The 72,089-nt window shown below is 32.8% G+C and overlaps 2 protein-coding genes across 26 annotated transcripts; both read right to left on the bottom strand.

Annotated features, from left to right (window-relative positions):
• Positions 1-32,866: 32,866 nt before the first annotated feature.
• LOC139902865 (uncharacterized) lies at positions 32,867-38,123 on the bottom strand. Of its 25 annotated transcripts, none has more exons than XM_071885528.1 (14): positions 38,006-38,123; positions 37,709-37,850; positions 36,953-37,048; positions 36,640-36,760; positions 36,222-36,529; positions 36,015-36,104; positions 35,736-35,794; positions 35,105-35,625; positions 34,887-34,997; positions 34,774-34,808; positions 34,519-34,611; positions 34,099-34,240; positions 33,523-33,575; positions 32,867-33,248 (listed from the first exon to the last, which is right to left on the bottom strand). In XM_071885528.1, coding segments are annotated over exons 8-13 (429 nt in total). In that variant the 5' UTR covers positions 35,107-35,625; positions 35,736-35,794; positions 36,015-36,104; positions 36,222-36,529; positions 36,640-36,760; positions 36,953-37,048; positions 37,709-37,850; positions 38,006-38,123; the 3' UTR covers positions 32,867-33,248; positions 33,523-33,529. The 25 variants fall into 25 exon arrangements, 13 of the variants coding, with proteins under 13 accessions (XP_071741629.1, XP_071741630.1, XP_071741621.1 ...); XM_071885529.1 differs by having other exon boundaries at positions 36,640-36,741; XM_071885520.1 differs by having other exon boundaries at positions 36,640-37,116.
• Positions 38,124-43,797: 5,674 nt separating this feature from the next.
• LOC139898124 (glutamyl-tRNA reductase 1, chloroplastic-like) lies at positions 43,798-46,588 on the bottom strand. Its single transcript, XM_071880832.1, has 3 exons — positions 46,255-46,588; positions 45,414-45,655; positions 43,798-45,316 (listed from the first exon to the last, which is right to left on the bottom strand). Exons 1-3 carry the CDS (start codon positions 46,496-46,498, stop codon positions 44,198-44,200), a joined length of 1,605 nt encoding a protein of 534 aa, XP_071736933.1. The 5' UTR covers positions 46,499-46,588; the 3' UTR covers positions 43,798-44,197.
• Positions 46,589-72,089: the final 25,501 nt, after the last annotated feature.

Genomic DNA, 72,089 nt, shown 5'->3' with positions numbered 1-72,089 from the left:
TTCACTGAATATCCTATTAGTTTTTAAAAGGAAAGAAAAATTATAATAAGTTATCCAATTAATAGACTTTTCTGATTTTGCCCACGTTTCGAATAGCCAAAAGATGCAGCAGAGGGGCAGGATTCGTTTGGTCTCAATATAATTGAGTACTGTTTGGCTCCAATAACCCGGTCCACGTACAAATCCAACTATTACTACGAACCAGAAAATTTTGATGTCTATTAATTTAACCACTCAAAATAAATTTTCATAATTTTAAGAAATTTAGATAAGAAGTAGAAAAAATTCTAAGTCCTAAAAACTAGAATAGCGAGAAATAAGAGAGAAAAAGAGTTCGTCGCAAAAGGTCGAAAAAGAAAAATGGTTGAAAAATAAAAGGTGACGGAAAAATAAAAGAAACTTATAAAAACTTAAAAATACTTAACTAATTTAACCTTATTACTACAACTAACTTAAAATTATAATCGCAAATTGATATTACTAATTGGAATGATAATTGATACATAGTAAAAGGTCTAAAAATATTAAAGCTTACAGGAAAAACTAAATCCCAAATGGAAATAACTTAAAAAGAAACTAAAACTTAAAAAGGCGTCGCAAAATTCTAAAGCACCTAAATCTTAGTCTAAAGAAAAAGCACTTAAGGAATTCTACGGCAAAGCCTAAAAATCTAGGAGTAAAAATAACTATAGCAAAAACTAAGTTTAAAATTAAATATGAGCTAAAAAAATACAAATATTACGCTACAACGATTAAAAAGGGACAAAATATAAAAATATACAAAAAGTTGTAAAAAGTACAATTTTTATAAAAATATTATTTTTATATTATTTATTTAATAAAACTACTAATTTTACAATTTAATAAAACTTATTAATACTAAATACATTAAAAAGTAAAAATAAAAATAAAACTAATAATAATACTATTTAATTAGGGTTTAATAATAATTAATTAATAATTACCGTCATTAATGCAGGATTAGGGTTTTCTGTCGTGTGTCAGATGGTCTCCGCGAGTCGCGGCAATTAAAGAAGAAAACCCCGCGAGTCGCGGGGTTCAGAAATTCAGTTGACAGCTTGCAATATTCGACACGTTTTTTCTTTATTTATTTTTTTTTTTTTATTTTCTGTTTTCTGTTTTTTTTTTTTTTTTTTTCTAAAAGATATTTAATAAAAGTTATATTTTTATAAATTAAAATAAAGATAAAGAAACTTATAAAACTTAAATATTTAACAAAATCTTAAAAATACTTATATTTTTGTTTTTCTTTTTATATTTTCGAATTTTTAAAACGTATTTTTACAAAAGCGACTTTCAATAAAAGTTAACTAAAATTTTTTTTTTTTTTATATTAGCGTTGCGCTTCCGGCTTTTAAGATTCTCCCCGGCAGCGGCGCCAAAAATACTTGGTGTGCAGCGGGGTGTATATGAAATAGCTTATATTTTACTAGGAAAAACTATTAAATACGATACAATTTTACACAAGATATTTATTTATTTATAGAATGGATATACTTAAACCTTGCTACAACACTTATAGGCAGTGTACCTAATCGTACAGTAGTGTAGTTTTTAGTAAGTCCGGTTCGTTCCACAGGGAAATCTTTAAACAAAGCTCAACGCTATATTAGTTTACTTTTATAAAAATACAAATATATATATAAGTAATATTATTATTATAAAGGGGGGGTTTTTTTTTACCGTTTAATGACCGGTTTGTCGATTTTAAAACTTTAGTCGCAGTTAAAACCTAATGTAAAATATAAAATAAATACAATACTTAAATTAAAGCGTAAAGTAAATAACGATAATGAAATTGCGAATAATAAAAATGCGATAAAATAAAATTGCGATAATTAAAAAGTACGATAATTAAAAGTGCGATTAAATAACAATAAATAAAAGTGCGATAATTAGAAGTGCAATTAAATATTAAATATGAAATAAAAGAATTATGCTTATTTAAACTTCCGTAATCATGATGTTTGACGTGTTGATTTTAGTTTTATGCCCATGGGTTAATTGTCCTTTGTCCTGGATTATTTAATATGTCCGTCTGGTTTTTGTCCATAACAGTCCATCAGTCATAAATATAAATTGCAAGTGTCCTTGTCAAATTATTATTATACCCGAAGATAAATATTCCAACTAATTGGGGATTCGAATTGTAACAAGGTTTTAATACTTTGTTTAATGAATACACCAGGTTATCGACTGCGTGTAAACCAAGGTTTTACTACTTTGTTAACAATTACACCAATTACCCTTGAATGTAATTTCACCCCTGTTTTAATTATTCTAGTGGCTATTAATCCATTCCCGTTTCCGGTTAAATGAACGATTATTCGTACATATAAATACCCCGCCCATCGTGTCCGATTGAGTGAATATGGTAATTTATAGGGACGCCCAATTGTAAATCTTTATATTAACATTAACAAACTTTCATTTAGTTAAACAAATATAAAGCCCATTAATATCTCATAGTCTAATTTCCACAAGTGTCGTTCTTTTGTCCAAACCCCAATTATGGTACAAAGCCCAATTACCCAATTTTAGTAATTAGCCCAACATCATGATTACTTCGTTTTAAATAAGCATAATAATAACTTAGCTACGAGACATTAATATAAAAAGGTTGAACATAACTTACAATGATTAAAAATAGCGTAGCGTTACACGGACAGAATTTCGACTTACACCCTTACAACATTCGCTAACATACCCTTATTATTAGAATTAAAATTAAAATTAAAATATAAATTATATATATATATATATATCGTATATATTGAGAGATGAGAGAAATAGAATATCAAATTTGATCAGAATTCGGTTTGCTTTATAGCCAGAGTTGAATTTTGGGGCTCCGCGACTCGCGGAGTTTGAAGAGCATTTTGCCGCGAGTCGCGGAGGTTAATTTTACAGCTCAGTCCTTGGAGTTTTCTCTGCCGACGATTTTATATATATAAATATAATATATATATAATTAATATAATTAATTATATATTATATTATATTTATATACATAGTTAACTTGTAATTTTTAGTCCGTTGCGTCGAGCGTTAAGAGTTGACTCTGGTCCCGGTTCCGGATTTTCGAACGTCCTTGCGTACAATTTTATATTTTGTACTTTGCGTTTTGAATCTTGTACTCTTGTAATTTCGAGACGTTTCTTATCAATAATTGGAACCTTTTTGATTGTCTTTTGTACTTTTGAGCTTTTTGGTCGTTTGCGTCTTCAATTCGTCGAATCTGTCTTTTGTCTTCACCTTTTATTATTTAAACGAATATCACTTGTAAATAGAACAATTGCAACTAAAAGCTTGTCTTTCTTGAGGAATAATGCTATGAAATATATGTTCGTTTTTAGCATTATCAGTCACGATACGTATTAATTCGAATATTATATATATAATTGTATATGAATTATTGAATTGCTAACTGTGGACTATCAACTGAGGACTATCAACATTGGACAATTAAAATAAATTAAAATATTGATTATAACGTATGAAACTAAATAATTCTTCAAGTTTGCCACTTGATTTCATCTTAAACCTCATTTGTATTTTGATAATTACAATCTACGTTCAAACCTTTCATGATTCTTGAAAACACCTCAATCGAGAGGATAAACCAACCGCACTTCATCTACGTAAGAAGAGATTGATGCATATAGTTATGCACTTGAAAACTCTCAGAACCTGAGTAAACGTTTAACACGTATCTGTGATAGCTCCTTTGGCGTTGTTATTACCGAAAATAATATTGCAATCTTTTTTCAAATTAGCCAATTTTGTCACAGCTCCAGCAAGTCAACCTCGACTTTTCGTTCGAAATAACCTTATTTTAACCTTGATATATATGTGTGCTCTTTTATTGTTACCAGGGAACCTTTTATATTCTACCATATTACCAGTAGGCATACCAGTAATCTCGTTGCTCCTTGGTTTAAATCCCTCCGACAAATCACTACTTTTATCTATTGAAGTCTCACCATATTCTCATCCGCATCTGGTAACGAGAATTGCCATACTAATTATCGGAAATCAGCAAATCTGTATTGTGAGCCTCATAACGTTTCCACATCAACAGTTATATGTAAACATATAACATTTATCTCTTAGAATTATGATCTTTTATCTGAAATCCTGAAAAGCACTCAGTCTACCAAATCAAATACTCTGAATGTTGAAAAAGCTGAAATACAGCAGCACAAACTGTACACGACCTTAACTGTCGAAAATTTGATGATAAAGAATGGAGTTTTGGAAACACTCAATAGAAAATTTGGTACCGAAAAGCGGATTATGCGAAACTATGAAGGAAGGCGTGGACAAATCACAAAGAATAAGTTTGACTTCAAAGAATCCAAATGATTCTGTTTCTGATAAAATCTTTAGCGAATAACTTGCTTCCGAATCTAAACCCTTACGGATAAATCTTCTTCATCATCCATCTATATTAGAAATTCCAAGATATCATCGTATCTTTCATTATAAATATTCTCCATATTTCTGAAGATATTTTTCATAACTATTCTTACCTGAAATCATTAATCCCTTCCTGATATTAGTGTTACATCATATAGAAACTGTTTCGAGCTTAAAATATGAATGTTATTGAAGTAATGTTGGGGACTATGCATGAGTTAGTATAATATAATGACACTTGATCAACGTGATTATATTACAGTAAGTCATGCTGAGTTTCTAAATGGAACATGATGATTCACAGATTATAACGTCATCATGTGCCATGTTACATAACTCTTTCATTCTACTTAACTTCTGAACATATCAAGAAAAATATATTCATGATAGTTCTATTCTCAGTGATTCAGGTAATTTGACAAAACAAATCGTGCTACTACCTTTCATTTCTATCTTGTATATTATGATAATTCAAAACTCCATACCTATGAATTCTGGACCGTTACTTGCGAAAAGTAAACAAAAGCATGAAGCTCCGAAATAGAAAGGGGGTATAAATCGCAGCAAATAAGAGAGCGCATTAACTGTGGATGATAATAATTATAGAAGACAGAAGCAGGGACATTGAAATATAAGGGAAGATATAAAACCCAATAACAACACAGAAGTTACAAATCGTGGATATTAATACAAATAGCAATATAAAGACACGGTATAATTAAGAATAGTATTTCCCCAAGGCAATAGTAGAAGTAAACAGATTTTCTGGTGGAAGATTGAAAAGAAGGATGACAGATACATAGATAGGAAAATATCAAGAATCAGAACTGGATGGAGCATTTTCACAATATTTTAGAAGTAGGAATAGAGCAAGAAAGTATAGGAATGGTGAAAGTAATGGAACGGAAGAAGTTTATTTATAGTGAAAATACCAGACAAAGAAATCAAGGCAGATTTCCGCATTAATTATAGAGATCTTAATTTCCTTACTCGCCGAAGAATCAAATTTTTTAGATTTCGAAGATTTTCTTCAAATTCCTTGAATTCTGGAATTCAAGCAAAACAACGTCAAAAGCTAGGACGCATCTTATTTTCTAAATTCAACCATGACTACGTCAAAAATTAAGACGCACATTATGTTCTAAATTCAACCCTGGTTACGTTAAAAGCTAAGACGAATCTCTATTTCTTCATTTCATTCTTTCGTGATAGCTTCACTCGTACACTTCGAATAATCGAATTATTTTATCCAGGTTACACCCTGTGATAAAATTCTATTTACCAACTCATATTTGCCATGAAAACATTTTTATTGTTAGCCATGACAACCTCACTCAAATTTCGGGACGAAATTTCTTTAACGGGTAGGTACTGTAGTGACCCGGGAATTTGCGACCAAATTTAAGCTTAATCTTTATATGATCTTGAAACGATAAGCAAAGTCTGTAATATTGAATCTCAAATATTTTGAAGTGATTTTTACCCTTTGACTGTTTCCGACGATTCACGAACCATTATTTTTTTTAACTAAATACATATATGTATATAAATGTAAGTATATATAATAATTAGAATTAATAAAATGTAATCTTTGGAATTTAAAATGTAAAATAATAACTAGGTTACTATTTATATATATATATATATATATATATATATATATATATATATATATATATATATATATATATATATATATATATATATATATATATATATATATAAATTCCATATATAACTAATATTGTATATAAGTTATAAATATAAAACGTGTAGGATATATTATTATTATTATTATTATTATTATTATTATTATTATATATATATATATATATATATATATATATATATATATATATATATATATATATATATATATATTAAAAATGACATATGTAAAAATTAAAATATTAAATAAATTTACAAACTATAATATATCTCTTATGAATACTGCTGCTACCTGTATTATTAATATTATTAATATAATACATAATATAAAAATATGAAATTTGATAAACATAATTTATTGTAGCAACATTATTTGTATTACTCTCATTACTAGTATTAATATTAATATCAGTATTAATATTTTTATTATTATGGTATATATATTAGTAAGATATAAATATTATTTTTAAGTACTATCAATAAAAATCATAATTTTCATTATTATCGTTAATAATATGATCATTATTTTATAGTTATTATTTTAATTGCCATTATTTATTATCATTAATATTAGTATTAGTGATATTATTATCATTATTATTATTATTAGTATTATTTGATTAGTAATATTATTATTAATTTCTATTATCAGTATTTTTTTTATTATTCCAATGAAACTAATAATATTATTATTAATAAATTTATTTACATTTACAAATTCTTAATATTAATATTTAAAATAAATAAAATTATATAAGATCACCTTTTTGTTGAAAGTCTCAATTGAGACTGTATGTAATTGATTCTCCAATATTCTATCTTGTACGAACCAGGATATAGACATCAATTAAATCCAAAAATCCGTTAGCCATTGTTATCACCTTTTATATATTTTTTTTTTATTTTTTTTATTTGTCTGTACAATTAATAAAACTGTCGATTTCTATTTTTGCTATAAAATAGCCAATTAACTCGTGTTTTTGAGAGAGGTCAATATGTGTCCTAATTATCATTATCACATAACAATTAACACTCTGTGTATCGATTAAATTTCAAACAGAAAGAAGCAAGAACACAGCCTTACCCTGTTTCATATTCATTTTTACAATCGATCAAATTCGAGTTAAAATTTAAATTATGTTAATGCCAAGTTGTTAGGAACCCTTCATTCAAACTATCTGTAAGTTTCTAAATTCCAATTTCGTTTATTGAATTCAAATTTAAGAGTCAAATTTTATTTTTTTAAAAAGTCAACAATTGGGTTCATCGTGATATTTGAATTCTGTAAGTTGTTTCCTGTTAAATTGAGAATTCATATAGTTTATAGGAGTCTTTTGAAATCTATTTCATATATAAAGTTTCTTTTAAAATGGTCTTAAAATCAAAATCAAACATTGAGTTCATGAACTCAAGAACACGACGGTTTTAATTAAAGTATATTTTTTTGTTGTTGTTTGCTGATATATAATTCAAGTTAAAGGAAATCCCAGACGTTCTATTTAAATTGAGAATCTTAAAATCGATTGAATTGATTTTTGTTATATTAAATGGGTGTCTGATCGAATTTCAAGTTGAAGAAGATGAAGAACAATTAAATCGGGTTAAATACATTTTAAGTTAGAATAAATTCAGAAAGACAGAGATGGAAGGATGGTCGTGAGGGTGTTTGTTATAACAGAAGGTCGCGGGTTCGAGTCCCATATGGGACATTTCTTTTTACAAACAAACTTCAAGGGTATATTTTTTCTTTTATTTTTAATTATTATTATTATTATTATTATTATTATTATTATTATTATTATTATTATTATTATTATTATTATTATTATTATTATTATTAGAATTGTTATTATGATGATTGTTATCATTATTATTACACTTAGTATTATTATTATTATTATTATTATTATTATTACTATTAAACAAAGGTATCATTATTAACAATATCTTTATTAATATTATCATTTTTAATAAAGTAATTATTATTATTATTATTATAAGTAAATCATTAATATCATATCTACCAAAAACAATAAAATTTATATTGTTACAAGTACTATTATTAAAATCATTGTTATTATCATTATTTATTTTCCACTAATATTAACTTAGTATATTAGAACTACTGTTTTGATAAACAAATTAAATACATACATAAATATATATATATACATATATTTAACACATATAACATAACAAAACTTAATATCATTATATATATATATATATATATATATATATATATATATATATATACAAATTGAACATATAAAACATATATATATTATCAACATAAAAATGATATAACTGATACTTTTATATATATACATATATATGTGTTCAATTACAAATATGAATATTAATAAATATACAAATGTTTTAGGTTCGTGAATCCGAGGCCAACCCTGCATTGTTCATTTGTTTAATGTCGTTATATGCATTTTTACTACAAAATACATTAGGTGAGTTTCATTTTCCTTTTTACCCTTTATATTTTTGGGCTGAGAATACATGCGCTGCTTTTATAACTGTTTTACGAAATAGACACGAGTAAATGAAACTACATTCTATGGTTGGATTATTAAACCGAATATGCCCCTTTTTAGTCTGGTAATCTAAGAATTAGGGAACAGACACCCTAATTGACGCGAATCCTAAAGATAGATCTATCGGGCCCAACAAGCCCCATCCAAAGTACCGGATGCTTTAGTACTTCGAAATTTATATCATGTCCGAAGGAGGATCCCGGAATGATGGGGATATTCTTATATGCATATTGTGAATGTCGGTTACCAGGTGTTCAATCCATATGAATGATATTTTTGTCTCTATGCATGGGACGTATATTTATGAGAAATGAAAATATTGTGGTCTATTAAAATGATGGAAATGATTATTTATGTTAAACTAATGAACTCACCAACCTTTTGGTTGACACTTGAAAGCATGTTTATTCTCAGGTACGAAAGAAATCTTCCGCTGTGCATTTGTTCATCTTAGAGATATTACTTGGAGTCATTCATGACATATTTCAAAAGACGTTGCATTCGAGTCGTTGAGTTCATCAAGATTATTATTAAGTCAATCATAGTAAGATATATTACGAAATGGTATGCATGTTGTCAACTTTCGATGTAATGAAAGATTGTCTTTTCAAAAACGAATGCAATGTTTGTAAAATGTATCATATAGAGGTCAAGTACCTCGCGATGTAATCAACTGTTGTGAATCGTTTATAATCGATATGGACTTCGTCCGGATGGATTAGGACGGGTCTCTACATAAGTGGACTATTTTTTCCTTAGGGTTTGTGTCGAGTCTTATGTGCTTTTATTTTAATTATATGTTTACTTCAATATTGTATTGAGACCAGTTTGTGACAAGGGTTTCTGAACAGGTTTGTTTATCTAATTTAGACTCTGTTAAGACCGCCTAACGAAAGTGAGATATCATATAACTAGTAAATTCTTGTGATGTGGGGTATGGGGTTTTTACCCATTTTGTGTGGTAAACAACTGCTTAAAAATTGTGAGTTTATGTCTCAAAACATTTTTTGTACAAGATGTGTTCGGATTTGAGGTAAAAAACGAGTCCAAGATCAAGATTTGGTGATTTGAGCTTGAAACTCGTCACTTTTGCAGCTGCTGCTGCTGAAGAACATAGTCGCCCGATGGTCGTTGACCATCGACCGAGGGTCGTGGACAGTCGGTCGACGATCAAAGACAGTTCACCGATGGTATATGTTCATCGACCGATGGAGTTTCATTATGATAATCGACCAATGGTGTGTTGACAGTCGGCCGACTGTCTCTGACAGTCGACCGATGGTTTTTAGAAGTGAAATTTTATCAAGTGTTGTGTACTAGTCGTTATGCTGTTCGTGTGTTTAATTTTGACTAGAACACTTACTGACTTAGTTTATATTGTTCTCGGGTGATAAGAACAAGGAAGAAGCTCAGGGTTAGATAACTGAGCAGTAGCTGGTAATCAATGAGTGGGTCTATCTACGGATAGAGTTTAAGTAGCATGTCATGCTATTGTGGTTTACTCTATTACAATGCTTTATTGTGATATTATTCCCATGTTTAGATAATGGTTGTCATGCTAGTTGGACTTGCATACTTATTGTTGTTATGTGATCTTATGTGCGCACTATGTTTGACACCAGTAGTGCCTAGGGAGGCTGAGGACTTTCGACCATTCCTAAGGAGGTTGTAGTCCGTATGAGGTCAACCGAGCCAAGGGAGGTCGGTTTCATATCATGTTGCATGTGTACTAATTCAACAGGAAGGACTATCGGTAGACTCTAGCCCGATTAGCTAGGGTCGTGTGCCTGTACAAGCTGTTGATCCTCGTATTGTCTTTATTTGCATGCTAGTTGGTTGTTAGCATGTTGGTGATGTTGATTGCATGTTTGGTGCATAAGCTTGTTATGTTAGATACATTCCATTCACTTAGCGTTATGTTAATCCCCCACATTTTCACCCTTGCAGGTTTAGGTACTGCTAGTTGTGACGACCCGAAAATTTCCGACCAAATTTAAACTTAATCTTTATATGTTTCTGACACGATAAGCAGAGCCTGTAATGTTGAACTCTTAAAAATTTTTGAACTGTTTTCTTACATTCATTAAACTTCGACTGCTCTCGACGATTCACGAACCATTATTTGTAAATAAATGTGTATAAATATAAATATAAATATAAATATATGTATATATATAATAACTTAAAATAATAATATACGATATAATTAAATTGTTATTAAAATAAATCTATATATATATATATATATATATATATATATATATATATATATATATATATATATATATATATATATATAGAGCATATTAAATATAATTATTTAATAAATGTAATACTCGATTGACGTTTCGATTATTATTTATAGAAGTTTAATTCGAACTTATGTGATTTTTAAATAAACGGTGATCCAAAAAGAAGTCATATAAATTATAGACTTTTATCCGTCACTAATAATCAACGGAGCACGATACATCACTCCATGTAAATCTGTCGTTAAAAGATTACCAATATTGTGGATGCTTACTATTCGATTAACTGATTCGTGTCACTAATTAGGATTGCCATTATAGTATTATAATTTACTTTATGTGATTTAAATCACAAATAAGACACAATTGATTGATTCACCCGTGATTAGTTGAGTCATCGTTTGGTCACTGTATTATTCTATTGTTGGCCACTTACAGAAAATATATTTATTATTAAATTATATATTTCTATTCTAAATTATTCCGTGACTGAATCATCAAAATTATTGCATATGATTACTGTGTTATGTTAGACTTTCATGACATATAATTATATATATCTACACACGTTGTTATATGATCAAACTTGACCCATTTTCATATTATGTATTTTTTTTTTTTTTCATGAGCCATCTTCACCACCAATTTCTTCAAACCCATTAACCACTATACGATAATTGCTACTGCTTATGATTTGCTAATAGATCAAACCAAAACGCCAAGACCACCACCATGATCATCAACCTCAAGACAAACGTGTAAGTATACTACTACTACTCAAAACAATCACTATCACAATCGACACCTTATGACCATCATCGCCACCCTCCGACACCTTCACCATCGAATACTTATGTGTATGTTTCTGGTTTGACATACACCAACACAGACCCATTTGTTTTGCTACTTCTTGACTACTTCCATTTCATGGTTACACAAAACCCACTTAGATCAACATCACACCTTTGCTTGTTTTGATTCCCTATTTAAACCAATCACCATCATCATCAACTATGTAATCGGCCACCCTTTTTAACTGTTGGTGCTAAGTGAGATGTTCAACAAAGATCAAACGCCAGCTCCTTTAGTAACCTATTTTGTTCGGATTCCATCAACAACATTTGAAAACTTTTGCCACCTGTTTGATGTTGCACTAAACCGGAACCCACTTATTACTCGTCTCTTTTAATCTGATGTTTCCAGTCGATGACCAAACCGATACCATAAAACCCAGCTACAATTTTGGTTATGTTCTCGTTTGAGTTACAACAACAAACCCTCACTTTATCTTTTTTTGATCGAACACCAATCCACCCGACAACCACCTCCTAATAACCGTTATATATTTCTGTTTTTCTATTACCGTTGTACCACCGTGACTCATAAAACTTCACCTAAAGTCCCATCATCGAATACTTACGCCACAACTTCGATAAGTTAGTTTTACACCCCACTTTTATCTCCATCATAACCATCACCTTTCACCCCCTTAACACCACCAACGTCCAACCGCCGCTGCTACAAGCAGGCTTACTGCTGTTTTCCCCATAAAAAAAAAAAAAAAAAAAAAAAAAAAAAAAAAACTCAAAACAAACACCTTGTTAACTCATTCATGGACTCCTGCTGCCTTGTTTCTTTCTGTCGAGCAAGTTAAAGGAATGAGAATGATTGAATATTTTAAAGTATAAAGTTTTGGCAATTTGGTTATAAGTTATTAAAAGTGGCGAGTATCAAACAAACAAAAGGATCAATTGGGCATTGATGGCCGACCAATATGGATAATAAAAAGGGACGTGCCACTTGTTTTAGGTAGGTAGGTAAAGCAATAAAGTAGCGCATTTATATTTTTTTTCTTCCTTGTTGTTGGCCAACGACCCCATAATCTAGGATGGGAGTAATTGAAATATATTAGTGGGTCTTAGTTATTCATCAACATTCTATGAAATACTAGTTGGGCAATATTTTTGAGCTGTGATTATGGACTAAATCATAAGAAATTCAGTTGGACCATATCTCTTCTTGCCTTTCTGTTAAAATGAAACGATGACAATGATATGATAATGGTAAGGATTAATGATGATGAGATAGATGAAATAAGGATAATAATGGGATAGGAACGATGATGAAGACAGAAGATTATCGAATGACTTGTTGTGGATCGAATTATTTGCTGGGCCGTAATTTTCATTTTGCTGTTGGGCCAATATATTTTCTGTTGGGCCAATATATTTTTCTGCTGGGCCGATAATTTGCGTGTTGGACTGAAAATGATAACCAAAAATAAGGGAAATTGATCAAAATACACTTTTTTTTAAGTCTTCAAACAAAATACACTTTTTAAAAAAAATGTCTTTTTACACCATTCGGTAGACGGGATTTCCGTCTACCACGTTTATCTGTCGTCTACTACCATTTTTACAAAGTAGTCGACGGTGAGATAAAGGTGGTAGACGAATTCCCGTCTACTAGCAGGTTTAGTAGACAGCGAGAACAAAGCAGTATACAGACATTTACAAAGTAGTCGACCGTCTACTGCCTTGTTGTTGCTGTCTACTGCCTTGTTGTTGTTGTCTACTGCCTTGTTAGTGTCTACAAGGCAGTACACAGCAACAACAAGGCAGTAGACAGCAACAACAAGGTAGTAGACGGTCGACTACTTTGTAAATTCTGTCTACCACCTTTATCTCACCGTCGACTACTTTGTAAAAATGGTAGTAGACGACAGATAAAGGTGGTAGACGGAAATCCCGTCTACCGAATGGTGTAAAAAGACAATTTTTTTTAAAAAAGTGTATTTTGTTTGAAGTCTTAAAAAAAAGTGTATTTTGAACAATTTCCCTAAAAATAATGTTAGATGGGATAGTGGTAAATGATGTTAGATGATAGATTATGGATAATGATCACGATGATAAGTGATGATATTATGGAAGTAAAATCATGATGGTGTTATACGAAATGGTGATGATGTTAATGATGATAATAATTATTAGATGATGATGGAGGTTTATGATAACAAAGATGGTGAATGAAAAAATAGAAAATAAGAAATTATGGGTTAAAAGAATTTTAGGAGCTATTTGAAACAGAAATTAAGAAGTAGAACAATGGTTTAGGGGTGTGTGGGTTTAACAAGAGGTAGCGGGTTCGAGCCCCGGTTATGGTATTTTTTTTTTTAGAAAAAGAAGAAGAAAAGGGAAAACGGAAAATACGGTTATATGGAATTGATATAGGAATAAATCAGAAAACTGGATTAACTTGGATGGTAAGGGAGTTGTCGGGTTAGCGGGACGTCGCGGGTTCAAACCCGGACTTGGACATTTTTTTAAGGGCTACTTCTTTGAGGTAGTTACTTATTTATTTACTCATTATTATATTTATTATTATTATTATCTTTATCATTATTATTATATTTATTATTATTAAGTATTAAATATTATTATCAAAAATTATTATTTTCATTATCGTTATTATTAAACTTATCATTTTATTTAAAAACCACTATTATTATTATTATAAGTATCATTATTTTTACTATCATTATTATTTTTATTAACAATATTTGTATTATCATTATTTTGATTATCATTAATAATATTATTACTATTATCGTGGTTATTATTATTGTAATTATTTTTATTATTAAAAATTATTACTATTATTATTATTATTATAAGCTAATACAACTTTTTATTTATATTATTTTACCAAATAACAATTAGTTACATAAAACCATATTTAATACATATAGCATATAATTTACTAAAATAGCAAGTATATCACTAATAATATAAAACTTCGTTCGATTTCAATTATATGTGTTAATATATATATATATAAATGATATAGGTTCGTGAATCCGAGGCCAACCTTGCATTTGTTCAATGTCGTCATATGTATTTTTACTACGAAATACAGTATTGTGAGTTTCATTTGCTCCCTTTTTAAATGTTTTTGCAATATATATTTTTGGGACTGAGAATACATGCGCTGCTTTTATAACTGTTTTACGAAATAGACACAAGTAATCGAAACTACATTCTATGGTTGAATTGTACCAAGTGTAGTAAAAATGAAGTTCTATGCATCCGTTTACGATACTAGAGCAACTAGCCCGGTTTGGGCGGTCAAACCCGATAGATCTATCAATAGGATTCGCGCTTACATGTTCTTCCAACATGTAAATATTAGTTACCAAGCTATTAGGGAAGATATGCAAAGTGGTACAACTCAACGTAGAATATATTTTAAGTACTTGTGTCTATTTCGTCAAACATAGAAGCAGCGCATGTATTCTCAGCCCAAAAATATATATTGCAAAAGAAATTAAAAAGGGAGCAAATGAAACTCATAATACGATATTTTGTAGTAAAAATATGCATACGACGATACTGAACAATGTAAGGTTGGCCTCGGATTCAAGAACCTATATCATTTATATATATATTAACAAATATAATTAACATGTAATAATGAACAAACCTAGTTTATATATATTAGTTATATAATATATTACTTATTTAAAATTTGTAATGTATTTATTATTTCAAATGTTACATATATATATATATATATATATATATATATATGTTACATATATATATATATATATATATACATATATATATATATATATATATATATATATATATATATATATATATATATATATATATATATATAAATATATGTTATTTTTTTATATAGTATATGAAAATAGTGAATTTAGATATGCTTATGATATATGTGATAATTATATCTTTATATAATTATCTTTTATTAAAATAATATTTATAATAATACTAAAATAATGTTAATAATACTAATAATAAAAATAATGATAATAATAATAAAATGATAATACTTATAATAATAATAATGATACTACTAATAATAATAATGATAATAATAACAAAAATAATAATTTTAATAAAAGTGATAGTAATAATAATAATAATAATAATAATAATAATAATAATAATAATAATAATAATAATAATAATAATAATAATAATAATAATAATAATAATAATAATACTACCTTAAGGAATTTGCAAGCTTCCATAAAAAAAATAAACTACGCCAGCCCGGGCTCGAACCCGCGACCTCCCGCTCACCCGCAAACACCCTTAACCATTAGTCTGTTTCTATTTATCTTAAATTATTATTACACTAATTCTTATTAAACTGGTTTTTTTTCTGTCATCATCTTCTTTAACATTAAACCCTAATCATCATCATCTTAAACTAATGTCACAATATTCATCTAATCTTCTTCATAATCATAATCATCATCATCACAATACCATCGTTATCATTATCATCCTTCCAATCGTCTTCTTCATCATAAAGCCTCTCGTTTTATCTTCATCGTCCATCATCATTATCATGAATCATAATCATAATCATACGCGTAATACATCATCGTCCAACATCACCATAGTCTTCCTCGTATCTTCATAATTATGATCAACATCATCAAAATCATATTCATCAACATTCTTCGTCCCAACAGAAAAACATAAGAATGGATTTTGGCCCAATAAACTAGTCACGGTTTCAAGTCCATTAAAGATTAAATGGCCCAATAGTGGCCCGATAAATAACACAATAGATCATGGCCCAAGTTGTTTACATAATATATAGGGTAAATCGTGGACAGAAAAGAAAATGACATGTTGTAGTTGGTTGAAACACAATCATTGCAGCAGTACCCTACTTGATCATACATCACTATCATTCGTTATTAGAACTATTCATCATCTCTTTGATCATTATCGCCATCATCATCTATTCGTATCATCTTCAACTCATCATCTATTCGTATCATCTTCAACTCATCATCTTCATCATATTCCTCCACCATCATCATCGTTGTTCTCTTTGGTAACAGAAAGAAGGAAGAAAAATATATAGTTTCGATGGTTTGGTTCGGGTATGTTGAAACGGACAACAAGTGCAGCAGCAGTAATAATAGTAAACAGAAGAAAAAAAATAGCGGTCGTGGTGCTTATGGTGGTCTTGGGTGGCTGTGGGTCGGGTGGTGTCTATTCGGGTTGTGGTGATCTCATCGAGCAGGAAAATAGTAACAACGGCTGTAGTCACTCGTAGCAGTAGCAAGTCGGATGTTTGTTGTAGTGTACTGAACCGAAACATAAACAGTAATAGGAGGAGGTAATTGTTATATGGAGATGATGATGTTGGGTTTTATTTAAAGAAGGTGGTGCGATGTTTAATGGGTCTACACAGAAAAATAGACGAGGAAGATAAGAGGGATGAAGGTGATTTATAGTAGTGGGTTTTAATGGTTTTAGTGATTCGAAGAAACAGAAAATGGTTGTAAGTTGTTTTAAATTGATAGTAATGGTGTCGTGGTGATGGTTGTAGCAAGGTGACGAAGGAGTGGTGAAGTGGTGATGGTTCTTGTCTAAGATGAATCAAAAACAAGACACAATTGATGGTGGTTCTTGCGATGGAAACTTGATGGTGGTGGTGGTGATTTCATGGGGTGGTTAACACATGTATTTATCTAGCATATAGGTTCTCTTCATATATATATATATATATATATATATATATATATATATATATATATTCATATATATATTATATATATAATTTAAATTAAAGATTAATTAATATAATAATAATAATAATAATTAATACACAGTAATCAAATTAGTGTCTCGTGAACAACCATTGTCCATATGCTACCGACATCTAATCACGGACTATTATTGCGTACTCCGTTGATAATTAGTGGCGAATAAAAATGTTCAGAAAAATTTCATATTTTTAAATTAACTATATTTATTTATTTTGGTCATTATGATATAAAATTCGAGCATTAACTATTAAATAAAAATTACATTAATTATTCACTCCCAATCCCCAGTAAAATATGAAAAGTTTTAAAATTCAACAAATGGTTCCTAAATATATCTTTAATAAGCCTAAAATTTATAGAACTCATTTTCGGATCACCGTTTATTTTAAAATAATATCAGTTTGAATTTAACTTGCTTAATATCAATCGGAACATCAGTGAGTATTAAAATTATTTAATATTTATTTTTAATATACTTTATTTGTATATAGATATGTTTTTAATAATTATTATTATTTTTACATACTTAATATCTAACAATTACATCATAAATTATATTTTAAATCATATATATATTTATTTAAATTTATACATACCTATTTACAAATAGTTGTTCGTGAATCGTCGGAAATAGTCAAAGGTCAAATATATACATGAACACAGTTCAACGTTTTTGAGATTCAATTAAATAGCCTTTGCTTCTCATGTCGAAATCAAATATAGATCAAGTTTAAATTTGGTCGAAAATTCCCGGGTCGTCACAGTACCTACCCGTTAAAGAAATTTTGTCCCAAAATTTGAGTGAGGTAGTCATGGCTAACCCCTAACATGTTTTCATGACGAATATGAGTTGATAAATAGAGTTTTATTACCGTTGAGTAATATGAATAAGACAATTCGATTATTCGAAGAGCACGAGTGAAGCTATCACAAAATAGTGAAATGAATAAAGTTTCGTCTTAACTTTTGACGTAGTCATGGTTGATTCCCAAAATTCAAGGAATTAAGGAAATCTTCGAAATCTAAATAAGATCTGAGTCTGCGAAATTTAAGGAAATTAGGATCTTTATAATTAAATATGGTGATCTCTCTCGATTACTCTGTCTGATATTTCCATTATAAATTAAACTTTTCCCGTTCCAATATTTTTCACTACTCCCATTTTCTATACTTTAATTCATATTTCCAAATCATCAGTCAATATGCTTCATCCAGTTTTAATTCTGGATATATTCCTGACTTTCATATCTGTCATTCTCCTTTTTCATCTACCACCGGAGGAATCTGTCTACTCCTACTATGCACTTTGGTTTATAGTGTTTTTAGTTCTCCCGAGTCTTTATATTGCTATTCGTATTAATATCTACGGTTTGTAACCTCCGTGTTATTATTGGGCTTTATATTTTCTCTTATATTTTGGAGCTCTTTGCCTTTTTATTCTCTTCTCGACCTCTAGTAAAGTGAGTAATGGTCCAGAATTCGTAAGTATGGAGTTTCGAATGAACTTAATGTTCTAAGCAAGAAGGAACGTAGATTTGATTTGTTAAATTACCAGATATACGAAAAAGACCGAATCATCAAGAGAATTATTTTCTTGATATTTTTTTAGAGGTTAAGTAGAATGAAAGAGTTATGTAACATGACACATGATGATGATATGATCTGTGAATCATCATGTTTCATTAGAACTTCCAGCATGACTTACTGTAATATAATCACGTTGGCCAAGTGTCATTATATTATACTAACTCATGCTCAAATTCTTAACACTTCTCCAGAATTCATTCATAATTTATACTTAGATTATACAGTAGTTTCCAATGAAATACAGAAAGCACGAAGAGGTATATAATTTCGGACAAGAATACTTATGAAAATATCCTCAGAAATATAGAGGATATTTATGATGATATTTTGGAATTTTTGAGTTCGAAGGTTGATGAACAAAGATTTTCCGCAAGATTTTAACATGAGTACGGAGCAAGATATTCGTTGAAGGTTTCATCGGATCCAGAATCACCTGGATTATTTAAATATAGGGTTTGGTCCTTGTATTTGTCCTTGGTCTCCATCATGGTTAGCTCAATCCGTTTTTCAGTACCAAATTTTCTATCGAGCGTTCCCAACATTCCATTCTTTATTATCAAACTTTTGACCATTTAGACCATCTACAACATGCTGCTTAGTCAGCATTTTCAAAGTTAATGGATCTGGATCATCGGTTATCAAACCGAGGGTTTTCAAGAATATTGAAGGTTTTTAGATGATTAAACGCTGATTGTGATCGTCAAGATACAAAGGATGTTTAAGATGAAATCAAGTGACAAACTTGAAGAAATGTTTAGTTTCATATGTTATAATCAATATTTTAATTCATTTTAATTGTCCAATGTTGGTAGTCCACAGTTAGCAATTCAATAATTCATATATAGTTTAATATATAATATTCGAATTAATTAATATGTATCGTGACCCGTGTACATGTCTCAGACTCGATCACAACTCAAAGTATATATATATTATTGTAGAATCAACCTCAACCCTGTATAGCTAACTCAAGCATTACTGCATATAGAGTATCTATGGTTATTCCAAATAATATATATAGATGCGTCGATATGATATGTCAAAACTTTGTATACGTGTCCCGATATTTAAAGTGCGTAAAATAAATAACAGAAATTAAATGACGATAAATAAAATTGGGAGAATATAAATTGCGATAATTAAATTGCGATAAATAAAATGTAATCAGTTAGCTAGGAACAGTTAGCTAGGAATAGTTAGCGTGGATTCTTAACAACATTTCTCTTAGTTAATTTGTTTGTAACTAACAAATTTTATTTTGTCCAATGTTTTCTTCATTATGCCACTTGTTGGATTTCTGGTAAGTCACAATCCAAATATGAAATTGAATGAAAATGGTTATTCTGTGGTGAACGGATTCGTATATCTGTAGATGTAAGTAGGATAGTAAATGACTGTTGAATCAAATTCGAAGGATGTACATGGTAACTTATTAATGTGAAATCTAAATATTCCTCGGGTATTACCTACCCGTTAAAATATTTTCACCATTAAAAGTTTGTATGAAAGAATTTTTAATTACAACCTTTATGAAAATATATATACATATATATTTTTTTCAGATGTAATCATGAATTTAATGAGTCAATATGATATTAGACTCATTTGATTTACCATTAGAATAAGAATATATAATCTCTAAAACATTAGAGATTACATAATCGCCATAAAGAACGAAGACAATTGATGTAGAACGGTACGTAGAACGATGATTATACTCGAGGTACAGAATGAGATGTTGAGGCATGGATTGTTGATGGTAGTGGTGCTGTTATTGATGGTACTGTGGGTGCCGGTGATATTGCTGAAGCTGTTAAGTTTTGCACCATATTCTCTAAATTGATTACTCAAGCGCGAAGTTCGTTAATTTTTTCTATTATTCCTGGATGATTGTCGGTCGGAACGAGCGGATGAATAAGGTTTAGAATTTTAGATAGAAGATAATCGTGACGAGCTATCCTGGAGATGTGACTAAAAATGGTGTTTCGAACTGGTTCGCCTGTAAGTGCTTCAGGTTCTTCGCCAAGATTGCAGGTTGGTGGGTGGAAAGGATCGCCTTCTTCTTGTCTTCATTGATTAAGTCGACTACGAACCCATCCCCATTTCATCCAAAAAGGGTGATGGCTAAGTGGTTGATCCATTCCGGTTATGCTGCTTTCGGAGCTCGAGTGGGAATCTATATCGGAATAGCTGTCGGAATCCGAGGAACTTGAACTAGTTGCGAGTTCCATCTTGTACGGTCGGATAGAGGATTTTCAACATGAAATGATTTTCGGATATCGGATGATATTCTAATTACATAGAATACCTATATATAATATAGAAGATCCCATAGATTACGGAGGAACTTTCGGAAACTGTCAGGCAAAGTTTACAATAACAGATACGCTAGGATATAAATTTATCTATAAACTATCTATGCAATAAGTGCAGGAAGTCGTGTCTAGACTTAGGATTGATAAGCAGGTAATTTTCCACTAGGAATGATAAACAATACTTATAATATGCAGCTAAAGTCGAAGTCCAGACTCACTAATGCATCCTAACAATAGCTGGTTAGACACACTAATGCAAGACCTGGTTCGCTAGGACCAACGCTCTGATACCACCTGTGACGACCCGTCCTAATCCACCTAGACGAAGTCATCAACATCTGGTCCCATTGCAAGGTGCTGACCTAAATATGCCATGAATGACTCCATGTAATATCCTTCGATTGAGCAAATACACAGCGGAAGACTTAATTCCTACCTGAGAATAAACATGCTTAAAAGTGTCAACCAAAAGGTTGGTGAGTTCATAGGTTTATCATAACAGTTATTTCAATCTTTTAATAGACCACAAGATTTCAGTTTATATATATGTACAATCGCAAGTGTATAAAAGTATTCTATAAGTTGTTGAGCGCTTAGGTAACCATACTTAACAATTAATGTGGCATATTTTCTTTATTATGAAATCTCCCTACACTGTACAAAGTGTAGTAAAAATGAAATACTATGCAACCGTTTACGATACTAGAGCGACTAGCCCGGTTGGGGTGGTCAAACCCGATAGATCTATCAATAGGATTTGCGCTTACATGTTCTTCCAACATGTAAATATTAGTTACCAAGCTATTAGGGAAGATATGCAAAGTGGTACAACTCAACGTAGAATATATTTTAAGTACTTGTGTCTATTTCGTCAAACATAGAAGCAGCGCATGTATTCTCAGCCCAAAAATATATATTGCAAAAGAAATTAAAAAGGGAGCAAATGAAACTCACAATACGATATTTTGTAGTAAAAATATGCATACGACGATACTGAACAATGTAAGGTTGGCCTCGGATTCACAAACCTATATCATTTATATATATATTAACAAATATAATTAACAAGTAATAATAATCAAACCTAGTTTATATATATTAGTTATATAATATATTACTTATTTAAAATTTGTAATGTATTTATTATTTCAAAAGTTATATATATATATATATATATATATATATATATATATATATATATATATATATATATATATATATATATATATGTTATTATAGTATATGAAAATAGTGAATTTAGATATGCTTATGATATATGTGATAATTATATTTTTATATAATTATCTTTTATTAAAATAATATTTATAATAATACTAAAATAATGTTAATAATACTAATAATAAAAATAATGATAATAATAATAAAATGATAATACTTATAATAATAATAATGATACTACTAATAATAATAATGATAATAATAATAATAAAAATAATAAAAATAATAAAAGTGATAGTAGTAATAATAATAATAATAATAATAATAATAATAATAATAATAATAATAATAATAATAATAATAATAATAATAATAATAATAATAATAATAATAATACTACCTTAATAATAAAAATACTACCTTAAGGAATTTGCAAGCTTCCATAAAAAAAAAATAAACTACGCCAGCCCAAGCTCGAACCCGCGACCTCCCGCTCACCCGCAAACACCCTTAACCATTAGTCTGTTTCTATTTATCTTAAATTATTATTACACTAATTCTTATTAAACCAATTTTTTTTATGTCATCATCTTCTTTTACATTAAACCCTAATCATCATCATCTTAAACTAATGTCACAATATTCATCTAATCTTCTTCATAATCATAATCATCATCATCACAATACCATCGTTATCATTATCATCCTTCCAATCGTCTTCTTCATCATAAAGCCTCTCGTTTTATCTTCATCGTCCATCATCATTATCATGAATCATAATCATACACGTAATACATCATCGTCCAACATCACCATAGTCTTCCTCGTATCTTCATAATTATGATCAACATCATCAAAATCATATTCATCAACATTCTTCGTCCCAACAGAAAAACATAAGAATGGATTTCGGCCCAATCAACTAGTCACGGTTTCAAGTCCATTAAAGATTAAATGGCCCAATAGTGGCCCGATAAATAACACAATAGATCATGGCCCAAGTTGTTTACATAATATACAGAGTAAATCGTGGACAGAAAAGAAAATGACATGTTGTAGTTGGTTGAAACACAATCATTGTAGCAGTACCCTACTTGATCATAAATCACTATCATTCGTTATTAGAACTATTCATCATCTCTTTGATCATTATCGCCATCACCATCTGTTCGTATCATCTTCAACTCATCATCTATTTGTATCATCTTCAACTCATCATCTTCATCATATTCCTCCACCATCATCATCGTTGTTCTCCTTGGTAACAGAAAGAAGGAAGAAAAATATATAGTTTCGATGGTTTGGTTCGGGTATGTTAAAACGTACAACAAGTGCAGCAGCAGTAATAATAGTAAACAGAAGAAAAAATAGCGGTCGTGGTGGTTATGGTCGTCTTGGGTGGCTGTGGGCCGGGTGGTATCTATTCGGGTTGTGGTGATCTCATCGAGCAGGAAAACAGAAACAATGGCTGTAGTCATTCGTAGCAGTAGCAAGTCGGATGTTTGTTGTGGTGTACTGAACCGAAACATAAACATTAATAGGAGGAGGTAATTGTTATATGGAGATGATGATGTTGGGTTTTATTTAAAGAAGGTGGTGCGATGTTTAATGGGTCCACACAGAAAAATAGACGAGGGAGATAAGAGGGATGAAGGTGATTTATAGTAGTGGGTTTTAATGGTTGTAGTGATTCGAAGAAACAGAAAATGGTAGTAAGTTGTTTTAAATTGATAGTAATGGTGTCGTGGTGATGGTTGTAGCAAGGTGACGAAGGAGTGGTGAAGTGTTGATGGTTCTTGTAGAAGATGAATCGAAAACAAGACACAATTGATGGTGGTTCTTGCGATGGAAACTTGGTGGTGGTGGTGGTGGTGATTTCATGGGGTGGTTAACACATTTGTTTATCTATCATATAGGTTCTCTTCATATATATATATATATATATATATATATATATATATATATATATATATATATATATATATATATATATATATATATATATATATTCATATATATATATAATTTAAATTAAATATTAATTAATATAATAATAATAATAATTAATACACAGTAATCAAATTAGTATCTCGTGAACAACTATTGTCCATATGCTACCGACATCCAATCACGATTTCGTGTAACTCGTGGCTAAGTGGGTCGGCTAAGTGGGTCGAAATACTCGATTAGAAAAGTGATTACACAACCCCATATGGTTGGTTGAGTGGTTGGGTGCGTGGGAATCTCCAAATGAGACCGATGTTCAATCCACACCAACCTCACTTTGGGGCCTTGCCTTTCAGACTAAACCTAACGCAGCGTCACTTTTTCTCCATCATCTCACATGGCAACGTATTTGATGCCCTTGACGCCCCTAACGCGGCGTCAAAATTTGACGCCCGGGGCGTCAGTCGGAAATTTCACGGGTGTGTCAAAATTATTTCAGCCAATCAGATTTTTTTGAATATTTTTATATATTTTAATTAATATATTTTATACCCAACTACCAATAATATTTTACCACATCACCCATTCACAAATTTAACCCTCAAATTTAACACTCCCCTTTATTTAACTTCATCTCTTGACCTTGCCACATCATCAAAAAATACATCACTTGCCTTTGACGTCACCGCCACGGTTAGAAACAGTCTCAAAAAAAAAAAAAGTGACTACACGATTCTAGGATCAATCCGGCTATTGAATTGTCAACCTATAACACGTTTTTATAACACCTAACATATATATAACATATATCGGATCACATCGAGTAACTATCTATTATGAGAAATATGTGGTGGTTTTGAAGAATTCAAAATATATTTCTATAGAATATACGTAAAGTAAATAAAGAGGAAAGTAATTTTAGTATATAGTTTTATAGTATTGAAATATTCATTTTTACTATCATTATTTAACATTAATGATTGACAACACTCAATCACGTACACTAAGACCATCACTATAATTTATAGTGATGGTCGTTACATCAACGTTATGAGTTTTCTCGTAAGAGATGACAGTGACGTGACAAAGGTAGTTGTTAAATGAGAAGTAGTGGGAAAGGTGTTGGAAAAGAGTCTTGAGTGGTATGAAACAGTGAAAAACGTAGGAAAAAGACATTAAACTAACTCGACACGCCTTAAATTACTTCCGGGCTTGGAGCAAGCTTGTCACATGCGTAAGAGGCGTTATCAAGGTGTGATGATGAAGTTGTGATTTGGTCCAGCGGTTGGTGGCCTGCCTCCTTTAGGGGAGGTCAGGAGTTCGACCCCCGTTGGCTACATATTAAAAACACAATTTCATCCATGTCATGAAGTATCCACCCATGACATCTTTCCCATATCGTTTGGGGGGTAAAAGGGAGGGCGTTTTTAATTGGCCGTGCCCTTGGATCGGTTTCAAGGTTTCCTCCCGGGCAGCGATGGAGGCGGGGTTATTATCGCTGCATCGGCATAGTCGAAATGGAAGATGATCGCAACGGGTGGTTTAGTCCCCTCGGGTGATCCCAAGCGATGTTCAAAAATAAAGGTGTGATAATCTAAAAGTGAATAATTCTGTGTGTTTCTCATTCATTCACGGGTTACATAAATACAGAGAGATTACAGCTAACTTTCCTGTATATTAGGAACTAATCCTCCTAAAGATATGTACTGCATACTTGACTTAAATAAGAGACTTGACTTATAACAAATATGATACATATACGGTAGACTATAGGTAACTCTATTATGATCTACATTTTGCCTCATAACGCACACTAAACATGTTCAAAAGTCCTAGATTCAGAAGATTTAAAAGCTCTTTTCTTATGTTCTTGAGTACACGTTAGTAGGCTCGTAGAATTTTAAATCTTTCGAATTATAATGATTCTCAAGTGCTTTTATGTGTAACTTGTACATGTATGGTTTTATATTTTGCGTAAAAGCAACATTTTTGTTTTATCTAAAGGAAAATATTGTATATAACTAACAACAAAATATTCTATATAACTAACAACACATTTATGTGACGTTAGCTTTAAATGAAGAACTTATACAATATACCATACATATGATTAAATTGAAGTTCAAGGTAAATATAATATAAGCACAATTTATTTGAATTAGTTAAAGACTCGCGGTTTTGCGGGTTTTATGAAATGATAGAATTTAATAGAGTATTTGTTAGGTTGATTAAAAAGCAAACAATATTAGATAACCCACAAAGAATTGTGATATATTCAATAACATAAATAGACATCATGATACGTTGCACATATCTAACCATCAAAGAGTTGTAATAAGAAATGTTTATGAGTAAAAAGTACATACGAAGCTGAAATTAAAAGATTTTTTTTTTATCATGGATGAAAATACTAAATAGATACATATATAACTATTCCATTAGCATGAGCGTCACAAGAATTGACTCATTATATAGTCCTACGAATTCGCGGAGATTTTTGAGGGATGAGTCACCGTTGATTTTTGAGGGATGACCCACTATATCTTGTATAGTATTTGTTAGGTTTATAATAAATTGATTCAGTTGCAATATTAGTGTTACCTGACTTATAATCAATGTAGATTTTTTGAACCTAAAAACAATACATATAAAATAAAATTAAAAGTCTAACACTGTAAAAAAAGCTAACATCCATTTCGTCAGGAAAAGACCCACGAATTCGCGGGATTGGTTAAAAAAAAATTGTTGTCATAAAGTTAAACATAAGGTTTCATGTACTCGTATCTTTTCTTTGATTTCGGAGTATATGATATGCAATAGACATGAAAAAGAATATGATATACTTCAAACATATCTTTTTTGGGTGTCGCATGATATTGTGATATTTGTTTAATTATTCAGAAAGTGTATGAAGTTTATGATTTAGTATATCTCATCCTTTGTGCATAATAGTAAGCTTTCCAACTAAAATGACATAGAATTATGATAACTTAACATTGTCGCTTCGTCTCCTTTATTCACAAAATGTTTCCCTGTTAAAGTATTTGATATTGTGGCTTCTAAATTTCTAAATTTTGTAGTAATTGCAATCTCTTCGTTTGTAATTTCAGATGTTAAAGATTTCATTTTTTCAAGTTTAGGTCCAATAACTTTAATATGATTATTGATTAACTGTCACAATCAAGATTAAGTTAATGTATGTTAATCTCAAAATTGAAATATGAAAAAGTAGTTAATATAAGCAATAATAATAAATAAGGTAAAGAAATAGTTTCGTGTACTTGCCTGTAACATATCAGTTGGACATAATCCACTCATCCACATTATACACCGCTCAGTGGGACACATGCAAGTACCATATGTAATACTAAAGACATCAAATTTAGTAGCAAATTTTTTCATATTAAATAAACTAAATAAACTATAGAACTGTGATAATATGTTTTCGATAATCGGTAGAATGTCATCTTCAATGAATTCTCCAATCAATCTTCTACATAGTTGTAATATACGTTGGTGAGGTAATCAGTCACTATACTTTTTGATAAAGTTAATCGGATCTTCAGGAAATATTTAAACAAAAACTTATAAGGTATACATATTATTGTTTTATAAAAGATCGAAGTATATAAGTTATATTAGATTAAGATGTACCACGATTGAGGTCTTAGTTCCTAGCAATCTGTAAATGTGATATAATACTTTAGCAATGTAATTGAAATGGATTGAGAATTGAAAGTCATAAATTCGTATATTTTTTATTTTTTGGTGAACATGTAAAAAAGTATCTTTTGTAGTAGTTCGTTTCATAGTTGTATTTTACTGTTCAGTTGTATAACATTTTCTTCCATCGTAGTGAAGTACGTCTACAATAAAAAATATAATTGTATGTTAATTACAACAGTTTGAAACTAACAATTACTATTGTCATTCTAACAATCGAAACCTTTTTTTTTTTTTGCGGTTTTTCATAACTGCTTCTCTATTCTTTGTTTTTTTTCTTTTCGTTCTGCAAATTTTTAAAAAAAATAATAATATATTACTTTTTGACTCATGTAAATGTAGTTAGAATAAATTATTTCAATTTTTGTAATCTCATACTTTATAAGTTAATAAAACATATTATTAATGCTTTTGTCCTTTCAGAACTTCTACCAGAGTAATTATTGTGCATATATATGTGGCCTCCTACTATATATGGCCTCCTACCGATCTTAATTTCTAGCAGCAATTCAATCAACATATCTCGCTCTCTAAACACTAAACCCTAAACTCTAAACCCTAAATCTAAACCTTAAACATACTAAACCCTAAACTATAAACCCTAAACCCTAAACAGTAAACCCTGAACCCTACAACCTAAACGGTATACCCTAAACCATAAATTCTAAAATTTAAAGCCTAAACCCTAACATGTAAACTATAAACCCTACACACTAAACCCTAAACCCTATACACTAAACCTTAAACCCTATATCTAAACCCTAAACCCTAAACCATCAACCCTTTACCCTACACACTAAACTCTAAACTGTAAACCCTAAACCCTAGACTGTAAACCCTAAAACCTAAACCTTACATTCTAAAATCTAAACCCTAAACCTCAAACCTTAAATCCTAAACCCTAAACCCTAAATCTTATACACTAAACCCTAAACCCTATATCTATACTTTAAACCATAAATTGTAAAAACTAAACCCTAAGCCCTAAACCCTAAGCTCTAAATCATAAATTCTAAAATGTAAACCTTAAACCTTAAAGTCTAAACCATAAACCCTAAATACTAAACCCTAAACGCTATACATTAAACTCTAAACCCTAAACCCTATATCTAAACCCTAAACCCTAAACCACTAACCCTTAACCCTACACACCGAGCCCTATACCCTATACCCTATACCCTATACCCTATACCCTATACCATAAACCTTAAACCATAAATTCTAAAATCTAAACCCTAAACCCTAAACCATAAACTCTAAAACCTAAACCCTATACATTAAACCCTAAATCCTATATCTAAACCCTAAACACTAAACCCAAAACCATAAACCATAAAACCTTAAACCCTAAACTCTATACCATAAATTCTAAAAACTAAACCCTAAAATCTAAAGCCTAAACTCTAAACCCTTAACCCTAAACCATAAACCCTAAACACTAAACCGTAAACCCTATACACTAAACCCTAAAACCTATACACTAAACCCTAAAACATAAATTCCAAAATCTTAAACCTAAACCCCTAAATCTTAGACTGTAAACCATAAGCCGTAAACCCTTAATAGCAATTCCTAAATCTTAAACCATTAACTCTGAATGTTAATCTTTTTTATCCATTAAGCTAATATTAGTTGTCAAAATGAATTTAGTTTGTACCACGGGTATATATAATTAGTTTCGTGGATTTTATGGAATGATGATATTTTAAGACAATCTTCAACCATGATAAAATAAATAAACAATATAACATTCCAAAAGTTCAAATGTGTACAAATATAAATAAAATGTGAACACTTCCAGTTTTTTAATATAGAGTGTAACATTTTAAACATATGTTAAGTAAATTGAGTTGCATTGAGACATACCTTGCATCTTGTAGCTCAAATTCAATAGATTTCTTTTCGACACCCATCTCCACAACCACTTTAAAATGCTTCATTTTGACTAATTGTCCGACAATATCTACCAAAATGAAGATTACAAATAGTTAGTAAACAGTACAATTTGTAAGTACAATTTGTAATTCACGATGCTTTTTAAAACTGATGACATCATTTTTACATGTTCAAAACACGCTATAAGACAGTCGTGTATGATGTATTTAAAAGAAAATTTAGATGACCATTTAAAACATAAGATGTGTGGAGCAGGAGTTAACAAAGATATCATTCTTCGTCACTCACCATTCTTGAACATCCTTGTAACTAACAAAGTTGTAAACATCATTGAGAATATTGAAAGGGTGGCATTTTCTGACCTTTAGTTTTCTCAGAACACTGATCTTAAAAGTGTGAGCAACAAGCCCGACTTCATCATCGTGCGGTTTTACATCAAAGTTGTTGAGATCTACAAAGCTACCTTTTTGAAAGTATGCTCAAAAAAAGACATTGGATTCTTTTCATGTGTCAATTCTAATATTGTATTCTCAATTTAATTAGTTGGTAAGAATTATTTGTATGTTGGAATACAATTGGAAAAAAAGGTTTGAATGAATCCTCGGATATATAAGGAAAAAAAAAAAAAGGAACTAAGATTTAATAGGGAAATTGTTCAAAATACACTTTTTTTTAAGGCTTCAAACAAAATACACATTTTTTTAAAAAATTGTCTTTTTACACCATTCGGTAGACGGATTTTCGTCTACCACCTTTATCTGTCGTCTACTACCATTTTTACAAAGTAGTCGACGGTGAGATAAAGGTAGTAGACGAATTCCCGTCTACTGGCAGGGTTAGTAGACAGCGAGAACAAAGCAGTAGACAGACATTTACAAAGTAGTCGACCGTCTACTGCCTTGTTGTTGCTGTCTACTGCCTTGTTCTTGCTGTCTACTGCCTTGTTAGTGTCTTCCGTCTACCACCTTTATCTGTCGTCTACTACCATTTTTACAAAGTAGTCGACGGTGAGATAAAGGTGGTAGACGAATTCCCGTCTACTGGCAGGGTTAGTAGACAGCGAGAACAAAGCAGTAGACAGACATTTACAAAGTAGTCGACTGTCTACTGCCTTGTTGTTACTGTCTACTGCCTTGTTGTTGCTGTCTACTGCCTTGTTAGTGTCTGTCTACAGCAACAACAAGGCAGTAGACAGCAACAACAAGGCAGTAGACGGTCGACTACTTTGTAAATGTCTGTCTACTGCTTTGTTCTCGCTGTCTACCAACCCTGCCAGTAGACGGGAATTCGTCTACCACCTTTATCTCACCGTCGACTACTTTGTAAAAATGGTAGTAGACGACAGATAAAGGTGGTAGACGGAAATCCGTCTACCGAATGGTGTAAAAAGACAATTTTTTTAAAAAAAATGTATTTTGTTTGAAGCCTTAAAAAAAAGTGTATTTTGAACAATTACCCGATTTAATACTTCTCAACAATAAATATGGTAAACGGCTCAACCGCATAGTTAATTGATGACCGAGCTATTTTGACCCAAACCATTTGGATCCGTTAGTCATCACAACCGCTTTCCCATTCATTATAATACATGAGATGACAACATTTTCACTGTTATAATTCATTAAAGTATGTATTGTTTTGAAAATATAATTATGGGTAGACATTGACATTATGGTGTTCTAACAAATATTATCATGCATTAACAGAATACTAATCCAGGCAAGAGATTAACAATCGCACAACCACCAAAGTTCATTTATACTCAATTGATATGTAGGACTTATTATCTGTGAAAAGCAAGAAAATTTCATTAACCCAAACCAAAATGAAATGCTAGCGATCTTAAGAAAAAGGTTTGAATTATGTGGAAGAATATAATCCAGATTAAAAGAAAAATTCCTGTATTTCTTACAGTAATTTAGTCATAGAGGTACAACTCTGGTTAGGGCAGGTCTTATGAAAAATCTTGTCAAGAAAAAGATACGTATAAATAGTTGTGTATCAAATGTGTACAATATTATATTAATTCAATTAAAATCAAATCTTTATTTATTAAGAAAAGGAGTTGTACACATTTATGGTACACTTTGAGAGACATTCAGCCCGTTTCGACCACTTTTGACGATTTTCCCTTTAGCTAATTATTCATTCAACCGGGTTATAGATGAAATGTACAAATGGAATTAACTATCCATCTATGGATGCTTCAAGATAAAGAAAAGCCAAAAAACAGCATGAAAATAGTGAGTGCAAAACAGTACCAATCATGAGATAAAAGTATGATCATTCAATAGATTTCACACAAACATGAATAATTAGTTAGTTGGAGACTGTTTATTCTTGATGCCTCTTCCTTCACCATGTTGCAAGGAAATTTGTAACGTAATTAGCATCATGAAAATTGAAAAATCAATGCTTTGTACGAAATCTAACAAATCAGCATTAACGTAAATAATATGAAACTAAGAATTAATTCACAAAGCTGAAACCCTAAAACTAAAAGCAGTTATAATAGTCACATTGCTGAGATACCTTTTTGAGTAGAAGATACACTATACTTGACGTTTAAATATTAATGATACACTTTGAGATGTCATCCATTTTTCTTTAAAGTGTTTCATAATATACTTGCTTTTACATGTTAAAGATACGACCATCAAATTTGACCAATTTATAAGTAAATGGGTTTAATTTGCCTAGATCCTCATAATGTGTAAAACTGCTCATTGTATAGCACAAGACATCTAAACGTACAACGCCACAAAAATTGATATCATTTTAAGTCGTTAGTTATTCATAAGTTTTGAAAAAAAACACATAGTTAGCACTGACACATTCACCTCTCTAATATTGAAAGTAATAATATTAAAAAGAAAAAGTTTCATGAATTTTGATTGGATTGTATAAGTAACCTTTAGCTTTGTTTTCATGTGAAGGAGCTTGGACCTGGAGGACTAAGGCTGCTAAAACAGGTTACCCCAAAAGAACCATCATTCTAAGCTGCAACAGCAGCAGCAGAACCAGTGACAATAACGGTTCATGATAGCAGGTACATGCTTGACAACAACCATAATAATTCCGAGAGGAAATGCACCTGACAGATAATAACACATCCGAGATCAACATACCTTTTTTATTCCGTTCTATGGGACCCACCAACCAACTATTTTGTGTTTCATATAATGACTTGGATGCAAATTGGATGTTGCTTTACCAAGTATAATCATGGCCTCAGTCATCGGTGGTTGTTGAGTCGGCAACGTATAGTTCTAGTGCCCACCCATGGATCCCCTCTTTCACAGAGGCAGTGTAAAATGTTATATTGAAAATGGAAATTGAAGATATTATTGTTTGTGGGAATTATATACCTATGTATCAGCCAAAATACTCGACGTCTCGATTTACACCATATAGCAGCAACCTATAATAATGAAAAAACATCCATATTTAACAATCGTAAATGTTTTATTTTGTTAATACACTGTTACGATGTAAATCTCATTATAGCCCAAATAGATGAACCATTTTAGTTTTTAATAGATTATAATTTATATAAGTACCAGACGGCCTACCCTTAATAAACTTGATGAAACTTAAGTCAAATAGATGATTTACAGTGCATAAGAATACCATGAAATGAGCTTCATGAAGCATAGCCATACAAATGAAACTGATGGTCGACTTAGATGCATCATATTATAATATACACAATTACATAAATATCATTCTTTACTTTAAGCTCAAGGGTGATTCCCAAATCAGGCTACACATATATCTTAAATGTATGATACAGTTAGGATATGGTATACCTCATGAGGGACTTGATGGTGTTTAGTTGCAGGCTTTACGTTAATAAACGAAACTTTTACGTCAACGCCTGTAACTAAAATCCGTTTCTTAATGGTTAAAAGATTAGTATAAAAGCATGAAAAAATTTCACACACCTATGAGGCCATGATACAGGGTACTTCCTATTTGAGTTTCCCCCACCCTTCCAGGCATACACATTTGTTCCTCCAAGCCCAAAAGCATTTGACAAGGCTGCTCTAATCTGCATTTCCTTTACAGCAGTCATAGGCATAAAACCTTCACCAAAAATAGGATATGGGTTGCTCAAGTTGAGCAAACATGAATAAACAAACTACACTTCTTATATGTTTACTGACCATACAACAATAAATCACGAAGCAACAATATCACATGGAGTCTATAAAACATAAGTCACAAAAGTAAACATCAACAAATAATGAAACATAAATAGCACATACTGTTTACAAAACATAGATCATTTATGAACATCAAAACCCAACTATATTTACATTATTAACGAATGCAGTAAATTACAAGGCGAATGAAAGAATAACCTGAAGAGTTAAACGGAGTAGAGAAAGTGCATGTTGATGCAATTGGCCTGGGAACTGACGAAGTAGTAGTCACTCTAGCAACCAACCCGAAAACATCAGTGCAGTAGTTGAGATATGTCACACAAACGACCACAGTGACGAAGACGAAACATAAAAACAGGAACATCGAAAATACTAATTAAAAAAAAGATATTACTTAAACGTAACTAAAAAAAGTTAAAAATAAAAAAGAAATAAAAAATTAAACAAACTTGCTACAAAGTGATGTGTTAAGTAAAACCCAAACTGACCTGCATCAACATTTACATACAATTATAACTTGTCATAACAAACACAACAAAGATAATTAAACTTAACAAATTATAGACCTTAACAAATTAAATTCATTATGAGACGTACGTTCCTCTCTAGGTGACACAAACCACGTTTCTCCTTGACGCGAACCGATACCCGCAGAAAATTTATCTTCCCATTTGTACCTGTTAGGATGGAACTTCTGTTATCTGACCGGGCTTGTAGTTGGTTGAATGAAAAAAACTGTTACTGGTTAGAAAACTTATAATTGAAAATGCATGATCCAACGGACATCTGCAACGCCCTTCCCCGCCTTTTTTCTGAATATGGGGTGAAGGAAAAGACTGACCCCTTCGGTGACTTTCGCGGTCGCCCTCCTAAATGACGACTTCTTCAGAAAAACGAAGTTATTCAAGTTCTTTTTCTCAAAGAAGTCAAAATGCACACTCAAAAGACGACCTTGTGGATAATGGAGGGAGCCCTGGATGTCCCGGTACCCATTGAGTACGGCCTGTGGATGGAACCTATCATCCACTAAGGCAGCTTCTATGTATCGCTCCACTAGCAATTGAGTAGGAAGGAAGATAAGCATCCTAATCCTCTTTTTCTTCCTTAGCTTAGTCTGCTCTTAACACTTCTCGACACCGGTTTTCCCGAAAAAGTAGAAACGATATGACTTATGATACCGGATCCAGGCAGAATGGGAATATACACTTCTACTTGTTTGTTGTAGACTTCAGAGAAGAGAAAAGAGGCATTCGTCAGCAGTGTTATACGCCAAGGTCAAGGTATATGCATTCGCCAAGTCAAGGGCTAAATCAAATTCAAATAAGGTTTTCCTTAGAAAAATATTAAAAAATATTATTACTATCAATGATATGAGAAATATGTAAGTAATACACATACACATAAAAATACATTACCAAAGAAGCACGCTGAAATCTAGTAGTTAAGTTGGATTTTGGAACCTTTCGTGAATAACCTGCATAAAAACCATCATTAACTTTTCAAATTATCATCATCATCATCACCAGCACTAATTTACAATAAAAAGGGGATTTTAAACTGTAAAACTTTTTCTTTAAAGTTGTGATAATATAATGTAATGAGATGATGATGATTTCGAGAAATCGGGTACTGTTGACGCTACGCTGATGACACCAAGTAACAATAATAAACTTATGAAATATGCACCAACTTACCTTCTGGTTGAAGAGCGTTGAAGAGCGATAAAGCAAGTTGACTAACGCTGACTGCTTGATGTTTTTTTCATGCAAATTTTCTTATGAAAACTACAAATCAAAATTAAATATAACGTTATGTACTTGGAAAACTAACAAAATTACACGATGTATGCGTGCAAGGATTAATTGTTACTTTTATTAGTAAAGCGGAAAGGAACACTAAACTGAATTCCCAACTTGATTAAGACCTGAAAACTTCAAATGGGTTGGGATTATCAAACCATGACCCGCTTATTCTCGTGTGAAGTTTTGGGCCAAATTGCATAAACTGACATGAGATCGGATTATGGGTCTTGAATAAAGTTTCTTATCCTTCATCATGCCAACAATCTTCGCTTTCTTTTGCATTGTTGTAGCCCGTTTTTGTGACCAGGGTTTTGCAGCTCATCCCTGCCAATCTGTCTACGGAATCTAAAAAGAAGGTGAACGTTGTTGTTCTGGTTTCTTCTGAAATCGGTGCCTTGAACTGATAGCTGCATTTTCAAGTTGTGTGGTGAGATGTATATGTAAATGTATGTGTGTAATGTGGTTGCATTATTAGTTTTGAGTCAGTAGTATAAAAATTTGGTTGATGTTTGTGTACCTGATTATGTAATTTCCTTTGGTATCATGATCTGGGCATTGCAGACGGGGCAAAGTTCCTTCAGCTTTCTTTTGCAAGTGGGACATCCGTAGTAAAACCCCTCTTTATTTAAAATAGAAGGCTTATCCAAACACGATTTCAACTTACACATATTAAAACCCAAAACTTATACTTCCAAAATTACTAAATTTCAATATATAATCAACAAAGAAAACATGTTTCAATGAAGAACAATAAAATACCTAATGGAGTTTTAAGACTGTTTATTTCTAAATGTGATTTAGATTATATGGACGAAAGAACCAAGACTTACTTTAGTGAACTGGAAACAGTTTGTTGTGGAAACAACCACCAATAAACCGACAACAGCAACCTCATAAGTCTGCAGTTCTGAATTCCTTGCCACCACCTTATGACAAAACCATTCAACTTTGGAGTCTCTCTGATGTATTGTTTAATAACCCGTGTAAACTAAACCTTTATATAAATTAGAAAAACAAAAAACCTTGAAAATATTCAAAAATCCTATTTTTTCATTATCAATAATAAATTTCATATACAAAAAGTTGAGAATACATATGACCCTTTATCAAATTTAATGAAAAACAAATAGCTACACGAAACATTGAAACAATACAGTATGGTTCGTTTTCAGATCAGAAAGAAATAGAGTTAACATCAGTTTGTACTCGAAACAAATACTTTGAAAACACTCACAATGTAAGAGGAGGACACATGCAACCAAAAGAACTTTACTTTGATGGCATGCAATACACAATCAAATATTAGACAAACAATGAAATTTAGTAAGATGAAAAAAGTAATTGTACAACTACAACAACTATCCAATAGAAGATAAAGTAAGAGAACATAATGCTGATTACATAAAATCATTATAGATATTTATATAAAACAGCTACTAATAAAAAAATCGTAAGTAGAAACTTCAATTAACTGAGAGCAACAGTGAAAGGGGGTGCAGAAGTAATTAACAAACTGAAAAAACATAGTAACATATAACAAACAACAGATAAATTTCAAACAAACACGATTGATTGATTAGCAATACCTTTAATTGAAAGCCACCTATAAATATGCAAACGATTAATTGATTAACCTAATAGACGCATATGATTCGCAATCGTTGTTCTCTATCGGTTGGAAACCTAATTGTCTTGCGATTCTGAATCGGGAGATTGAATTATGAAGATCTGGAATGGTTATTAAGAAGATAGAAACAAAAGAGATTAGGTTATCCCTTTATCACCGTGATTTTCTTTTATTAAATTATTTATATTTATAGTAAACCTTAACAAAAAATCATAGCCAATGTATTTTGATTGAGGATTTATACAAAGAATCATACCTGCGTTCTTTAATTGGGGATCAAACATCAATGCTTTGAGGATTCAATAGAACTTTAGAAGATATCTAGCACCGGAAACAGGATCTATTTGAATCGATGGGTTAAATTTGTTAGTCTTTCTAAAGTGTATATTTGATAACTTGAACGAAACCCCTAATTTTGTTAGAAGCTACCGTGTTTTTGATTTATTAGAAGGGTATTTTAGGGATGTAAATTTGATTTATTAGTTAATTTTTCAGTGGATGATTAAGGACCGTTGGATCAAGGGGTATTATAATGTAATTTTCTATTCTAATGATAATTAATGTATTTTGAAAATATTTATTAGTTAATCGAGACTCTCTTTTAATGTATATAGTGATTATAATTGGTCAATAACACTTGATATTTGTGTTAACAACACATATAATATCCCATTTAATAATAGTATAGTATATAGTATCATAATTCATAACAATAAAATAATAATAATAATATTTAATATAAAAATTAATAATTAATAATTAACAATTAATAATTATGATTTATGGTTGAATGTTGGTTAATGGACTAACCGACAAAGTTATGTATGATGCTTAACCAAAGAATATGTTTTGATGATGAAACATACATATGCATAAGTGATGATCGATATCTTAACATAAAACACGACCAAATCAAACAAAACTTAGAATGAAAATAAACATCATAAAGTTACATGGTCAAAGTATGGTCGACCGTATACCCGACCGTAGAAGCCCAGACTGAATCTGCAACACAGTTTTGTGAAAATAAGTTGCACGGTCGCCACCACGGTCAACCGCAGTGCGACCGCAAAATTCATTGTCACCATTTTTGATCAAATCTAGTTTGACCACTTCCCGACATCTAGAATTCATGAAACCTTTCTCAACACGCTTAGAATAGATGCCTCCTTCATACTCAATTGAGTTTTGGTCATAAAAACACTAATCATGGTTAATCACGTTTAATTACATCTTAATGACAATTTAACCATGATTAGGCATAACACATAAGTGTTAATCAATAACTTTTGATCTTAAAACTTGTCTACACAGTCTTAGAATGATCACCAAGTACCAACACACATAAGTCAATGTCACTAGAACACTAATTACAATTAAAGATTACTGAGTGACAAATTAAGGCTAAATGAAGAACAACATCTTTAAGTGTAACTAGTAAAGACTTATAATCCTAGAATACACTTAAATACATTTAGGATGGTCACCAAGTCCCAACTAGAGATTGATCTTCCCTTGTACATGTGTTGGACATTAATGTGTGCTTAAACATTAATCATGCAATATGTTATATTGCAAGTAAGCTTGCTAAAGCTTAAACCATAGTGTTGTGCAAATATCCATATGATTGATTTTAGAATAACTATCTCTTGCTATATGTGAGTATTACTTGCTACTTGCTAATATGTTTAATACTCATTAATTTTCCAACTTGTTAACATGCTTGCTATGTGTTACTAGTTAGAACACTAGGATTCAAATAACTCGCTTACTTCAATGAATTAAGTGTAAAATGGTTCACAAGCAATAATGGTCAATAATCTATTTGGTCTTGTCTAAGTAACAAATTATGTAACATGTCTAAGTACAACTTAACATTGATGTCTTTACACACTTAATGTTTAACTTAGAAAGACATCTTTCAATTAATCTTTATTTAATCTTGAAATGAATATGATTTGTGATTAACTGAAACTAGGAAGTTAATGACATGTTGACTAGTCTTTAGGATTGAACCAAATACATTAATGAATCTAACTAAGTCTTGACCAAACTGAGATTACCCAAAATGACAATCAAGACACTTCTCCAAGAATGTTGGGTTTACTACATTGGAGTAGTGTTATGTCATTTTCACACAATAAGACCAAACCTCACACACTTAATGCATATAGTACTTGTATAGGATATTGGGTTTCTGATGTGTGAAATCGCGTCTATAATTTATAATGGGAAATACCGGTTAAAAAGGATTACTACACACTAACGGGCAATGTACCCAATCGTGCAATAGTATAAGTTGGTAAATCCGTATTCGTTCCAAGGACAGTTTAAACGTGAAAATTAAGGTTGCTACTAATGAAATTAAACTAAGTTAATCTATTGAAATGGAAATTACGAGATAATAGTTTGGGTGGCTATTTAACGATTAGCCAAATCAAATAATGATTTATCTAAGAACAGAAAAGAACAATATTTTTGGTATTTTAAGATTTAAGCTTTAAAGCAACAAACAAATTAAAATAAAATATTTGTAATCAAATAGGAGAACGAATGTTCGTCTAGACCTTTTACACCTAGTATTGGATGCATTTAGATTAAGCCCCAGTTATTATCTAACATATGTGAATTATCTAGTCGGTTCACCTGGAATTCCCCAGCGCAAACACTACAATTAAGATTATACGACACAGAATTCCCCGTAGCCTAAGACCTCCTAACTGTGACCAAATATTTCAACTTAGATGAAGACTCAAATCACAATCACACCAACTCTCGTTGTGTGTAATTCACCCCTATTTCATCTAGCCTTTTGAATCCAATTTACTCTCGTCTCCGAGTAAGCAAACAATCAATTAAGACAAACCAATTGTAAATTTTTGCACTAAATTAATGAACTCTCGTCCTATCAAACAAGTACACAACCAATTGAATCGAAAAGTCTAGCTTCAATAAGAATAGTTCTTTAATTCAAACATCAAATCATCACAAATTAAACGAATAACTGATAAGTAGCATCCAATACATAGGTTTATAAGTCTAGACAAACATTAAATAACTTAGCCAATAACCATGGCAACAAAAGGAATCAAAATAACAAATATTAAAGAAAACATTGTTTGATAATTTAGAATCAACCTAAATCTTGATGAGTGCTGAGATTGATCCTTGAAATCGGAATGATTGGAGCGTTAGAGTGACCTTGGAATTCCCCAAAAGTGACTGAAAATCGCCCCTAATGCTCTCAAATTCGGCTGCCAAAAAGATAACCCCTCATGATAAAAACTGCTCCCTATTTATAGGGTTACAAAACAGGACGACCTAATTCGCGCGGTGCGCATTTAAGTGCGCGGCGCGCACTTCCAAAGGTTTTTTAGTTGTTCGGAATTTAAAGCTGTCTGATGTGTTTTGAAGCACAATTGCGCGGTGCGCAGTCCTCCGCGCGGCGCGCATCCCTGTACACCGAATTTCTCATGAATTTTTACTTATAACTCGACTCAATCACAACCAAATTCACCCGATAACATAGAAACTGCTGTAAACGCGCCATAAACACCATAAAACAATCAAATAACACTTCTCGGCTCTCAGATCATAATCTTCCAAATAATCGCGAATAATAACCAAAACCGTATCCGAATGGACTAAAAATGACGGATATTGTCATGATAAATATACGAGAAATGTGCAATATCAGTTTATTTTGCAAGTGCTAGATGAAGTAAAGATTCCAAAATGTGGTCTCCATATCTGGGTCAAACGGCTATACAACGGATACATATTTTGGACTGAGGCACGCACGGTCGAACCACGGTCGACCGTGCCAGTGACCGTGTGACAACGGATAGTTATTGAATTCCACTATAAATAGCAAGCATTGGAGAGCATTTGAAGCCGACCCTCTTGCACATTTCAAAGGCTTATTTCCAGAGATCACAAGGGCTTTAATTACTACTCAAATGTGATCAATCAAGAGAAGATTCTATGATCTTATAGATATAGAATTTGGTTGTTGTAAACTTACTAATCAAATTTGTTTATCTTGTGAGTTTACTTAGTGTGATGTATGTCCTAAAATTGTCTTAGGATTATCATCACTGATTGTATAAGTCTTGTAACTTCAATTAGTAGAAGCATAGGCTAGCTTAGTGATCTACTTCCTTAAAGGGACTTAGGAAGTTGATTAATCTACTTCCTTAAAGGTTGGAGTTGGTCTTTCAAAGGGTTAGAAAGATTAGGTTTATAGTCTACCAAAGAAGTTGAAGACTTGTAAATCGGATCTCCACCGGGTTTGGAGAAAAGTGCTTAGTGAAGCAAGAAATCCCGATTAGTGTAATCGGGGAGTGGATTAAGGTGGATTAGTTAACATCCACCCGAATCACTATAAATCTTTGTGTCTATGTTCTTTACATTACTTTACTTATCATTTTGAACATAAACACCACACACATCAAGTTTGAGTTGAATTGGTTGATCATAGTTAATTAAATTTAGTGATCAATCGAAAAATTGTTAAAAACGTATTAAGTAACTATTCACCCCCTCCCCTTGAGTTACTTACATGATTAATAATTAATAATATTTAATATTAATTAATAGTTATAATAACTCGAAGTGAAGTTGCAGGTCTCGAGTTCAATCATTGGCAAACCAGATCAACCTAATTAGGGATTCACAGAAGAGAGATGCTTTATCCGACATCGAGGTGACGCCTAGGTTCTCGATGTTCGAGGTTTACTTGTTATGGGGGAGCCAGTGGCGGAGCTTAAGCAGTTGTTTTGGAAGGGCCGAACATGACATATTATATCGAAATACCAACCGATTTTAGTGAAGAATATTAATTTTGAGTATGTTGGTGATATCTCCAAGAGAAAATGGCCTCCCCCCGGACCAATGGCTCTTAATTTCATGTAACAATGAATCAAAATGAAATTTGTAGTCCTTTAAGTTACAAGCGTTTGAGCTTCTAAATCAACCAAATCAGAGTCTGTCTGAAGGAGATATAACCAAAACAGTGGCAATGCACAAATTTTGCGAGCCTTCACTGTTTTGGTCATATCTCCTACATACGGACTCCGTTTTAGTTAATTCAAACGCTCAAACGTCCGTAGATCAGAGGGCAACAAATCTTCACTAGCTAATTAAACTTTTGGAGGTGCGAGGGCCCCCTCCCGCCCCAAGAAAGCTCCGCCTTTGGGGGGGGGGCCAATGTACTCCTTCATAAGAGGTAACTCGTTAGAAAAACAGTTATAATAATAAACTCTTAGAAAATTCATAATATAATATAATTAATTAAAATTAAATTGTTCATAATTAAGATAGACAAAATCCCATAATTAAATTCGTGGGAACAAAAATCTTACGGAGTGTATTGGAAGCTAAATTTTGGGGGGGAAATGATGAGTGACAATAACGTTGTGGGACAAGGATGTTGACAAATTCCGTCTATGATGCTTAAAAGTCAAACATCAATCAACCAAGAGTATTCAAATTCAAGGTATGCATACCAAATGACATCATCTACTACTTGTATACCACCCCATCTACCAGGGTAGTTGATTGATTTTTTCATTAGTCTTGTACTTTTGTTTTGTTAGTGTGATAAGGTACATGTGTGCAAATAAACGAGTAATGGATAAAAAATTTCACGTCAGCCAATATGGAGAAGTCGTACACGACTTAACTGACTTATCTTGTTACCGTTTCCGACACTTCTCGGTTCTCTCTGACCATCTCAAAATATGATGCTAGTGAAATTTGAATCTAAATTTCATACTAATCCGTACCAATTTACCTGGACAATTTATCCGAATGACCCAAACACTGCTAACCCAAACACCCCTAGTCATTAACTTTTTTTTTTCTTCGAACACCACCCCTAGTCATTAACTACACATCTTTAGTACGGAACAAGAATCGCGGCCCGTTATACTAATGTAACTTTTGAAGGCCGGTGATCGAAACCAAGCTTTTATGTGATACGTATACAAGATATCGCATTCTATATCAGGTAAAAACTATGACAAATAACAACAGAAGCATGCAATATTTTGTAAAACGAAAATTGTATGCTACAATCGACATATTGCTTATACATGTTTGTACCAGGAAACAAACCTGTTTTTCTTAGGTAAATTACCATACATCTGAATTTAGTTTTGACAGAATAATATACAACTTTTACTATTGTACCAGTATAAATCAGTCTTATTACACTCTTCCATCCTCAATAATAGCCTCTCAATTAGGATTTCATTGTCCGCTCGATGCAGTGGTAACTCATGACAAGGTAGTGGTTGTTGATTGTGATAACCGATAATAACATGAACTTGGTGACGGTTATCAACAATGTTAGTGTACAAATAAATCATGAATTTGCTCAAAATGATCACCAGATCTGGTGAAAGATAAATATGAATAAATGAACTTCCAACAAAACCGGTTCAACTCATACCTGGGACTTCTCAATCTTGGACCGAATCTTATCTTCTAAGATCGAAATCTCCATCTCCAGTCCAAATATCCGATTCAAAGCATGCATATTTTCAATAATATCGTTCAAATATCGACCTTCAGTTTCATCACATCTCAAGTGTTGCATGGGACCATGAAGTATCTTGTTTACTATCCCCTTACTAAGCTCATGTATAGCTTTCTGATGTTTTTTAGATAAATCTGTACCCATTTTTCCTAAACACTTTTCCATTTCACTTGCTCTAATTCTTTCTGCATACGCCCTAAGTTTCTTGATTGTCGGCACCGTTTCTAAAGAATCTTTCCAAGCTTCAAATTCTCTCACTTCATCACTTATAATTAATTGAGCTTCTGCTGCTTTGCGTAGACGGTCCTTTTTGTTAGCTTCTACAACTTCTTTAAGATCATCCACATTAAACACACGGTTCGTTTCCAAATCTGACACACTCGATTCAACGTTCCTTGGAACAGATATATCAACAAACAATCTTTTTCTAATTGTAAGGGGGAGTGCAGAAACTTGATCTTTTGTGAATAATAATGTTTCAGAAGCTGTGCAGGTGAAGATGACATCAGCAATTGAAGCACATGACAATAACTCTGAAAAAGGTTGATAAACAATCTCAACATCGTTAAACTCCTCACGTATGGACGAGACTCGATCTTCAGATCGATTCACAACAACCATCTTTTTGCACCCCTTTGCAATTAAATGTTTAATCACAAGTTTTCCCATTTTGCCAGCTCCAACAACCAACACATTTACAGAATCATAAGAATGTTCAGGAATCTTCATTTGGGCAAGTTCTACTGCAGCTGAACTGACCGAAACCGACCCAGAAGAGATATTAGTCTCGGTTCTGACCCGTTTTCCTACTGTAATAGCATGCTTGAAAAGCCCACTGATCTTTCTGTCGAACCCGGTGACTCCTTGACCAACCTTTACAACATGTTTGACTTGTGAAAGAATTTGACCTTCTCCAAGAACTAAGGAATCAAGACCTGCTGATACTTCAAACAAGTGTTTTGTAGCTTCTTTCTCATACAATAAAAACTGATGTCGGCGAACATCCGAAACAGGAACACCACTAACCTACATTTTTTGAATGTGCAATTCAGGGTTTAATCTTTTATCATTCAGTATACAGAAACCGATGTATGTAAACTGGTATCTGGTTACTGGTTAATACCTTTGACATCCATTCAGTTATTTCTTTAACACCACGATGTTGGGAGAGCGCGACAGCGTAAATCTCCATCCTGTTGCAGGTGCTAAGAACAGCGGCTTCTTCTATGTGATTTAGTTCACATAATTCATTAATTGCTTGAGGCAATTCAGCCTCTGGAATTGAAAGTTTCTCACGGATTTCAACCGGTGCTGTGTGAAAACTAAGCCCAACCACCAGTATACCACTCTTTTCCTTTGTATATCCTACACAAAGTAGAATATGTAAGTTTTTGAGAACATAAATAACTGTTCATATAGTTTTGTACGCTCTGCATAACTATAAAAATGAGCAGGACAACTAGTTGAAAGAAAGATCATACCATCTAGTTAATTAATTCATATACTAAAGTACTCAATGAAGATCATACAGGCCTCTTATATCATCTACCGATTTACGAGAGGGGAGTTGCTATATAAAAGACATCAAATTAACCCTTATACGAAGTGGTTTCCAGTATTCCCAAAAAAGCACTATAATCATTTTAGATATTAAGCATCACAAACATTTATCTCATGAAACAATATCAGGCTATCAATTGCATCATAAGTTATATCAGAATCAACGTCTTAAAATGCAGAAAATCATTTGCTAACATATGACTTCATTAATTATTTCTAAGCACAAGCTACAATATACTTATTTCCTTTACAATAGATAAAAAACAGCAATCATATATATGATATATATAATATAATGTTCATAACAGAATCAGGCAATGACAAACCTAATTGCCGCACCTACAATTATTTTAGGCAAAATAATCACCAAAATTAACATAAAATAATTATGCCTAAAATCTTACTTTCAGCAGCAGAGGTTTTAAGAAGCTCGAGAGCTGAAATGCTAGACGAATTCGAAACCGATATCGAATCAGAATCCGATCGCACCTCGCATCTGAGATTTAGACATCTTCGTGATCCACGATCACAACTCAATGTCCGCATAGTAACCGAATCGAAATTCACATGATTCCGTGAACAACTGACAGAAGTTAAAGCGGATGAAGATGATGCCGTAGAATTAGTATGAACATTATTGATCATCATCGTTATACTGGAATTGAAACCACCAAAATCAGGAACAAGAGAAATATATAAATAAGGATAGTTGACAAACCCTAGAAATTGAATTTAAGGATTGAGAGAGATAGAGCAGGTATAAGAATGAGGATTAGTTGAACAGAAATAGCATGTAAGAATTTGATTGAATAAAATGAAACTAGTAGCTGTGCGGCATCTTTGACCCAATCAAAATTGGATCCTTTTTATCACTGTTTATACGAAGAAGAGTTGAATTATATTATATTTTATTTATTTATATTACAGTAAATTATATTATATAAAAATAGAAATAGACGAGAAATGCACAAAAATCGCTAATCGTTTGGCCCCCACACGCCCATTTTGTATGAATTTCTCCGCATTGGAAATGTGATTTTTGACTTGTTTGTGGTGGACAAATATATATGTATTTTTTTAAACATTAGTTATGGATGACCCGTTAGAGGTTTAATCACTTACGCTTTCATCTATTGATGTTTAGGAAAAAATTTGGTCCCATCTGAAAGTATGGACGGTAAAACTCTCCCTCCGCAATCAGTGGCGGAACTTGAACCCGACCACAGATGGGGCGGGTTTAAAATTTTATTAAATTTTTCAATGACAGCTGTAGCGAACACTAAAAAAACCTTAGTTTTTAGTAAATTTTTTATTTTTTTAGTATAAATTTTTTTAAAAAAAGAATCCAGCTGGGGCGGGTGCCCCGCCCCGTCTCCATAATGTTCCGCCCCTGTCCGCAATGCCCCGACAACAAGATGGCGAAAAACACCCTTGAGTGGAATTCAATGGTTAAGGGTCAACCTTGTGTTCAATGTTGCACCCCACGAGACCTCTCACTAAAAAAGACAGTTCACTACCACGTGAGCTACAACACAAATTTTATTTATTTATTTATTTATTAATATGTACAACGTAATACTTTACGTTACTCTCTTCGTCTCAATTTTTTTATCACACACAAAAAACAAACAAGTTAAAGAGTATAATTATTACATTGTACATTTTTTTGTTAGCTTTACACTTTTACCTTCATTTTATCTTACATATATATACATTAAGGCATAAAAAAATTTTATCACATAATTTTTATGTATTTATAAAATTAGACAATTCATTTGAAACATTCTGAACGGTAAATAAGGGAGGGCGGGGAATAAACTAACTAAGTTATAGTGATGAGTGTGGCCATATGGGTGTTCAATATTTAGTTTTAAACCAGTTAAATCGAAAACTAAAATGTAAAAATACAGAAAAAATTCAAAGAGAATTTAAATTCAGTTTTCTGTTTTACTTTTTCGAATTTGATTTAAAAATAATTCAAAACAATTTGCAAGGACGGCCCCAATTTAATTTATTCTAAGGTTATTGCTAGTAGTAACGACTTGTTACGATGCATTGGTTCAAATCACAAAGAATAAGATCATCGAGAATATTTTACATAGTTACGAGATCGATAGTTCCAAATCAATCGGATCTACAACTTTTATGACTTGGCTTCAATATTCAATTATGGGAGGAGTTGTAGTTGGAGTCCTCCTAGGAACTTTTGCCTAAAATTCATCAAGAGCTCGAATGTAGAATCGAAAAAATGGGCATTGACTGAATTTCAAAGAGTAAAACTTCTTGTCTTTTTTTTTTTTTTTTTTTTTTTTTTTTAAATTCTTGTTCGAGTTGTGTGTTGGGTGCCTATGGTGTGACGACCCCGTCAAAACACTTAACGGATCCGTCAGTTGGTCCCATAGCTTGATCGGACTTAAATGAATTAAATAAACAAAGTTGCATTCTTTTATTTCAAAATGTTCCCCAAAAAGGAAACAAACCAAATTAAGTAGTTTGAAAACCAACCAACCATAATATGAAACCAAAAGTTGACACAAAACATTGCCAACAATCCCACAATTTAAATTATCCAAAATAGAATGCAAACTTAAGTTTCATAAATAGTTTCATAAAATCTGCCCAAATGCATGCAGACTCTTCTAACGACAGCGGAAGCATCAAATAACTCAAGTACCTGTGAAAACATGCAAGTAAACTGTCAACACAAAGGTTGAGTGAATTATAGGTTTAAATAAATAAGTAAACTTTAGACCACAAGATTTAAAAATGTTAGAAAACATTAAACATTATTCCATTATCAATGAGCCACCTGGTAACCACTTAACCCTTTATTTACCCTTGCCAAACACAATAAAAATATACACTTGGACAGTGTATCTACAACAAATTACGAAGTACTAAACATTCCGATTATAAATTGCTAGCGCGACTAGCTCGAAATGGGGTTGTCAAACCCGATAGATCTATCCATAGGATTCGCGTTCACCGGTAGAAACCAATGATTACAGTTACCAGACTAGGGAATATTTTTGTCCAACTCACAATGAATAATTAAATTTAACTGTTACTTGTGTCTAAACGTAAATAAAAATCTGCATGTAATCACATCCCAAAAATATACTTTGAAAAGTATGTAAAAACGGGACTATAACTCACCTTAAATAGCAACTGAAGAAATCTCACAAACAAGCGAACAGCACGTAAAGTAAAGTGATCAAGAAAGATCACAACGCCGACCTATAAATAAAGCAGGTCGAAATAAATAACTAACTTAGGCCAAGTCTTAGTATGATAGCTATTGTACATGTTGCAAGTAGACATAGAACATTACTCAGCAAGCATCGGTTTGATTGGAACAGCATAAGGACACACACTTTCTATTTTTAGAAAGTTTCTATTTTTAGCAGGTTTCCATTTTTGGAAAGTTTTCTATTTTAGGAAAGTTTCTATTTTTGGAAAGTTTCTATTTTTGGAAAGTTTCTATTTTTGGAAAGTTTCTATTTTTGGAAAGTTTCCAAATTTAGAAAGTTCTATTTTTAGAAAGTTTTGAAGTTAGGAAAGTTTCCTTATTTAGAAAGTCAACAGAAGTCAACTGAAAGTCAAAGTCAACCGAAAGTCAACTCAAAAGTCAACCTTGGTCAAACATAGTCAACATTAATTTTAAAAGTGTAAGTTATAATAATAATATAGGTTATAACGTTATTTAAAGTCAAAAGTGTATAATAATGTCTTAACATAAGTTTAATTAAATAAAATGAATTATTAAAGTTAATATAAGTTGAAATGTTATAATTAGTATAACATAAGTATTTAATTAATTAATTAAATATCAATCATAATATAAATATTATTAATTTATAATAAATTTTAAATCATATCATAAGTATTATTAATTAATAATGAATTATGAATCATATCATAAGTTTCTAATTAAAATTATTAAATCATAAGTATTTAATAATTAAGTCATAATTAAATAATAATTAAGTCTTATAATAATTAAATAATTATTTAATCTTTATTATAAGTCTTATAATAATTTCTCATAATTAAATTTAATACTTATCATAAGTATTTTCCTTTAATAATAAAAGTATTACTAATCATAAGTTTAATTAAAATGTTAATTAAATTATAATTAATAATTAAATAATATAATAAATAATTATATTAAAAGTCTTAAAATAAAATAATTACTTCCTTAACATAAGTAATTTATTTAATAATGAAATCCATAAATTTTTATCATAAGTTAAATTATTAACCATAAGTATAAATTTAAAAGTTCGCCGGGTCGTATCTTGAGCCCCGGGTGTCGGTTTCGGGCAAGCCACATATGTAACTTCACCTACTCAAACCACCCGACACATTTATGAACTCAAGAACACTCCAAGAACAGTCCCTAAGTCGTGCATATCAGCCATGACTTCAATTGGGAAAATCATTTTACTCAAAACAATAATTCGGGCAAAACGGGTGAACCGTGGCTCGGATTTAGGTGACCCGAACATGAATATTCGTCCCACCATCAGTCCTAACCAAATGAGGCACCCTAAAGACACCAAGGATGGTCACAAAGTCGGACCCAACCTTGTTCATGCCAAGAACACCTTTCAATCTTTAACAAAAACCAAATTAAGCGTATCTAGGGCTCCGGGAATCGAAACGACATGAATCCGGAGTCTAAAATTAATGTCTTGATGAGAGGAACTCATTTATGTACTTTATTTTAACATTCATATCAGTTACAAAGTCAGAATATACGTTTTATGCTGCTGTCCAAAATTTACAAACCGAAAACATGAACAAACGAGTAATTCTACGCATTCAAACAACATTACAACAACTTATACATATCATACTAATCATATAACATCAAAATACAGAAATATAAATAAATATGGAAAGTTCTAGGGTTAGGGTTTATACCCTAATCGAGAATCAAAGTATATGATCGCGTAGAGAACGGAGAGAGGAACACGATGGTGTTAAATGATTTATGATCCAAGCTACAATTTTAGATGATGATGGTGGTTTATGGTGGTGATGGGTCACGGCCAAAGAGGGAGGAGAGGAGAGGGTGAGAGCAAAAATATTAAATTAGGTTTTGTGATAATGAGATAAAATTAGCAAAAGAGGAAAACAAGGAGCCAACACTCCCTCCCCTTGGGAGTGTTCGGCCGATTTGGTGAGGGGGTGGGCCCCTTAGTGGGCCAACTTGTCCAACATTGAAAAGCGTGCATTTCCTGATGGCCCGAAAGCCCGTACGAAGCCCGAAACGCGAAAACATGCTTACGCGATTAAAAATCCGGAAAGATAACGAACGCGCGACGAAAAATAAATATAAATACACCTATTAATAATATGACCTTAAAATATCATATTTAAAATATTTAGGATTTAAAAATCCCGAAAGCTCGACCGTTGGTTTAAAAACCGAAAAGATTCGCCGGATGGAAATCCGCGGAACGTAGAAACGTATAATTTAAAATATGAATACATATATCCACATAACACATAATAATTATTATATATATATTATTACAAAAATAATAATATAGGTCATGGAAATGACGTGGCACACTAACAGTTAACGGTCGTTAAATAATTAACGGAAAAAGATAACGGAAAAAGTAGGGTCGTGACAGTACCTCCCCGTTACGGAAATTTCGTCCCGAAATTTAAGCAGGCGCAGGGGTTGACTCGGCATCTGAGAACAAATGCGGATACTTCTGCTTCATTTGGTCTTCACGCTCCCAAGTGAACTCGGGACCGCGTCTAGCGTTCCATCGGACCCGAACAATAGGAATTCTGCTCTGTTTAAGAGTCTTAACCTCTCGGTCCATGATCTCAACTGGCTCCTCAATAAAATGCAATTGCTTGTCAACCTGAAGTTCCTCCAAAGGAATAGTCTGATCAAATTCAGCCAAACACTTCTTTAAGTTCGAAATATGGAAAACATCGTGAACAGCACTGAGTTCTTGTGGCAACTTCAAACGATAAGCCACCGGTCCAACTCTTTCAATGATCTCAAACGGTCCCACAAAACGAGGACTTAACTTCCCTCTTTTACCAAAACGAATAACACCCTTCCAAGGCGAAACTTTTAAGATAACACGATCACCAACTTGAAATTCAACATCTTTCCTTCCTTTGTCAGCATAACTCTTTTGCCGACTTCTAGCAGTTCTCAACCTTTCTTTAATTTGAACAATCTTCTCAGTAGTCTCGTGAATAATCTCTGGACCTGTAAGTTGAGCATCCCCAACCTCATTCCAACAAATAGGAGATCTACATTTCCTACCGTACAAAGCTTCAAACGGTGTGGCTTTAATACTTGCGTGGTAGCTGTTGTTATAAGAAAACTCAGCTAACGGCAAATACCTATCCCACCCATTTCCAAAATCAATCACACAAGCTCGCAACATATCTTCTAATGTCTGAATGGTCCTCTCACTTTGACCATCCGTTTGAGGATGATAAGCGGTGCTCATATCCAATCTAGTGCCCAAGGCTTCTTGCAACGATTGCCAAAATCTCGATACAAATCGACTATCTCTGTCGGAAATTATAGAAACGGGAACACCATGCCTCGAAACAATCTCTTTCAAATACAAACGGGTGAGTTTCTCCATGGAATCGGTTTCCCTAATCGGCAAAAAGTGAGCCGACTTAGTGAGTCGATCTACAATCACCCAAATCGCATCGTAGCCACCCGAAACTCTTGGTAACTTAGTGATAAAATCCATAGTGATACCTTCCCACTTCCACTCGGGAATTTCTGGTTGTACCAACAATCCGGACGGTTTTTGATGTTCAGCTTTGACCTTAGAACAGGTCAAACACTTAGCCACATACGTAGCCACATCACCTTTCAAATTTGGCCACCAATACAGCTCCTTAAGATCATGATACATCTTTCCTGAACCAGGATGAATTGAGTACCTAGACTTATGAGCCTCATCCAAAACAAGTTGTCGCAGTTCACCAAAATTCGGAACCCAAAGACGTCCTACAAAGTACCTAGTACCATCTGCTCGAATCTCGAATTTCTTAGCCATACCTCTTACATTTTCTTTCACAAAATTCTCTTCCTTTAAGGCTTCTTGTTGTGCCTCAAGAATCTGCCTTGCGAGGTTTGATCTAACTGTCATATTCAAGGCCCTAACCCTGCGAGGTTCAGTCCTTTCTTTACGACTCAATGCATCAGCCACAACATTGGCCTTACCCGGGTGATACAAAAGGTCACAATCGTAATCATTCAACGTCTCAATCCATCTTCGTTGTCTCATGTTCAACTGTTTCTGATCGAGGATATGTTGAAGACTTTTGTGATCTGTGTACACAGTACTCTTGACCCCATACAAATAATGTCTCCAAATCTTAAGTGCAAAAACAACGGCCCCCAACTCTAAATCATGAGTTGTATAGTTCTGCTCGTGAATCTTCAACTGACGTGATGCGTACGCAATAACCTTCTTTCGTTGCATCAAAACGCAACCATAGCCTTGTCGTGATGCGTCACAATAAACAACAAAATCATCATTACCCTCCGGTAGAGACAATATCGGAGCGGTAGTCAGTTTCTTCTTCAAAATCTGAAAAGCATTCTCCTGTTCATCCTTCCACTCATACTTTTTCCCTTTATGCGTTAAAGCAGTCAGAGGTTTCGCTATACGAGAGAAATCCTGGATGAACCTTCGATAGTAACCTGCCAATCCTAAGAACTGACGAATTTGAGTAGGAGTTTTCGGGGTTTCCCACTTTTCAATCGCCTCAATTTTAGCAGGATCAACTTGTATTCCTTGTTTGCTAACAATGTGACCAAGGAACTGAATTTCTCTTAACCAAAAAGCACACTTAGAGAACTTAGCGTACAACTCTTCTTTCTTTAACAAATCAAGCACTAACCTCAAGTGTTCTTCGTGCTCTTCATCACTCTTAGAATAGATAAGGATGTCGTCGATGAAAACAATAACGAACTTGTCCAGATAGGGTCTACACACACGATTCATGAGGTCCATGAACACAGCAGGTGCATTTGTCAATCCGAACGGCATAACAAGAAATTCAAAGTGACCGTAACGGGTGCGAAAAGCAGTTTTTGAAACATCAGATTCTTTAACACGCAACTGATGATAGCCAGAACGAAGATCAATTTTTGAATAAACAGAAGAACCCTGAAGCTGATCGAACAGATCATCAATTCTCGGAAGAGGATAACGATTTTTAACAGTGAGCTTATTCAGTTCACGATAATCAATGCATAAACGAAAAGAACCATCCTTCTTCTTAACAAACAGAACAGGAGCTCCCCAAGGGGACGAACTAGGACGAATAAAACCCTTGTCTAACAACTCACGGAGTTGACTTGACAATTCTTGAAGTTCAGAAGGCGCAAGACGATAAGGAGCACGTGCTACAGGAGCAGCGCCGGGAACAAGATCAATTTGAAATTCTACCGCGCGTTGCGGCGGAAGGCCAGGTAAGTCATCGGGAAACACCTCGGGAAAATCCCTAACAATATGAACGTCATCAACGTTCTTTACTTCCTTACTAGGATCAACAACATGAGCAAGGATAGCATGACAGCCCTTACGGAGATGTTTACGAACTTTCATACAGCTAATAAGGTTTAACTGTGTGCATTTCTTATCTCCAAAGACCATCAGTGGCTCTCCAACCACATCAGTAATACGAATAGCCTTATCATAACAGACGATCTCGGCACGGTTCGCGGACAACCAATCCATACCAATAACAATATCAAAACTACCAAGTTCAATCGGTATTAAATCTATCTCGAAATCCCTACCACCCAGATTAATGTTACACTTACGATGTACAGTCTTAGCAGTAAGTTCCTTACCATTAGCTACTTCAATAACATAAGTATTGTCTAAGAGAGCTAACGGCGTTTTGATTCTCGGACTTAATTTACTCGACACGAAACTTAAATCAGCCCCTGAATCAAATAACACATAAACTGATAAATCGTTGACTGAGAACGTACCAGTAACAAGCTTAGGATCTTCCTCCGCATCCTTAGCATTAATGTTGAACGCTCGGCCGCGTGCAGTCTCTGCAGTCTTCTTGTTGGGACAAGCATCTCGGAAATGCCCCGGCTTCCCACACTCATAACAAACCCTCGGATTACCTCCATTATTCGATTTCCCATTACCGTTACCGTTACCACCTCTATTACCAACATTATTATTATTACCACCAGTCGCGGGAGTAGCAGACCCCGGCAAAAGCACTGTACAATCTTTAGCAATGTGCCCTTGCTTAGAGCACCTCTTACAAGTAACTGTGCAGTAACCATCATGAACTTTATAGCAACGAGGACACACACGCTGATTTCTGTTGTTAGCACCTGAGGTATCCTGTTTCTTCTGCTGATTTTGGTTTTGATTGCGGTTGTTATCCCACTTTCGTTTCCCATTATCAGCTTTCTTGACAACCTCCTCACTACTTTCAACAACTGTAGTCTTGCTTCTTCTCAACACCTTGTCATTAAGTTTGTGGGCCATAGACATAGCGGCCTCAATAGTCTGGGGTTCACTGGACTCAACCCCGTGTTCAATCTTCTCGGACAAACCATCAATGTAAGCCTCAATTTTGCGGTCCTCATCCGCATAAACCCTAGGACACAGCAAAGTTAACTCGAAAAACCTTCGTTCATAGGCATCTAACTCGGTGCCATGCATTTTCAAATTCTTGAGCTCAACCTCTAGCTTCTTAAGCTCACCCCGAGGTCTATAGCGGGTGATCAATCTTTCCTTAAAATCATTCCAGGCCAAACCATAAGCTACATCGCTTCCCAAACTACTAACCAAATTGTTCCACCATGTCAAGGCACTATCCTTGAGAGTGCAACTAGCGAAACTAACTTTGTCCTCTTCACGGACCCGACTGACCCTGAAAATAGATTCAATTTTCTCGAACCAACGAGTAAGCCCTATTGGTCCTTCCGTACCACTGAATTCTTGAGGTCGACCAGCCATAAAAGTTTTGTGGGAGCATCCCACGTTGTTGTTCACATTGGCGTTAACATCAGCATTTGCTGCCATAGCAGCAGCAATTCCTTCATTGATCAGGCGTTGCATACGCGCTTCAGTGGACTCTCTTGGAGGCATGATCTTCAAAATAGAATAACACATCCGTTAGTACCAAGAATAATACTAGTGTCATAAAGGAATAGATCAAAACACGAAAAGACTAACCATTAAGATATTAGTCAACTAACACTATGAGTAATAACATGACAGTTATGATTGTTATAGAAATAACCATCACATGCATACATATTTTATGATAACATCATACAACATACATAGCACCTAACATACATGAACATATATTACGCATAATATAACATGCCAAGAGCCACAACATCAGAAATAAAACATGATAATGATAATAGATGTCATAAAAATAACCATCCATACATAATGAAAAATATCCCATAACAAAATCTTAATAAAATCCTCGGCAAAACGCCGTACATAACCCAAAATGTATGTATAAAAAGGACATTAAGTCTGATGAAATAGATAATCAATATGAATAATCACATCACATTCGCTTAGAGCGGGTGTGATAAGCTGGTCCAGCATGAGTCTCAGCAGGATCCTCATACTTACGCAACTTCCCTTTCACAACATCCAACTCTTCCTTCAACACACGAACAGTGCTCTCGAGAGCCTCGAACTTAGCATTAACTTCTCGATCACGCTTGCGGTTCGCATCCTCAACCCTATGCTTGAAAGTGATAAAGTTACCCATGTCGGCACGGATCTCGTCCATAACTTCATTATGTGGCAAGGTGCGCAAACAATCACTAAGGGCGTTAATACGTGTCACCTCATTATAAGCCCGGTTCATATGAGTAATGGTAGAAAAATAGTAATGAACAGGATCATCGATCTCCGGTTGATTAGCACGACGTCTAGCAGGAGACGGTGGAGCAGGAGCAGCAACAGAGTTATCGCTCGAAGTCGACATCTGCAAACAGCAAAACCGCAAACCACATACCAAAAAGATATAAAAGCTAATAATATAACTTATACGAAATGAAATGCATAATAATGCTATAGCAAAATGGTCGGGCTGTAGACTAGACTCTAATGCACCCTAATAACCACGGGTTGACCACATTAAGACCGCCTAGTTCCCTACAACCAGAGCTCTGATACCACATGTGACGACCCCGTCAAAACACTTAACGGATCCGTCAGTTGGTCCCATAGCTTGATCGGACTTAAATGAATTAAATAAACAAAGTTGCATTCTTTTATTTCAAAATGTTCCCCAAAAAGGAAACAAACCAAATTAAGTAGTTTGAAAACCAACCAACCATAATATGAAACCAAAAGTTGACACAAAACATTGCCAACAATCCCACAATTTAAATTATCCAAAATAGAATGCAAACTTAAGTTTCATAAATAGTTTCATAAAATCTGCCCAAATGCATGCAGACTCTTCTAACGACAGCGGAAGCATCAAATAACTCAAGTACCTGTGAAAACATGCAAGTAAACTGTCAACACAAAGGTTGAGTGAATTATAGGTTTAAATAAATAAGTAAACTTTAGACCACAAGATTTAAAAATGTTAGAAAACATTAAACATTATTCCATTATCAATGAGCCACCTGGTAACCACTTAACCCTTTATTTACCCTTGCCAAACACAATAAAAATATACACTTGGACAGTGTATCTACAACAAATTACGAAGTACTAAACATTCCGATTATAAATTGCTAGCGCGACTAGCTCGAAATGGGGTTGTCAAACCCGATAGATCTATCCATAGGATTCGCGTTCACCGGTAGAAACCAATGATTACAGTTACCAGACTAGGGAATATTTTTGTCCAACTCACAATGAATAATTAAATTTAACTGTTACTTGTGTCTAAACGTAAATAAAAATCTGCATGTAATCACATCCCAAAAATATACTTTGAAAAGTATGTAAAAACGGGACTATAACTCACCTTAAATAGCAACTGAAGAAATCTCACAAACAAGCGAACAGCATGTAAAGTAAAGTGATCAAGAAAGATCACAACGCCGACCTATAAATAAAGCAGGTCGAAATAAATAACTAACTTAGGCCAAGTCTTAGTATGATAGCTATTGTACATGTTGCAAGTAGACATAGAACATTACTCAGCAAGCATCGGTTTGATTGGAACAGCATAAGGACACACACTTTCTATTTTTAGAAAGTTTCTATTTTTAGCAGGTTTCCATTTTTGGAAAGTTTTCTATTTTAAGAAAGTTTCTATTTTTGGAAAGTTTCTATTTTTGGAAAGTTTCTATTTTTGGAAAGTTTCTATTTTTGGAAAGTTTCCAAATTTAGAAAGTTCTATTTTTAGAAAGTTTTGAAGTTAGGAAAGTTTCCTTATTTAGAAAGTCAACAGAAGTCAACTGAAAGTCAAAGTCAACTGAAAGTCAACTCAAAAGTCAACCTTGGTCAAACATAGTCAACATTAATTTTAAAAGTGTAAGTTATAATAATAATATAGGTTATAACGTTATTTAAAGTCAAAAGTGTATAATAATGTCTTAACATAAGTTTAATTAAATAAAATGAATTATTAAAGTTAATATAAGTTGAAATGTTATAATTAGTATAACATAAGTATTTAATTAATTAATTAAATATCAATCATAATATAAATATTATTAATTTATAATAAATTTTAAATCATATCATAAGTATTATTAATTAATAATGAATTATGAATCATATCATAAGTTTCTAATTAAAATTATTAAATCATAAGTATTTAATAATTAAGTCATAATTAAATAATAATTAAGTCTTATAATAATTAAATAATTATTTAATCTTTATTATAAGTCTTATAATAATTTCTCATAATTAAATTTAATACTTATCATAAGTATTTTCCTTTAATAATAAAAGTATTACTAATCATAAGTTTAATTAAAATGTTAATTAAATTATAATTAATAATTAAATAATATAATAAATAATTATATTAAAAGTCTTAAAATAAAATAATTACTTCCTTAACATAAGTAATTTATTTAATAATGAAATCCATAAATTTTTATCATAAGTTAAATTATTAACCATAAGTATAAATTTAAAAGTTCGCCGGGTCGTATCTTGAGCCCCGGGTGTCGGTTTCGGGCAAGCCACATATGTAACTTCACCTACTCAAACCACCCGACACATTTATGAACTCAAGAACACTCCAAGAACAGTCCCTAAGTCGTGCATATCAGCCATGACTTCAATTGGGAAAATCATTTTACTCAAAACAATAATTCGGGCAAAACGGGTGAACCGTGGCTCGGATTTAGGTGACCCGAACATGAATATTCGTCCCACCATCAGTCCTAACCAAATGAGGCACCCTAAAGACACCAAGGATGGTCACAAAGTCGGACCCAACCTTGTTCATGCCAAGAACACCTTTCAATCTTTAACAAAAACCAAATTAAGCGTATCTAGGGCTCCGGGAATCGAAACGACATGAATCCGGAGTCTAAAATTAATGTCTTGATGAGAGGAACTCATTTATGTACTTTATTTTAACATTAATATCAGTTACAAAGTCAGAATATACGTTTTATGCTGCTGTCCAAAATTTACAAACCGAAAACATGAACAAACGAGTAATTCTACGCATTCAAACAACATTACAACAACTTATACATATCATACTAATCATATAACATCAAAATACAGAAATATAAATAAATATGGAAAGTTCTAGGGTTAGGGTTTATACCCTAATCGAGAATCAAAGTATATGATCGCGTAGAGAACGGAGAGAGGAACACGATGGTGTTAAATGATTTATGATCCAAGCTACAATTTTAGATGATGATGGTGGTTTATGGTGGTGATGGGTCACGGCCAAAGAGGGAGGAGAGGAGAGGGTGAGAGCAAAAATATTAAATTAGGTTTTGTGATAATGAGATAAAATTAGCAAAAGAGGAAAACAAGGAGCCAACACTCCCTCCCCTTGGGAGTGTTCGGCCGATTTGGTGAGGGGGTGGGCCCCTTAGTGGGCCAACTTGTCCAACATTGAAAAGCGTGCATTTCCTGATGGCCCGAAAGCCCGTACGAAGCCCGAAACGCGAAAACACGCTTACGCGATTAAAAATCCGGAAAGATAACGAACGCGCGACGAAAAATAAATATAAATACACCTATTAATAATATGACCTTAAAATATCATATTTAAAATATTTAGGATTTAAAAATCCCGAAAGCTCGACCGTTGGTTTAAAAACCGAAAAGATTCGCCGGATGGAAATCCGCGGAACGTAGAAACGTATAATTTAAAATATGAATACATATATCCACATAACACATAATAATTATTATATATATATTATTACAAAAATAATAATATAGGTCATGGAAATGACGTGGCACACTAACAGTTAACGGTCGTTAAATAATTAACGGAAAAAGATAACGGAAAAAGTAGGGTCGTGACATATGGTCGAGCTAATATTAGTTAAGATAGAATTTAATATGGTATTTTTTTTTTTTTTTTTATCAAATTGTCTAAGATTGATTTTAGAAAATAACGTTCTGTTTGACTTATAAGATCATAATATCCATTTTCATTGAATTATTATTACTTCAATCTTTTGTATTGCTACGCATATATTTTATTCAAGAAAATAAATTTAACATTGTAGTTATCAATCAAATATACCAAACATATTCTTGTTAAGAAGGATACGGTCATTTATATCATAAGGACTAAAATTTAATAAGTAACATATTTCAGGGGGTAAAGTGTAAATCTCATGTAAGTTGCTAACAGATCTTCCCGCACTTTCGTTTCATTTAAAACCCTGTATCTAAACTAAATCAACTCTCTCATTACAATTTTAACGCAGTTAAACCTACATTGCTCTGAAAACACAATCTCTCTCTCTCTCTCTCTCGAAAAGAAAATGGATCAAAATCAAGAAAAGAAAGAAGAACAAAATCAAGCTTTCGACAAATACGCAAAGGCAAAGATTGAAGAATCAAATCTGAGTTTGCCAAATGCATTACTGAGAGTTAACACTGATCCATCTCTTGGAAAAATCTACTACATCAAAATTCTCCGTAAGTATTCTGCTATTTTATTAAGTAAATTTCAAGATTTCACATGATTTGTAGTGTTAAAGTTGAATGTGTTCTCTCCAACGATTTCTGCTATATTTATGTGTTTATTGAAATCGATTTCACTCTTAGGGTTTTATCTTGATTCTTTTTGTATCAGTAATCTGATCTTGTGTAGTGTTATGTGTTTCTTGAAATCAATCTTTATGTACAGGTTATGTGAAATATTTTGTTGATTAATTGATTTGCTATTACAGTTTGGGACTATAATCTATTTGGTCATCAAAAAAACTATGTGAAATTTATATGTGTAACATAATGTGGTGTATTGTATGTGTTCGATGAAATGATTCAAAGAAAATCATTCTTTTGTTACCAGAAGTCGATACTAAAAGTGCTCAGCATCTAGCTGAGAAGATTGCTGCAGGAGCGCAACTAGATAGAAAAGTGTACCGAATTCGCAATAAGGAAGTACGTGCGATCCCACTTTAAATCTGTCTAAAAGTGCAGACCCTATTTTACTTGTGTTTATGATATTTTTATCTATGTTACAGCTGTATAAAGTTACTGGAGATGATTACAAAGTTTTAAATGTAATTCAGAAAGTGTCGAAAGCTACAATCGGTGTGTTAGGTGACTATGTTAGTGAGCGCCATTCTCAAGGGTTTATTGATTTGGTGGGGACCGTTGAGGAAGTTAAAATGGCTGAAGAACTCATCATTGATCAAATCCTAAAGGTAACCGGCTTCTAATTTTTACTTCTTTTGTTTTTAATTAGGTAAATTAGGTAATTAATTGTTGTTTCGGATATACTATTGTATGCAGACATATATTGTGCCGATGTTTCCAGTTATTCTGATGCCACCGAATATTTTCGGGCACGAAATGAGAGTCCCTGCGGACAAGGTTATAAATCTATACAATGTATCTGTATAATAACCTGCAGAAATCATTCTTTTATTGTTCTGATGTGTATCTATATGTTTTATATAGCTTAAGGTTCTCACTGCAAAGAACAGTTTCATCTTAGGACTGGAAATAGTTACTGGTGCATGGGTTCAGGTTTTACTTTATTTAATTTCACATCTTAATATAACAATAATTTATTCGTATATGTATAATAACTAAAAATATAAAATGGTGAACAATTCAGTATGATGAAAGCCCTCCTACTGATGGAAAAAAATGGGAGAGAACAGTGCGCGTATATGGTCTGAAGCCACACGTTGTAAAGGCTGTACAATTAATCCACTCAAAGATTTATGAGGTAATATTAGTTTTAAATTTGTCTTTTTGAAATCGGTTGGTTGATATGTATGTGTTATAATTTTGTTTTATGTTGCAGCAAGGGGAAAATGTAGACGCTGAAAAGGATATCAGTATGTTGTATAACGAGCTTACTATTGACGATAAGGAGGGTATGAAACCTCGTACTCTTGACATACAAGACCATATCAAAAAACTAGCTGTAGCGAAGAAGAATTTGCAAGCAGGAGAAGGTAGTTCGGGTTCTGGTTCGGGTCAAACAGAAGAACAAAAGCAGCAGGAGGATGTTACAAAACTGAAAGATGAAGATAAAGAGACTTTAGGATGAAGAAAGTAAAGAATTAAGCTGTGTTACATACATCTGACAAATACTAGTTGCACAGAATTTTGAAAATTGTAAAGGTTGCTCTATAATTTTCTGAAGCTGCAGTTGTAGAATGATTTGACTAATTGCTGTTGCATAGAATTTTAAAATTGATTTTGTAAATTTGCATTTGTCACACATATTTGACTGAAACTTGCTCATTTGTCACAATTTTGAAGGTTGTAAACATGTTTCTTGAATGGGCTTCAGATTATGCAAGTTCAAGATGGTGTGAAAAATCTTGATTTGTTAGGATTATTAACTAAAAGACACAGATAGGTGTTATGTAATGAGATACAAGGTTTTGTTATTGAAGAGAATAACTTGCATAAATATGTAACAAACATTATCAGACTGCACATTTCCAGTACCTAATAGTTTAAACAAATAAAAGCTATGCTATTTATCTGTAACACCCCAGAATAATTGAGGGACCGATTTTGCGAAAGCTTATCCGTTAGTTGTTGAACTTTTTATAGGATCATACGGATAAAGAGGATGGTAAGCTAGATGATTAGTGTATGATTTTGAAGATATGCTTTCGCAGATTGACTTAATGACTAGTAGTGCATTGACTTTTTTCTGACTTTTGGGCGGGATCGAGATATCCCGAGGATACATGCTCTTGATACGTGTTGGTTTTTGGGTCAATGTAGTGTCAATTGGGTCGACATTATCACTTTGTTATGGTGATGGAATCAAAATGGTAAGTATGAATCTTTTGCATTTAAACCAATTATGATGTGAAGTGGAAGTGTTGGTCAGGTTTGATGTTTTGATTCAGTTGATAAAAGGTGTTATTTTGTAATGGGTCAAGTGTCCAAATAGGCAAAAAGCTGAAAAAACTGGATTCTGGTGTGTGCGCCCCATGCACCACTTTTTGGGAATTTTTATGTCTGATTGAGTGTGCTACATGGACTAGGTGGTGCACGTCTTGCTTGTAGCTGTTAAAAAAACCTTTTTGCCGTTTTCTTGGTGTCGCAATATGGACGTTTCATTGTCCCTAAGAAGGAATAATTTGTTATATAGTTCTTCGCATAATATGAAACTCTATACATATAATTTCATTCATCCCCTTTTAAGATGCTAATTAGATTGTACCCTCAGTATAATGCTGTTTTTCAGATGTTAAAGATAATACAGTAATTAGAAAAAGTACAGGGACTAATTATATATGTGTTATATATCTCAGAGGACTTATAAAGTAAATAATGTAGGTTGACTATCAACTTCAGTTGATAACAGATTTGCTATCCAAATTAACAGAGGAGAAGCATAAGCTGCTTCAAGTTGGTTCAAGTTCTAGTTTTAGTTCTCTATCGGCATGAGGAGGACGTCGAAGAAGCTAAACATTAGTGAAGAGTCCACATTATGTGACACACCATAAGGATGCGAGTAACATACAGCCATACAGAATGCAAGATCATTGAATTTGTGCGTTAATTGTTGGTCTTGTTACTTCAATTGAGATCTTTGTTCTAAAAAAGTCTTCACCTTTATTTGTTCATTACCTAGAACATTAGACTTCTGTTACACCTTTTGTTTTCTACTCCTTAAAAACCATTCAAAAGTGCATGAATTTTCTATTTTTAGACTGCAAATTTCGATTACTCGGTTCAAACCCTTACGAATATGTTACAAGCTAACAAATATCCTTCTTTTTGAATAATTATTTCAAAGTTTTAAACTATAAAAAAACAACACTTGATTAGGAATTTATGATTAAGTGTAAAAACGTGTAATGACTTGAATGTAAATTAGATGGTCAATTTAACCGTCAAGTGATAACAGACTTTCCCGCCTTTTATCTTTTGTTCCTACGTGGAATGACAACTCAACGTCAAGTAGGATGACACGTCATCACATGTTTTTGTTTCAGGTTAAAAAAGTTAAGTCGTTTACATGAATACACTTTTTGAAAGTTTATACCCGACAGTGAGAGTATTTGGGTATATAGTCTACAATGAAACAAAAGTAAAAGTATTTGGTCTATGATATCGCTTCACTTATACGTTTTATTATTCGCGATATCGGTTTCTAAATGTATTATTTTGAAAAGAATTGAAAACTTTTGCTCGTGGAAATGATAGAAACAAAGTTTTCAGCTTTAGGAGAGTTATTGGTTATATTTTGAATGATTTTAGTAGAGTTTGAGCATCGAACGAGCAAAACTAAGCATGAAGACAAATACAGTCGAGACGTGCTGTTGCTGCTACATCTCGCAATCGCAAGATTCAAACGCATGGTCGCGATCCACTTGATTCCGGGCGCGAGATTCCGGGTTACGAGCGTGAGAAATGAACAGAAGTTGAGTTAGATATATTGCAAGCTCGCGGTCACCAGTTCCAGTTGTTACGGTCGCAATTCCTCAAAAAGTCAACCTCGCGATCGCGAGGTTGAGGCTCGCGGTCGCGAGGTCCATGTCGGTCAGCCAGTCCTGATTACTCCCTATAAATAGGATTTTAATCCCAAACTTCTATCCAGTTTTTATTTTACGAATATTTTAGCCAGGGTTACGAAATTTTAAGCTTTTCAAGGTGATTTTAAGGTATTCTAGCACTTGAATTATCATTGTATCAAGGTTTAATCATTGGTAACTATCTTTTCTTATCTTTGATTTATATCATGATTAATTTTGATATATCTTTGTGTTTATCTGCTTTTATCATTACCATGAGTAGCTAAATTCATAGTATTCACTTAGATGATTGAACCTATGTGAAGAATTGCTAGTCTTTATGTTTATATAATTAATTGCTCTTGATCCATGATTCTTGATTACTCCTATTGATTGATCTAATAAGTTTTAAGTCTATTAATTAAAGTAATGAAAGTTATTAAATTGATAAACTTGTCTAGTTATTGTAATGACCCGCACTTTTTCGATCGTTCTATACTTATAAGATTAATGTTTACATAAATTAAACCTTACCAACATGATAAGCAATCCAAATTGTTGAGACTTATGTTTTTGAAATGAGTTTTACACAACGTTTGACCGTCTAGTTTGACCGATGATATCACGAACTATATAACATATGATAATTATACGTTTGTGTATATATATGTATATATACATATTTAACATGATCTAAGAATGTTTTAATACCTCATTTTGTATTAATAACAATAAGTTACAAGTATATTTTGAAACTACTAACCTAAGTTTTCAAAACGATAACCATACGTAACGTTATTTGACATAAATACTTATGACCTATAATGTTTATACATATATCGTATAAGTAATGTATTTAATCACTTTTAAGGACTTAAATACATAAAACAATATAAGTATATTCACAAAAGATAGCTATATTTGAATTCTCATTCCATTTTTCACAAGATTTCTATACGTATATCTAGAGTACATGTACTCGTATCATACCTAACCTCTATACGTATTTACTATTGGTATATACACATCAAATCACCACCAACCAGCCCTTGTTCAATGCCTTATGTATAAGGTAACTACTTTTGTTATCTAGTATGACAATTTCACATGATTAAAAGATTTTTTCACAAAATTACAAACTTATACACCTTTTACACCACCATTTATACTCCATTCCATTTTCATTTTACTACACATTTTCTTTAACCAAAAACACACTCTTAAGAAACTCCATAACCATTCAGCTAGTATCCATGAAGATCTAGCCATAAAAACATCACTTAAACACCATAAGAAAAACCTTACAAAAACACTTCAAGAATCCTTTCAAGAACACAAGTTTACTTCCAATCTTTCATCCAACTCCATCACTCTTTTGGTTCTATATTTTTACTTCTCTTTTACAGCAATCTTGTCCAAGTAACTTGAGGTAGTAACTTTGTTCATAACCTTATTCGATTCATATATATATAGCTATCTTATTTTGTGGTATAAAATTTTAACAACAAGAACATAGTTTGAATGTTTTCAAACTTGTTTGCAAACTAAATAGATCCTTCTCACTTAACTTTTAAAATACTTCAAGACCTGTAATATATCATAAATATATGCTAATTTAACAAGGTATAACTTGGTTTTTCAAAGAACACCTTAAAAACTGTTTTTACGACGTCGGAGTGCAACCGGGGGCTGTTTTGGGTTGGATAATTGAAAACTATCTTGAACCTTGAATTGGAGGTTTATTTTCTAGAAAAATGATATTTACTATGAATATGATAACACATAAAAATTTCATGATTTAACTCAAAGTATAAGTATTTTTAGAAAAATAATCATTTAAGGTTGTTTACATGATGGAAAATGATTAACTTCATAAGTTTTACTAAAGTTTGACCTATGACCTGTGATTTCGAATACAAACTAAGGTATTTACAGTTCATATTCTTAAAGAAGGACTCGATCCAAGGAAGTGGCAAGTTGAATCAACGAAAACGAAGTTGTAACGAAGAAACTATGACCAAAACGAGATCGGATATCTAAGACTAGTTTAGCTTCGAAAATAATTGGAGAAAATTAAATAAATCACATCTTTTTAAAATAACATGATATTTTATATATATGTACTCATAATTTAATTTTATATGGTTTAGGATCACCCGTAAACAATACGAGAAGATTAATCATAAGATCCCATGATTGTACGCAACACGTCATTTGACAACACCGGTACTTTATGTACGCAACACGTCATTTGACAACACCGGTACCGTGGGTCAAGATTAATCTCGACCAATACATATACGATGGGGGTTTTTATTTATTTCATTGGGGGTTTATTAAACACCTAAAAATGAACCATTAAAATTGAATTACTAACATCGGACTGCTAACTACGGACTAAGGAATTATTAAAAGTATTAAAAGTATTATAAGTATATATATGTGACGTTTGTTTAAAAAGAAAAGGTATTGATATATTATATATGGATAGGTTCGTGATATCAATCGGAGACCAAGTCAAAATTACATATCTTCAAGACGAAAGTGAGTATATAGTTCCATTTTTAAACTCTAAATATTTCGGGATGAGAATACATGTATTTTATGTTTTACGATATGGACACAAGTAACTGAAAAATATATTCTACGTTGAGTTGTACCACTGGCATACTTCCCTGTAGCTTGGTAACTACTATTTACAGCGGTATTGTAAACGCGAATCCTGTTGATAGATCTATCGGGCCTGACAACCCCAACCGGACTGGACGACCAGTATTCAACGGTTGCACAGTACTTCGTTTCGTGACTACACTTGGTACGGTGTAGTAAGATTTCATAATAAAGGGAATATGCGACGTGATTAAGTGTTAAGTATGGTTACCAAGTGCTTAACCACTTAGAATAGTTTTATTAAAATGTTTACATATGAAATATTGTGGTCTATATTTATACCGCTGCCGGCATTAAACCTATATCTCACCAACTTTATGTTGACGTTTTAAACATGTCTATTCTCGGGTGATAACTAAAAGCTTCCACTGCAACATGTTGAATTTAAGCAAGATCTTGAGTATGCATATTTGTGTCAAAAATAAAACTGCATATCCGAGGAATTGTAATGTAAAATATGCTAGAAATCGTATTGTTATCATCACATTTAAAGTTTGTAAGTCTAAGATTATCGCTAAACGATAATCATCTTTATATTGTCTAAAGCTTGTATTAATATAAGAGTTATGGTTTGTAATGTAAAATAAATGCAGTTGTTCTTTTAAAAATGTCGCATATAGAGGTCAATACCTCGCAATGAAATCATACGTTATTTAACTCGTTCTTATGGTTAAGGACGGGTTATGACATGTGGTATCAGAGCGGTGGTCTTAGCGAACCAGGTTTGCATTAGTGTGTCTAACTGATAAGTCGTTAGGATACATTAGTAAGTCTGGACTTTGACCGGGTCTGATTTAAAAACCATTGCTTATCATTGTTGGTTAAAATTTATATGTAAATATTATGTAGTACTAATGGGTTAGTTGTTGTGTGATAGATGTCGGGCTCAAAACTTGTTATCACATTCAGCGACTCCGAATCAGAATCTTCAGATGGTGTTCCAGTCATTAACCTATCCGATGACGAAAATGATATCTTTGGGGAAGACTCACAAATTCCGGATGAACCAACTATAAAGAACTCGGAAAGTGAACCCGAGGAGGAAAGTGAACCCGAGGAGGAAAGTGAACCCGAGGAAGAAATACAGGAAATTACAAAAGACAAGTTCGAACTAGGAAAGAAACGAAAGGCTAATGAATTAGAAAATTCAAATCCCGAGTTTAGTGAGGATGATGTGGCACCAACTCCACTAGATACTACCACCCCTATTCCCGCTATCCCTATTCGTTCTATCCCGACATCTAGTTCTTCAACCCCACCGCCAAAATATAGGCAGACAGCTAGGATAAGCGTTAGGCCATTCCTTGAACCTAAACGTCCTAGAAAATAGACCAAACGATGCACTGCCGTATTAAACCATGGGATCATATAATGTTTTGTATAATATTATTAGTGTGGTTTGCTTAATGTTCGATGTAAGATAAGCATATGTAAAATAGTGAAGTGTGAAATGCAATAATTTTCCATGGTTAAGTATTATTTAGATGGTAGTAATTGATTCTGTACTAAGCTATTAAGTATGGACATTAACGGGTAGGTACTACCCTAGATATAATTATAAAACGCTAATAAGAAGAAAAGGCTTTTATAATAATACCTGGTTCATATTATTAATAAGCTATAATGTACTGTAAATATACACTACATCTATAATATTCCATGTGAATAATTATTTTCTTTCATTAGGAAATGGCGCGATTGAATCGAATGACGGAACAAGAAGTCGAGGAATTCATCAACCAGCGAGTGAACGACAGAATGTTATGGGTCGAAGCTGCAAGAGCTGCTGCAGTTAACCCAAATCCTCGTGTAGGATGTACCTACAAGACTTTTCAAGCTTGCAAGCCCTCATCATTCAGTGGAACGGAAGGACCGATCGGTTTAACCCGGTGGATAGAAAAGATGGAGACTGTGTTTAAAATAAGTGGTTGTGTTGAAAAGGACATGACCAAGTATGCATCGTGCACTTTACAAGATAGTGCACTCACGTGGTGAAAAAATTATGTGAAGGCTGTAGGAGGAGATGTAGCTTATGATACTCCATGGGAAGAATTCAAAACAATGTTAATCAATGAATATTGTCCAAGGAACGAGGTTAGGAAGTTGGAAGATGAATTACGAAGTCTGAAGGTTATTGGTACTGAAATCACCAACTACAATCAGCGATTCATGGAATTAGTTTTGCTATGTCCTGAATTGGTTCCAACCGAGGAACGGAAGATTGAAATGTACAAAGATGGTTTGCCCAAAAAGGTCAAGGCAAACGTTACAGCATCGAAACCTAAGACAATTCATGAAGCTATAACCATGGCAAACGAGCTAATGGATCAGGTCATCATGGATAAGAAAGCATCCAATACTGATGTGAAGGTATCAGGTAACAAAAGAAAGTGGAATGGAAATTATGATCGAGGTAACCAACAACAATCTTTTAAGAAACAAGAAATCACGCAAGGTGCGGGTAGTGGTTTAAGCTTTGGTTACAAAGGACAAAATCCTTTATGTAACCGATGCCACAAACATCACTCTGACTACTGTAATGTGGTATGCAACAAATGTAATCGAAAGGGTCATCTTGCTGAAGATTGTAGGGCTCTCATTACAAATACAAATGGTACCAAGACTCCTGCCACCAATGCAAATAGAACTGGTTTGGCTACCGTTACTTGTTTTGGGTGTGGAAAACAAGGTCACTATAAGAGCCAGTGCCCGAATCCAGAGAAGAATATCGGACCTGCACGTGGGAGATCATTTGTTATTAATGCTAGAGAGGCATGTGAAGACCCGGAGCTTGTTACGGGTACGTTTACCATTAATAACTTATCAGCGTCTATTATATTTGATACTGGTGCCGATAGAAGTTACGTGTGTAGAAATTTTTACACTAAATTGAATTGTTCATCATTACCTCTAGATGCTAAGTACATGATTGAGTTAGCTAATGGTAAACTAATTAAAGCCGATAAAATTTGTCGTGATTGTGAAATAAATTTAGCCGGAGAAACGTTTAAAATTGACTTAATACCCGTAGAATTAGGAAGTTTTGATGTAATAGTCGGCATGGAATGGATGTCCAAAGTAGGAGCTGAAGTTGTGTGTGCCAAAAAGGCAATTCGCATTCCTAGTAAGGATAAAATGCCGGTGATGATTTATGGAGAGAAGGGTAATTCAAAGCTAAAACTCATTAGCTGTTTGAAAGCCAAGAAGTGTTTAAAAAAGGGATGTTATGCTATTCTAGCACATGTTAATAAAGTCAAAAAGAAAGAAAAAGAGAAGTGCATCAACGACGTGCCTGTGGCAAGAGATTATCCTGAAGTTTTTCCGGAAGAGTTGCCAGGATTACCTCCATTTAGATCTGTAGAATTTCAAATAGATTTAGTACCAGGAGCTGCACCAGTGGCTCGTATGCCATATAGACTTGCACCGTCCGAATTAAAAGAACTTCAAAGTCAGTTAAAAGAATTACTAGACCGTGGATTCATACGACCAAGCACTTCACCGTGGGGAGCTCCAATTTTGTTTGTTAAGAAGAAAGATGGATCTTTTAGGATGTGTATAGATTATCGTGAATTAAATAAGTTAACTATCAAGAATCGGTATCCACTACCGAGAATTGACGACTTATTTGATCAACTGCAAGGATCATGTGTGTACTCAAAAATTGACCTAAGGTTGGGCTATCATCAATTACGTGTCAAAGAAGAAGATATACCGAAAACTGCTTTTCGGACACGTTACGGTCATTACGAATTTTTGGTCATGCCGTTTGGATTGACGAATGCGCCAGCTGTATTCATGGACCTCATGAATCGAGTTTGTAGTCCATATTTAGATAAGTTTGTTATTGTTTTCATTGATGATATTCTTATATATTCCAAGAGTGAGCAAGAGCATGAACAGCATTTAAGGTTGATATTAGAGTTGTTGAGAAAAGAACAGTTATATGCTAAATTTTCTAAATGTGCTTTCTGGTTAAAAGAAGTGCAATTTCTTGGCCACGTTGTTAGTAGCAAAGGAATTCAGGTTGATCCAGCAAAAATTGAAGCCATTGAAAAATGGAAGACTCCTAAGACACCAACACAGATACGCCAATTTTTGGGTTTAGCCGGTTATTATAGAAGGTTTATTCAAGATTTTTCCCGAATAGCTAAGCCGTTGACAGCGTTAACGCAAAAAGGGAAGAAATATGAATGGACCTCTGAGCAGGAGAGTGCATTTCAATTACTAAAGAAGAAGTTAACTACGGCACCCATTTTATCGTTACCAGAAGGGAACGATGATTTTGAAATATATTGTGACGCTTCGCGACAAGGTTTTGGTTGCGTTCTTATGCAACGAAAGAAAGTTATTGCATACGCATCCCGACAATTGAAGATTCACGAGCGAAATTATACGACGCATGATCTAGAATTGGGAGCAGTC

The sequence above is a fragment of the Rutidosis leptorrhynchoides genome, chromosome 3, assembly GCF_046630445.1.
Source record: "Rutidosis leptorrhynchoides isolate AG116_Rl617_1_P2 chromosome 3, CSIRO_AGI_Rlap_v1, whole genome shotgun sequence".
NCBI classification, from domain to species: Eukaryota; Viridiplantae; Streptophyta; class Magnoliopsida; order Asterales; family Asteraceae; genus Rutidosis; species Rutidosis leptorrhynchoides.
This window is presented reverse-complemented; position numbering and strand designations above follow the sequence as displayed.

Coding starts and splice junctions, on each gene's coding strand:
- LOC139902865 (XM_071885520.1), bottom strand. Junction 34,809..34,886: donor AATGAATTTAATTTGTTAAG/GTCTATAATTTG, acceptor ATGTTGATGCAG/GTCAGTTTGGGTTTTACTTA. Junction 33,576..34,098: donor CCTGTATCATGGCCTCATAG/GTGTGTGAAATT, acceptor TCATTATTATAG/GTTGCTGCTATATGGTGTAA.
- LOC139898124 (XM_071880832.1), bottom strand. CDS start 46,498: ATGATGATCAATAATGTTCATACTAATTCTACGGCATCATCTTCATCC. Junction 45,656..46,254: donor TAAAACCTCTGCTGCTGAAA/GTAAGATTTTAG, acceptor TACTTTGTGTAG/GATATACAAAGGAAAAGAGT. Junction 45,317..45,413: donor TAACTGAATGGATGTCAAAG/GTATTAACCAGT, acceptor CAAAAAATGTAG/GTTAGTGGTGTTCCTGTTTC.